Source organism: Patiria miniata, unplaced genomic scaffold, assembly GCF_015706575.1.
Source record: "Patiria miniata isolate m_02_andy unplaced genomic scaffold, ASM1570657v1 HiC_scaffold_1, whole genome shotgun sequence".
In the NCBI taxonomy this organism is placed as follows: domain Eukaryota; kingdom Metazoa; phylum Echinodermata; class Asteroidea; order Valvatida; family Asterinidae; genus Patiria; species Patiria miniata.
Window position 1 is genome coordinate 11,360,410 of NW_024037047.1, and position 64,935 is coordinate 11,425,344.

Genomic DNA, 64,935 nt, shown 5'->3' on the forward strand with positions numbered 1-64,935 from the left:
CTTGACAATAAAGTTAAATGGGACACAAACGTGTATTTTCAAGGATTGCATTAAAAAAAATAATACATTTCATGTATGAGCCCTTTAAACCTGCACAAAAGAATGCGTTCGATTACTTCCCCCGCGCTTGCCCGTACTTTCGTCTTGGGTATAAGTGCACATGCGCAATAGCAATAAGGGTACACCCCAGTTAATAGGCCAACAATCCGTCCGCCAAGCTCATGAAGGCATTCGGTAAACCTTCGGACATTTTTTGGAGTAAGCCATTGATGGGGCTACCTGACCTATGATGAGTCAGAAATAGTAAATATTTTGATCAGGTGACACTGGGAACCAGACTAGCTCAGCGCGCGAGTCGGTTACACTGATCTCTATTATACCACGGATCTTCTACACCGTGATTATACTGTCAGTATAACAGAGATCAGTGGGCGATACTGTGTTGGGTCAGGCTCGAGTACTAGTAGTAAGCACGAGAAGTCACGTGAGAGTTAAATCAAACGCAGTCGAGTCAGTCGCGCTTGCACATATATAAAAAATAAATATTTGCTATATATGGGAGATACCGTAATCATTGGGGAAATCCAGCGTGGTGAAATCACACGCTAGGTGGTACGGTCTGGGATTGATCGGACAATCGCACAGTCTATTAGGCTGACTCGTAAATTGACTCTGAAAACCACGAGCAGGAAAACAGAAGAGCGCATAAACCCGCAGCAACAACAGAGGTAAGCTTTAACGTTGAGTTGTAGACTTCTTATCGCAAGGAAGACTCGATTTACCGTCACAGCCACACCCAAAGAAAATTGAAAAAGAATCACAGAAGACCTGGGCTGAGCACGACTGCCCCTGTCGTCAGTGGCGTAGCCAGGAATTTTTCATTGGGGGGGGGGGGGGGGGGGGGCCGCTGGGGGGGGGGCTGCCTGTCGTTATAAAGTAGTCTCCTCTTGAACGACGCGAGTCTCGTACTGGTCGATATTATTGTCAGACCGCCATACTATCCTCAAACGAATCTGCATTCTGTGTAATTTTCCGTGCAATCGAAAAGATACCGAAGACGGATATATGCCACTCAATAAGTCTGCATACATTTGTTTGTACGTGTGAAAATATTTTTTTGTCTACAGCGGCCGCCACTTATTATGTGGCGGCCGCCACATAATAAGAGGCAGCCGCTGTACAAAAACATATTGTCACACGTCGTGAAATCGCCAGTGTAGCAAGTAAAGATCGCAAATATAGAACCTCCTAGCAGAGTCTCTTCATGTTAATCATTTTTTTTTAACCATGCAGCTATATGGGCTTATAACTTTCGCAATCATCCTGCCTGCCTACCAGAGAACCTGAAGTCAAGAGGGACACCGAAAACAGTTTGATTTATAAACAGTAAGTAGTAAAAGTGTTTTTGCTCAATATACTTTGGTTTATCAATTCCAAACATGATCCAAGTTCCCTTTTATAACTAAGCAGCGTAGCCACGGTGTTCTCATCCGTACCGTGCAAAAAGGTAGACAGGCTTTTTTTCACTGGTCACCCGTAACATTAAAATGGTTGTGCTGGACAAGGCTGGATGTTCTGGGTTGAGATTTGGGTTGGTCCAGTGGGTGCTGGGCTAGGATAATAAGTGGCGGCCGCTGTACAAAAAAAATATTTTCACACGTACAAAAAAATATATTCAGACTTATTGAGTGGCACTATCCGTCTTCCGTAAAAAGAGATGGAAATTTCGTTCGCAAAAAAAGTTTGGACACACAAGACACTTACACTTCGTTGTTCAAACGGTTTTTTTTTTACAAAATGTTACTTCAGAACACGATGATGATCTCTTCAATTTTGCTGTTACCCCGCTATGCTTTTCCACGCATACGATGAAATGTTTATCCCGAATGAAAAATCGTCAAATCTTGAAGTCGATGTGCACATGCGCAGTTGGAATACCGAACTGGCTTATTATCACCCTCTGAAATTAGGTTCGACATTGCATTAGGTCTGATTCCATTTCCTGAATTCGAATGCACATCGATGATGCAAGCGCGGCACCATAGGCCAACAAGGCTGCAACTTTCCTTGGGCTAGGCTGCAAGGATTACAATAATCGGTATTTTTCTTACAAATTTTTAAAATTAATAAAATTATTCTCTCTCATGGTGCTTGCAGCAGACATCATGGTGATCATCACAGCGTTAGTCGTTGGAGCAGCCAGTCTAGGCATCATGACCTACGGTCCGGCCTTACTGGGGTTCAAGTCAGCAGGGATAGCAGCCGGCTCAGTGGCTGCCTCCATGATGTCTCAATCGGCCGTGGCAGCCGGTGGCGGTGTAGCAGCCGGAGGAGTAGTGGCTACGCTTCAGTCCGTAGGAGCAGCAGGCTTGGGTGCTGCTGGCTACGCCGCGTCGGGAGCCATCGGTGCTGTGTCCGGTTATCTCTTTGGCCGCAAGTGATGTGGGAATCTACGAAACCAAATAATGCTTCAATCGAAATTCACCAGTCACCTCGCCAGACAATTATCGAAATTATCACTCATTGCGGAAATACTTGACAAGTAGTTAAAGGGTGTGCAAAACTGTGAATCCATCTTATTACTAATCTACAATGGTTATTTACAAAACATCTCGCGAGACAACTCGAGTTTAACTTCCTTTAATGATGTTACAGCCAATATGTGAAATGAATTAGGAAAAATCACACTATTGTTGAAATCAGCTAGTACATGTGAAACCTTTACTAAGTAGACAACATTTGGACTAGAGTTATTAGGGATCTATACGACCTTAATTCGGGGATTACATACTTCTTTCCAGTTGGTAGATCATCATCATTCGAAGATCGTGAAGAATCCCATGGTATCTATCAGTTACCTTGTCTTTTGATTCTAAACCAGATTACAAAGTCAGTACTTGCAAGTTATTTAAGACTAAAATAACCAGAAAATAAAAATCTAAAATTTTTGAAAACTGAAAATAAGTCATTCCCCTTGTTTCAATTAATTTACTTTACGTCTGAAGATAATTGCTCTTGGGAATTAGGCCCTAAAATTTTTATTCGGACTCAAGAATGATTCCAACAGTTTCGACCCCCTGTCGCCAAAAACATCTCTCCTTTTAGTGGAATCTATATATATATAAGAGAGAGTTTAACTGGGCCTCCGAGACGATGTTTGCTCATGAAAGAATCCCAGACCGCGGGCTCCCGCGGCGCCAAAATCACTCCACGTCCGTGGAAAAATGCGGAGGGTGTCTTCCGCCAGGTCGGACACTTCGGGTCGTCCTGATTTTCCCGTACGGACCGGCGATCCGTTTCGTCGATTTTTCGTGACTGCGTTTTGCGCAGGAATTTGCCGTCGTGTGCGCTTTCACGTTGACTGTCTGTCCGCCCCCTGTGCTCGCTTTTTCTTCGTGTCTAGACTGGCGAGGTCAGCGAGGTCAACGTAGGGGTTTCGTTTTCGTGTTCTACTCGGCCGTTCTGCAAAAGAGTTCACCAAACGGTAGCATGGGGTGACCTTGGCAAAATATTTTTTCTCCATGGTGCGTTGCCATCAAGTGTCCCTATTGTTTCCTGTGCTTTGCTTGCCGCCCCTGCGCCGAGTGCAACGAATGCTCAGAAGGACTATACATTAGTATGCCTGGCGCGGTCTGACCAATCGAAAGTCTACACTGCGTAGTATTTATCCCCATTTACATTTAACTCCCCAAATGTTCATCCCCAACACTACGATCTACCCGATCTATGATCGGGTAAATCAGCTTGTATAGGCATAAATGAAATCACGTGCACTGTGACTCTTCCACTGGCTTGCTTAAATAGAAATAAATTGTCACACGTTGAAACAATTTTTGCGTGTTTTGTTTGCCTTGATTTTAAACATTCCATTCTGAAGATGATCTGAATCCAAGTATTATATTTTACCCAAAAGCTGATCTATTTCATGTTTGGGATAATTATGTGAAGGCTAAGATTGTAATTTTGTTGAGCACGCCCATTGGTGGAGGTTTAATCCTTTAAATGACCGAATGGCCATGATTTTAGTCCTCTTGCCAGTGCACCGAAAGAATTTACAAAGCGCCCCACAGCACAGTACGGTACGGAGCCCCTAAAGGGCAATTCAAAAACAGAAACAATTGTTTAGTGCGCACGAGATAAGCACGAGAATTTTTTTTTGAATTTTTGAATGTCTTTTTAGGGGCTCCGTACTTTAGGGGCTTTATACCGCAGTAACAACGCTCAGTAAAAAATACAACAGGAACACAACAAACATGTCGAACACATTATCCTTTGACCTGCTGTGCTGTAATTGACCCATCAATTCCAAAGATTCTTCACCAGCTCATTCCTCATCCCGGGTTTTCCCCCAACGTACGCAATGGCGCAGCGTTGGCAACCTCGTTCCCAAGCTTCAACTACATCTTTTCAGGAGCTTGTATTCCTCGCTCGATCGCCGCGGGGACGAGGTTACATTGTGGGTGACATTTCAAGCGCATTTAGTTGCAGTACCCTAATGATGTACATTGTACATAGATCGGTTGAGCCGTTGCAGTGTGTACATTTCATGTCAATCAGACGCTGCATTCACACCTGCATGCAGGGACGGACTTTTATGAATTCATTGCTACTGCCGCTTTGAACGGTAAGCAGGACGTACTTCATTATTAAACGAAGGCAGATTTATGTGAAAATTGTTTTGAAAACGAAACATGTGAACACCAGTGCCCTAGAGTTGTTGAATACAAACTGTTTCTATTCCAAAAAGGATGGGTCCGGTGTAGCGTGAATATCCGACTCCATGAAATGTGGACTCATTGGTAGTAGTGCGCACGCGTGAGTACAATACTATGCTATTTTTAGGATCGTTTGGGGAGAGTGACCTGTCACGTGCGAGGGATGATCCAATAAAAGGGAAAAAGGGGTCCGATTTTCATAGGAGTCGGATTTTCATGTGTCACCGGAAATAAAAACAAATATACAAAAAACAAACAACAACCAATACAATGCGCCGTGAAAATGTCCATATGATAATATAGTATACATAATAATGGTCAGTTTTGAAGAGCGCCCCCATTTGGCATATTGGTACCAACCGCCCCCCCCCCTTCCCCGCTCTTTGATTTTACGGAGGGCAAGTGTCCGGAGAAAAAAACATGTCTACATTATGGCGCGGATGTGCGGTTGCCCCCACTTGACATCAACAGCTGGATATGCTGCTTTTGCGTCCTGGAGATGTATATATTTTAATATCTCTCCTTATTTTCAAAGGCTAACTTTCTTTTTGAAAATATTTGATGAAATCGCTAGTGTAGTGAGTAAAGATCGCAAATCTAGAACCACCTAGCAGAGTCTCTTCATAATAATCTTTTTTTTTTAACTAGCAGATATATGCCCATGGGCTTATAACTTTCGCAATCATTCTGCCTGCCTCCTTGATTTATAAACAGTAAGTAGTAGAAGCGTTTTTGCTGAATATACGGTGGTTTATTGATCCCATACATGATAAAAATTCCCTTTTATAACTTAGCAGCGTAGCCAGTGTTCATGATCCGTACCGTGCAAAAAGGTAGACAGGCTTTTTTTCACTGGTCACCCGTAACATTAAAATTGTTGTGCTGGACAAGGCTGGATGCACTGGGTTGAGATTTGGGTTGGTCCAGTATGTGCTGGGCTAGGATAGATTTGGCATAGGTTGGCTGTGCGGGTGGGCATGAGGGCTGTACTGGGCTGTGCTGGGCTAGGCTGGATGTTCTGGGTTGAGATGGGCTTGTCTAGGATGTGCTGGGCTAGGCTGGGCTTTGCAAGGTTGGCTTGGCTGGGTGGGGTTGGGCTGGCTGTGCTGGCTTCGGGTGGGCTGGGCTGAGCCGGGTTAAGCTTGCTGCCCCTGCCATTGGTTGCACAGCATACGGTTTAGAACCGGGATCCTTGGCTGATATATTGATGAAGTTTTCGGAGTTCATTAACGGCTTTACTTTAAGCTTTGGCCTACCGTCTTGGATCGCAGGACATCTTGGATCTGCCTGTCGTTCAATAGCGCACAAAGGATTTACTCCTTTGAGCTTCTTGGTGGTTTTCTGTTTTGGTTTCGTGATCGTCCATGCTATCAAAGCAATCTGTTGTCCGCCAAAAAATAAGAATATACTGCCGTTTTAAAAAAACCCACTGTATTATGTAAAACGTATGAATTTGCGTATGCATAGGATAAATTACTTTGAAGACACTTTTAGGGTTTTTGCTTCATTATTATGTCTCCCAATTTTGGATTGTTTTGTACCGGGGTTTTTCAGGTGATTTCTTACGAGCCTTTCATCAATTTGTAAATCACAAAGGGAACACTGAAATGGTCCATGCGGCAATGCAAAATTTGTTGTTTTTTAAAAATATTTTCTATTTACCAACACTTTCTATTTAAACATTTTTTAACAATTATTATACAATGTAGAAAACGTTCCGTACTTTTCAGGACAAATGCAGTTTTAGTTTCCACAATTGTATCTGGATTGGTGATGAGGTTAAATTGTTTATGTGACGAAGTATCAGGTTGAATAGTTTGTGCAGCCATTTTCTAGTACACAATGTAATTCTCCTCGTCCCAATATGGCATATTTAATATAGTTCACGTATAATAATTTCGTAGTAAGTAACGTGAGTGCAAAACTTATATTATTACCTCCGGTTTTTAACACGAGTTGCAAACATGTCTCATCTTAATCTTAAGCAGCATTTTTAAGGCCAAATATAATTATTCAAAAAGCCTAAACGCATTTCGGGTTTCTTTCTAAACTTACTTTTAAAAATCTTTCAAACTTTTTTATGCAACTTGTCTTTAACATATATTTTTGTATAAAATAATTTAGCTCTGAAAGTTTTTTTTTTTGGTCTCTTCTCCTTTGACTCTTTGTTACCATAGTTTTATGTGCTTGTTCATTAAAACACGTGTTGTTGTTTGGGCGAATTGCAATTACCGTGCATGCTGATTGGACTGTTGCTCAACTCGTTAAAAAAATATAATCAATTTTTGTCAGAAACTATATTTACCCGTTGCTTCGAATATGTTCAAAACATTGAGATTAGCCTTTTGTCCATTAATAATTGGGCATTGGCTGTGGTATAATATACTCTGCATGTTCTGGGGACATTTCCGTGATTATCAATTTGATCGACATTTTCCAATGTGAACACAGCATTCCACATCATTAATCGCTGGGTAGGCCTACGTCTACAGGTCCCTCAGGCTGTACATGTCAGCAAGACTCGTGGGATTTCCCCCTTGCAGTGTATGCAGCAACGCAGATGGAAAATATTTTCAAGATTAATCAAATTCAACACCGTTCGTTATCACCAGTAACGGATCGGGAAGGCGTTAGCGAGTTGCGACCTTCGCTTCAGCCATTGACTAATGTTATAAAATGGGGCCAAAATAGTAAATTGGTTGGAAAATATTTCGACTCAAAGTCTTAGATTAATTTTCAAATTGCTTTATAGAATGCATGGAACATCGTAGATTTGAAGAGTTTTCCAAGGACCCCCTAGCTGGGCATGACATCGGCATGACATCGGCATGACTTCATACAACATGCAACCTATACATCCCATAACGGGAGATTGCTTGCAGTATTGATCCAGAATATCAAACTCCCCATACCTGAAAGCTATAGATCCCGCACCTGATCGTTCATTTCGGGGCATTACAAACTGCCACGACAGGAAAGTTAAATCCCAAGAGTCACCATGCACCCAATCATTGCTTTTGTTTTCAAAATGGAAAGTAGGATTTTCAGGTGTGGATCGTGGATTTTGGGAAAAGGGGTGTCAACGACTACTTTACAGAATGATTGTTGATAATATGAAGTTGGAAGTTTGTTTCAAAGCTTCGGTGTGTATTATGTAGTTATACATGCATGCACATTTTTTGATGCGCAGTCAAGTTGCAAATAAACACGAGGAACACTGCTAAATACAGATGCTGTGCATTGCGCCCAGAAAATTCCAGAGTCAGCACTGCTAACAAGCGTTCCCAGACAGGCAGCATAATGCCGGTGAGTACCACTTGTTTTACATGTATACACCTGGAAATACGCAAGCTATTGCGAACATTAATTCGTCGACAAAATCATTCATTGGAAACTTGACAATTATGAGTGCGCCACTAGGATTTATAGCCATGGTTAAAGGCAGTTCTTAGTACCTGTGGTTGCAGACCACTCCCATAGACCTCACTGATAATTAAGCGCACTTCCAAAAAGTATTAAAAATACTCAAAATTCTCAAAGGTGTTTGAAATACACATCAAATTAAAGCTTATAACATCGTCTTTCATTTTCTGTTATAGTTTTTTGGGGGTTAACGAATGACTTTTGGGTGCAAATTCCAACCTAAGTTCATCAACCCTTAAAGTAGTCATGTGGTCCATCGCAATTTTGAAAAAGGATGCCTACGCTCCATTGCAAAAGAGAGCCATTTTAGGGTCTAATTTCATCAAAATGTCACAGAAATACGAGCTCGCTGTCCTCTGCATGCATGGCTTCCACCCTTCTTTTTTTAAACCCTGAAGTTCATGGCCCTCACACTCTAATACCAGAGCATTTAAGGGCATGCAAATCGTGATTTTGCCGGCGCAGGCAATTTGCGGGCTTCTTTACTGGCCTGCACCTATTTAAACGGGTATGTCAGCTGAAAAGCAAGTTTGTGCATTGTTTTCTTCGTAAAAGTTTACGCAGAACGGCCGGAATACTGAATGAGGACAACAAATGATTTAATAACAAAGGCACCTTCAATATTGTATTTGTTCGTCAAGAGAGAAAAAAATCAAGAATTAGGGGGAATTACATTACAAGATCATATGGAACGTTGAAGGTCTATATAAAAAAAAGCTACGTAGGCGGAAGTACAATCATACTTAAGTAGACACCAAAATCGTGGTAAAATTACAAATGTTACCATATTAAAGTCATCCCATTTTCTTTTATTAGAATGAATGATATAGTTTGTAGAAAATAGACCCTTATCATGCTGCCCCCATTTCATTCATGGGCAGTGGGGGCACGGGGGGGGGGGGACTGGAACATTTCATGGGGGGGGGGGGGCGTCATGTAGATCAATGATAGTTTTTAAGAAACTCAAAATCTCAGTGGGGGCGACTGGGGGGCGACAAGGTTTCATGGGGGGGGGGGGCGGTCGCCCCCCCCCCCCCCCCCCCCGTGGCTACGCCACTGGTCATGGCCCATGTAACCAACATCAGTATTGAATGATAATGTTTTTTTGTGCAAAAAGGAACCGGACTATTTTTTCCTTACAGCCTCGATGGCTTTGGTTACGTTGATTTGAATGGGAAAAATCAAGATGGCCGCAACATGATAATGGTCTATATTAGTGACTTGCTCCGAACCGTTAGCGTATTTTTTCCCATCAGGAGGGTTATAGGGCAATGTCATGAATAATTCAGTTTTTTTCTTTGAATAATTGCAAGACATATGTTCTCGTTCTCTTTTCCCCTTAAATAAAAATTATCTCAACGCTAAATTTGGAGAAGAAAAATAGTCCATGAAAACGAGCAGCGACGACATGGATTCGAACCAGGGATCCTCGTATCAATAGCTCATCTCGCTATCCACTAGGCTCCTTTTTTTGTGGTAGCTCTACGACAACTGTTCTATAAAATACTTTAATGTAACTGGTTGACTAAATAACAACAGTGCTCTTGATATCATTGTTCTGTTACTATGAATGAACATAGTTTTCCCATCGAAACTACTAAATTATTCATGAATTGGCCCTAACCATCCTAGGAATAAAAATTGCGTAAACAACCTGATACATGTTGCCTGTGTCTATTGTTACGGTAGCAAATTTGTACGGAGCGGCATTTGCGATTTAAATGGGAAAACATGTAGTTTCAATTTGTGTTATTGAAAAATAATTTTACTTTCTCATGCATGCATCAACATATACTGAAACTGTTAATCAAAAATAAATTACACATATTTTAATTCATAACATTAAACAAAAACTATGTTGGTAATTGTGGCCATACCCTCCGACGAAGTGGATTGAAGAAGTCATACCACAGGGGCCCTACTTCCCTCTTAGACCAGATTGTGTGATGTGAATTACGATTTTGCACTGTAACTTCGCGGAATTTTCCCCATCACAATGTCAGCTTTGAACAATATTTACAATTGGTTAAAATAGGCGTATTTCCACCATTATAATCGAACATTGTGATGAAGATAACCACGTGAATAACTATAAAGAAGACTTTCAGTACCAAAATAAATACATTTTGTACAGATTTCCCTCTTTCCCCGAAATTTATCATAGCCCCAGACTCAACCGTAGCGAAACCATATAAGTACCGAGCAAATAGGCTTAATATTTCTCCAAATTTCATGAAAAATAAGAGAAGTATAGTAAAAACCACTCGGGTTCTTAGAAAGCCTCAATATATCCCGGTTCTGTTCGACTGGCTTAATCTTCAACTCATAAAATGTAATTGAACTATGTACAGAATTAAAGTGATTTATTCAACAAGTTGTTTGGTATACAAGTATGTCCTGCATATAGATCCAGTTAACACAATCAACATAAATTATGTACAAAATATCGACAACAGTCAACCCATTTATCCTCTTTGGAACAAAAATCAACATTTGAAAAAAACCTGTAAGTTTCATTATATTTTTAAACAAAGTGCATAATATACATCGCACACAAAAGGGTTTAACAATCACAATGCAACATTGAAACCTACTTATGATTCTAAATGCTGTGCTAACTTTGTACATTGATTTAAAATTATACGTATCGCCAAATATTCAGTATAGACTGGATTTAATAGGCCTTGTACCGATACCTTTAAGTGTATACGGCTGTGCTATTCAACCTTACTTGTTTTATAACATGTTTTGTAAGATATATGTTTTAAACATCTCCCTAGTGTTGTGTTACTGCGTTGATTTAATATTGCAACCTTTATGCACGGCCACACGTCTCAAGTTTCGAAAATTGCCCGAAAAAATCAAATGTGTTGACAATTATCAATTTATTAACATATTTTTAGTTAAGTCCTATTCTATTAAACGTTGTCTGTTTTACTAAGTCTTTCCTCTGTTGTGATGTCGATATATAAAATCAAAGCTGATGTATCAGTTCAAACAACCAACATCTGGTAAAGGTTAATTGTCCATAGATCAAAGTACTTTTAGCAAAGTAATTGTCGGGGTATGACGGTGAAATGAGACTGAATGAAGAGGTCGCGATGACATCAAAAGCTACCTTGCTTCATTACAATATTTTTTCTTCTTTTCTGACATCTTTTTTTTCTTCTTATTTTGCACCAATTGGCGAAGGTCTCGGAGTTTGTATACTTGTCATCACCAATCTTAGATCTAGCCCTCTGTATGACATCCTCAGGTGAATAACAATCATCCCTATACTCCAGCCTGTACACGGGAGGTTTGAAATCAATCGTCTCTTCCACGACACCTTGTTGTTTGGTGTAATGTACTACTTCCACCTTACACGTAGCTTGGTCACGATCCACGACTATAGCGTGAGTGTCATTGCTGTGCAAGACAATCTGATCGCCTGGTTTCAGGTCCTGTATGCTTTTTATAGCCCTATCATCGGTCCCGGTCATTGAAGCGAGCCTACGACGAATCGGCGGCCCTGTGCAAGTCCCTAGGAACTTGCCCAATACTCCCCCAAAAAATCCCCGAAAATGCCCCCAAACAAAGTCCCCGCACCTGGCATTATTAAAGTTCCGAGCGCTTCTCCGGCAATGCCCAATCCAGCGGCAAAGCCGATACCTAACAGTGCCTCGGCAACACGCTGGACAACGCTGGTTATGTAATCTTGCCGGGAAATTTCACCAGCATTTCTGCTTTTTGAAATCTTGTAAAGATCCCACACGCAAAAGCCGCTCTCTATGAGAAAAAGGACAACAACTCCAACGGCATTGGACTTTTTCTTGAAAAATGCTCTCTCCACGGTCTCAGCAGTAACAGTTTTAAAAGTTGCTTTTGCGACGGTCTTGACTGTGGTAGCTGCTAGGATCGCTGTCAGCTTATGAAATAACCATTCAACCTGGCAGCTTTCTGCAAGCCCTGTCTTACAACATGTCGCAAACGTTTCGCAGTTATCATGAATTAGATTGTAACCAGTGTCGCTTAACCTAACTCTAGCACGAGCGATAACCAACTCACGTGGGTTAACTTTAGCTAACTCGTCAGGGTAATCGATACGAAACAATTCTCCCTGTTGTTGGTTTAGGTCAAGCTCGGTTTGCATGATCTGCCACTTATCGTCCGACTTCCACCAATGAATGACCGTCACACGCCCTCCCACCCCACCAATTTCTAAGGCGAACCATCAGATAACAGACCTTTCGGGTACCTGGTCCGGTATGCTAATTTCTTTCACCCCAATCGGTACGAAGGCAGAAGCCACCCGGTTACTGAAGCGTGACGCCCCAATTGGTCCAAACTGGTGACTCAGGGTTTCACAATAGGCAACATAAATTGAAGTCTGACCATTGTTGGAGGATTATTCGGCCCACTGGGATTACCAGCGGCAACTTCTATGAAGCTCATCACAGTCATTGTTGCCTACTGGAGGATTAGCGCGTCGCAAATTGGTTCCTTTGTGATGAGCCAGAGCCATGGTGCAGAAGCCTGGTGGAGTTTATCCAGGCCGATCGGTTCCATGCAAGGTCCCAATCCCTTCAACATACTGGGCGGGCTCAACCCCGAACGGTATGGGGAGGGATTCTAATTTGAGGGCTCGCCTAACACGATGGCATGATGCCAGTGGCCAAACCTGCGCTGCCAAGTGATGTGATCCCCCACCTTTAGGATATTGCTCAGGGACTTGCAATTCTCGATTTTGGTGGTGTTGCTCTCAGTGACTATCTTGAGTTGTTTCTTGAGGACGACATCGTTGACAGTTACCGAGGGGCGGGTGTTATCTTCGTCTGGATGAAACAAAAACCGTTCTTCCAGCAACGCTTGACTGCAGTTAGTGCAACAGACGCCGAGTAGTTGATCTTCATAGTAGTAGGGTCGGTACTTGAGAGCTTTTTTATTGGCACATGAGCAGTCAGGGAGGCTCCGAAAAGATCCTGTGTAGGGTGAAAAAATATTGCTTGGCTGGATTTTTGTTTTAAATTGGAGTGGGGAAAAGCGCTGAGACGTTTTTGTCATAGATGGCGCAGGATGCATGTGCCTGATTCAGTGGGTTTGTTCCCTGAATATCCTTCTGGGGTTTTCCTCCAACCTCCAAAACTGTAATTTCTTCTCTTGTCTTCTCTCTACATGTTTCTTCAGGCTTGTGAGCTACAGTGCCTATTAAAGGGCGCTTTGATGAATGCCTGATGTCATCACCAGAAATAAAAACAAACTAGAGGTTGTAGGAACAACCACACGGTGTTGGGCCATGGGTTACCGCAAACTTTGCCACACACATCTCAAAATGCATGTTTCAATCCATGTTTGACTTTTTCAACATGCCGCCAGAGGGCGCCCTAACATTTGATGACGTCACCTGTAAAATGTTTGTACGGTACTGCCTAGGCAGACACTCACATTGTTGAAAGCAAGTTCGCATCTTCTGCCCATTTCAAATAATAAGGCACTTCCGGTTTCGACTGGAAGGAAGGGTCACGTGATTTTGCACTCAATACCAAAAATGAAGACCCTGCAATATTGTATAGATTGCCATAAAAACAAAATCAAATCTGTAGCAGTTGATTTTATATATTGATTTTCAAAGATTAAATCTAAAAATCTTTGATTGCTTGTAATATGATACCTGATGACGTCATTGTGACGTAATTACCAGAAAGTTCAAGAGCTATGTAAACTGTGCTATATATAGCCAAACCTTGATTATATCTGTCATGGTATATTTGTTAGCAATTTTTTAAGGTTTAAAGGTCTTTTAATTGTAACTTCCGGTCTGAAGACGTAATCATTTTTTTTCGCGCACAGGTGTTGTCTGCATTGTGGTCATCGTGAACATTAATTTTGAAGCGATTACCGCAAACTTCGCCACAGACATCAAGTGAAAATGTGGTTTTTACGTTTTTAAACCTGCCGCAAGAGGGCGCTCCAACACTTCATAGCATCACCCATTATTTTTTTTGAAAGGTCACTCCAGGCAGACACCAAAATCATTAAAAGCAAGTTCATATCTTTTTCCACTTTCAAATTATTAGGCACTTCCGGTTTCGACCGGAAGAAGGGGTCATGTGATTTTAGGCGCACGAGATAAAATGAAGATCATGTATTGCCATGTCAATTCCCGCAAATTTCAAGTTCCGGTCTCTCACGGTTGATTTTATGTTGAATTTCAAAGATTAAATTTATTATTTTTTGAAGTGACGTCACGTGACCCATGATGACGTCATGATGACGTAATTGCAAAAAAGCACATCTGCAGTGGGTTGTGCATTCATGTATTGACAATTGAAGTTAATATATGTTTTCATTTTGACAAACAGTTCCGGAGAAGAATCTGTCTTGAATAAAAACTAGAGTTTGAGGACAAACACACGGTGTTGGGCTAGAGGTTTGGCTTTTTTCGCATTGTTGATTATTGTTGTTGATTGTTGATGTTGGTTGTTGATGTTGATGTTGATTGTTGATTGTTGATGTTGATTGTTGATGTTGATTGTTGATTGTTGATGTTAATGTTGATTGTTGATTGTTGATGTTGATTGTTGATGTTACGGTTGATTGTTGATGTTGGTGTTGATTGTTGATGTTTATTGTTGATGTTAATGTTGATCTTGATGCTGATTGTTGATGTTGATTGTTGATGTTAATGTGGATTGTTGATTGTTGATGTTGATTGTTGATGTTGATGTTGATTGTTGATGTTGATTGTTGATGTTGATTGTTGATGTTGCTGTTGATTGTTGATGTTGATGTTGATTGTTGATGTTGATTGTTGATGTTGATTGTTGATGTTCATGTTAATGTTTATTGTTGATTGTTGATGTTGATGTTGAGGGTTGAGGGTTGAAAAATAGCGCGTGGAGTAATTATACAGAGGATAGTTAAAAAAGAGTCAGGTGAGGATCTGCACGCGCGTATGCTGCTGTACTGAACACTTACGGTATCTAGTACAATTGTTACAAAAACCCATTAAATAGCTCATATCTCTAAAAGTAAAGGTCGCACACCATTGGCTCAATACGAGATATTGCTCGCCATACCCTCTTTACCCCAATGCGCATGTTTTTAGGGGAACAAACGCCGAATTTAAAAAAGCGCCCAATTGGGTGCTTTTGCCAGCCCAATTTTTGAGCATCATATGACGGGAAGTTCCCTTTTACGCAATCGCAGCACGCTGTTGTTCGGGATTTTCCCTTTGTACGCAATCATCCCCATTTGCTGTACATGCAATGTACGTGGCATTAAATGAGCGTTTCAATGTGTAGGCGTGTTCAACTTCAACGGGGCTGAAGGGCATCTTCTAGTAAATGTATTGTAACGAAACCTTGGGAAGTTTTAGACCTATTATTAAAGTGCCATTTAAAGCACAAAACTGGATTTTATCTCTGACGGTTGATTTTTTAGCAATTTTCAAAGTAAAAGAGGTAGTTTCATTGTAACTTCCGGTCTGATGACGTAATCAATTTTTTTTCGCGCACAGGTCTTGTCTGCATTAAGGTCATTATGTATATTAATTTTGAAGCAATTACCGCAAATTTCGCCACAGACATCAACTGAAAATGTGTTTTGGACATTTTTTAACCTGCCGCTAGAGGGCGCTCGAGCACTTGATGGCGTCACCGGTCATTTTTTCGGAAAGATCAACCCACCCACAGGCTAACATCGTTAAAAGCAAGTTCATATCTTTTTCCACTTTTGAAATATTAGGCACTTCCGGTTTCGACCGGAAGGAAGGGTCATGTGATTTTACGCACACAAGATTAATTGAAGAGCATGTATTATCATGTCGATTCCCGCAAAATTTAATTTCCGGTCTCTCACGGTTGATTTTATATTGAATTTCAAAGATTAAATTTATTATTTTTTGAAGTGACGTCATGGACCCACGATGACGTCATGATGACGTAATTACAAAAAAATTCATCTTCAGTGGGTTGTGCATTCATGTATGGACAATTGAAGTTCATATCACTTTTCATGTTGACAAACAGTTCTGGAGAAGAATTTTGCTGAGAAGAACTAAAGAAAACAAAAAAAAACGGTGTTGGGCCATGGATTACCGCAAACTTTGCCACACACATCAACGCAAAATATGCATGTTAAATCCATGTTTTACTTTTTCAACATGCAGCCAGAGGGCGCTCTAACATTTGATGACGTCACCTGTAATTTTTTGTACAGTACTGCCTAGGCAGACACTCACATCGTTGAAAGCAAGTTCGCATCTTCTGCCAATTTCAAATAATAAGGCACTTCCGGTTTCGACCGGAAGGAAGGGTCACGTAATTTTGCACTTAATACCAAAAATGAAGACCCTGCAATATTGTATCGATTGCCATAAAAAACAAAATCAAATCTGTAGCAGTTGATTTTATATTGATTTTCAAAGATTAAATCTAGAAATCTTTGATTGCTTGTAATATGATACGTGATGACGTCATTGTGACGTTATTACCAGAAAGTTCAAGAGCTATTTTAACTGTGCTATATATAGCCAAATCTTGATTATATCTATCACGGTTGATTTTTTAGCAATTTTCGAAGGTTTAAAGGTCTTTTTATTGTAACTTCCGATCTGATGACGTAATCAATTTTTTTTCGCGCATAGGTCTTGTCTGCATTAAGGTCATCATGTACATTAATTTTGAAGCAAATACCGCAAAGTTCGCCAAAGACATCAACTGAAAATGCGTTTTTGACGTTTTTTAACCTGCCGCTAGAGGGCGCTCCAACTCTTCATGGCGTCACCCATTATTTTTTTTTGAAAGGTCAATCCAGGCAGACCCGTTCATCGTTGAAAGCAAGTTCATATCTTTTTCCACTTTCAAATTATTAGACACTTCCGGTTTCGACCGGAAGGAAGGGTCACGTGATTTTACGCGCACGAGATAAAATGAAGATCATGTATTACCATGTCGATTCCCGCAAAATTCAAGTTCTGGTCTGTCACGGTTGATTTTATATGGAATTTCAAAGATTAAATTTATTAAACTTTAAAGTGATGTCACGTGACCCATGATGACGTCACAATGACGTAATTACAAAAAAGCACATCTTCAGCAGATTGTGCATTCATGTATTGACAAATGAAGTTCATATATGTTTCCATTTTTCCAAACAGTTCCGAAGAAGAATTGTGTCTTGGAGAATAAAAAAAAAAAAAATTGTGAACTTTTACAAAAACAATAGGTTTTGGGCTAAAGCCCAACACCTAAAAAAATAATAGTAAACCCTTACAAAAACAATAGATGTTGGGCTAAAAGCCCAACAACTAACTAGAGGTTGTAGAAACAACAACACGGTGTTGGGCCATGGATTACCGCAAACTTTGCATGACGAAACCAGCCCTCTTAAGAAAGTGACTAGTTTCTACACTGTTGAAAGCCCCTGGGGAGCAAGTAAACCAAACTCCCCTCCCTGCTCCACAGTCCCAGCGAGATAGTGACTTGTGGTTAAATGAAATACCACCTGTTCGCCACACTGCTTTCTGGAACTATACTTTCTGGCGAATTGCGGTTTTATGCAAGCATAACAGTAACAGATCGTTCTCAGCCATTTATTCACGGATTTTCACATTTCAACATATAACAGGGGTGTGGAACCTCAGCTTTAAAGCTGATTTCAGCTTGATTTGATTTGGATTTCAGCTCTTTTCACTCACTTGCTGTGTACAAAAGTATAGGAGATTTCCAAAGTTCAGCTTTTTTACACCTTTTTCAGCTGTTTTCAGCTATTTTTATCAGTGGTCACTCACACCCCTGATATAAAACAAGTTAACATTTCAGGTACGTCATTATGATAATACTTTTGTTGGCCGACAGATTAAATTTAGCAACCAAATATTATGCTTGAAATCTCCCAGGCAGAGTGACCTTCGCTCCTTTTAGGAACCATTTATAGAACGAGTGATAATGCATTTTTGACGCTTTTTAACCTGCCGCTAGAGGGCGCTCTGACATTTTATGACGTCACCTGTAATATATTGCTGTAATACAGCCTAGACAGACACTCACATCATTGAAAGCAAGTTCGCATCTTCTGCCAATTTCAAATAATAAGGCACTTCCGGTTTCGACCGGAAGGAAGGGTCACGTAATTTTGCACTTAATACCAAAACTGAAGATCCTGCAATATTGTAACGATTGCCATAAAAAACAAAATCAAATATGTAGCAGTTGATTTTATATTGATTTTCAAAGATTAAATCTAGAAATCTTTGATTGCTTGTAATACGATACTGGATGACGTCATTATGACGTCATCACCAGAAAGTTCAAGAGCTATTTTAACTGTGCTATATACAGCCAAATCTTGATTATATCTATCACGGTATATTTTCTAGCAATTTTTGAAGGTTTAAAGGTCTTTTTATTGTAGCTTCCGGTCTGATGACGTAATCATTTTTGTTTCGCGCACAGGTGTTGTCTGCATTAAGGTCATCATGTACATTAATTTTGAAGCGATTACCGCAAACTTCGCCACAGACATCAAGTGAAAATGCGTTTTTGACGTTTTTTAACCTGTCGCTAGAGGGCGCTCCAACACCTCATGGCGTCACCCATTATTTTTTTGAAAGGTCAATCCAGGCAGACACTTCAATCGTTAAAAGCAAGTTCATATCTTTTTCCACTTTAAAATTATTAGGCACTTCCGGTTTCGACCGGAAGGAAGGGTCACGTGATTTTGCGCGCACAAGATAAAATGAAGATTATGTATTACCATGTCGATTCCCGCAAATTTCAGGTTCCGGTCTCTCACGGTTGATTTTATATGACATTTCAAAGATTAAATTTATTAAACTTTGAAGTGACGTCACGTGACCCGTGATGACGTCATGATTACGTAATTGCAAAAAAACACATCTGCGGTAGGTTGTGCATTCATGTATTGACAATTGAAGTTCATATATGTTTTCATTTTGACACACAGTTCTGGAGAAGGAATGTGTATAGAAGAAAAAAAAACTAAAGCTAAAAAAAAAAGCTAAAGCCCAAAACCTAACTAGAGGTTGTATGAACAACCACACGGTGTTGGGCCATGGATTACCGCAGACTTTGCCACACACATCAACTCAAAATATGCATGTTTAAATCCATGTTTGAATTTTTCAACATGCCGCCAGAGGGCGCTCTAACATTTGATGACGTCACCTGTAAAATGTTTGTACAGTACTACCTAGGCAGACACTCACATCGTTGAAAGCAAGTTCGCATCTTGTGCCAATTTCAAATAATAAGGCACTTCCGGTTTCGACCGGAAGGAAGGGTCACGTGATTTTGCACCTAATACCAAAAATGAAGACCCTGCAATATTGTATCGATTGCCATAAAAAACAAAATCAAATCTGTAGCAGTTGATTTTATATTGATTTTCAAAGATTAAATCTAGTAATCTTTGATTGCTTGTAATATGATACTTGATGACGTCATTGTGACGTCATTACCAGAAAGTTCAAGAGCTATTTTAACTGTGCTATATACAGCCAAATCTTGATTATATCTATCACGGTTGATTTTTTAGCAATTTTTGAAGGTTTAAAGGTCTTTTAATTGTAACTTCCGGTCTGATGCATAATCAATTTTTTTTCGCGCACAGGTGTTGTCTGCATTATGGTCATCATGTACATTAATTTTGAAGCGATTACCGCAAACTTCGCCACAGACATCAAGTGAAAATGCGTTTTTCGCGTTTTTTAACCTGCCGCTAGAGGGCGCTCCAACTCTTCATGACGTCACCAATTATTTTTTTTGAAAGGTCAATCCAGGCAGACATCAACACCGTTGAAAGCAAGTTCATATCTTTTTCCACTTTCAAATTATTAGGCACTTACGGTTTCGACCGGAAGGAAGGGTCACGTGATTTTACGCGCACAAGATAAAATGAAGATCATATATTATCATGTCGATTCCCGCAAAATTTAAGTTGCGGTCTCTGACGGTTGATTTTATATTGAATTTCAAAGATTAAATTGATTATTTTTTGAAGTGACGTCACGTGACCCATGATGACGTCATGATGACGTAATTGCAAAAAAGCACATCTTCAGTTGGTTGTGCATTCATGTATTGACAATTGAAGTTCATATATGTTTTCATTTTGACAAACAGTTCCGGAGAAGAATGTGTCTTGAAGAATAATAAAAAAAATAGTAAATTCTTACAATAACAATAGGCTGAGGCCCAACACCTAAATATTAACAATCACTGTGGGGTGAAATTCCTTGGCTCTCAATATTTAGGTTTTGGGCTTTAGCCCAAAACCTATTGTTTTTGCTAGGGTTTTTAGATTTTTTTTTTTCTTCTATACACATTCCTTCTCCAGAACTGTGTGTCAAAATGAAAACATATATGAACTTCAATTGTCAATACATGAACGCACAACCTACCGCAGATGTGTTTTTTTGCAATTACGTAATCATGACGTCATCACGGGTCACGTGACGTCACTTCAAAGTTTAATAAATTTAATCTTTGAAATTCCATATAAAATCAACCGTGAGAGACCGGAACCTGAAATTTGCGGGAATCGACATGGTAATACATGATCTTCATTTTATGTTGTGCGCGCAAAATCACGTGACCCTTCCTTCCGGTCGAAACCGGAAGTGCCTAATAATTTTAAAGTGGAAAAAGATATGTACTTGCTTTTAACGATTGAAGTGTCTGCCTGGACTGACCTTTCAAAAACAATAATGGGTGACGCCATGAAGTGTTGGAGCGCCCTCTAGCGACAGGTTAAAAAACGTCAAAAAAGCATTTTCACTTGATGTCTGTGGCGAAGTTTGCGGTAATCGCTTCAAAATTAATGTACATGATGACCTTAATGCAGACAGCACCTGTGCGCGAAAAAAAAAATGATTACGTCATCAGACCGGAAGCTACAATAAAAAGACCTTTAAACCTTCAAAAATTGCTAGAAAATATACCGTGATAGATATAATCAAGATTTGGCTGTATATAGCACAGTTAAAATAGCTCTTGAACTTTCTGGTGATGACGTCATAATGACGTCATCCAGTATCGTATTACAAGCAATCAAAGATTTCTAGATTTAATCTTTGAAAATCAATATAAAATCAACTGCTACATATTTGATTTTGTTTTTTTATGGCAATCGATACAATATTGCAGGATCTTCAGTTTTGGTATTAAGTGCAAAATCACTTGACCCCTCCTTCCGGTCGAAACCGGAAGTGCCTTATTATTTGAAATTGGCAGAAGATGCGAACTTGCTTTCAATGATGTGAGTGTCTGTCTAGGCTGTATTACAGAAATATATTACAGGTGACGTCATAAAATGTCAGAGCGCCCTCTAGCGGCAGGTTAAACAACGTCAAAAATGCATTATCACTCGTTCTATAAATGGTTCCTAAAAGGAGCGAAGGTCACTCTGCCTGGGCGATTTCAAGCATAATATTTGGTTGCTAAATTTAATCTGTCGGCCAACAAAAGTATTATCATAATGACGTACCTGAAATGTTAACTTGTTTTATATCAGGGGTGTGAGTGACCACTGATAAAAATAGCTGAAAACAGCTGAAAAAGGTGTAAAAAAGCTGAACTTTGGAAATCTCCTATACTTTTGTACACAGCAAGTGAGTGAAAAAAGCTGAAATCCAAATCAAATCAAGCTGAAATCAGCTTTAAAGCTGATTTCATTTAACCACAAGTCACTATCTCGCTGGGACTGTGGAGCAGGGAGGGGAGTTTGGTTTACTTGCTCCCCAGGGGCTTTCAACAGTGTGAAACTAGCCACTTTCTTAAGAGGGCTGGTTTCGTCATGCAAAGTTTGCGGTAATCCATGGCCCAACACCGTGTTGTTGTTTCTACAACCTCTAGTTATTTTTGGATGTGATCCCAAAATCAATTAAGCCCTAGGCAATTACGGTGCAATAAAAATTTGAGATTGTGCACGTCTAGAGAATTCTGATTGAAGAGGACTAAAGGTTAAAATTAGATTCTTTTCCAGAGCCCGCATGATAGGTCTAAGCGTGTCATACAGGATTAATATGTTATATAATTTCCAGTATTCGCCTTGATGTTATTTATCAAAACTGAGAAAAAGAAACGTATTCCAAACTCCAAACGGAAACTGATTGGCCAAAATTTGTCTTGAAATATCCAGCCAGTTCAAGATATACATTTAAAGTATGATTCTTGACAGGATTGTAGTTGAAAACATGACAATAATGTGATTTTGCGTTTCTACCTTGGTTATGATTATCCATAGTCTGTCCTTTTGTCGCGCGTTAGCTCATTCAAGTCTTCGTGATTCGGTTCAACCTGCAAATTAAAGTGAAAATAAAGACAGGAGGGTGCTGTGTTTTATTCGCAGTACATGGCTACACGCAAACTGACAGTTAACCCGACATTTCGGTTATTAATTTGTTTTGTCAAAAAAATAGCTCTTCTCTGTTTTGCAACTTTAGTAACTGCGACGTCGTTTCGATCAGAAATCTTGAAAAGTATTTTCATCGATTGACATGCAGTACGGTATGTTCTCATTAAACACACGAAAATCAATACTTTCAAAGTTCAAACAATAATTTGTTCAATCGAGTGACAACTTGAGAAATGTTTGGTTGGTTTAGAATATCAGCCGATAATCGTGACCTCGCGACATATTTATTATGCATAACCCTCCGTGACAAGAGCTGATGTTAGGCGCCCATAGCGAATATATGAAAAAACAAATCACTTCCCGGTCTCATAATGGCCATCCACGAATTTGACTGGGTCGACGAACCGTACACAAAGTAGAAAGGGCGCCCGTTACGATGAGGTCAAATAAGCGCACGCTGAAACATAAACGTCTTGGAACCAAGACTAACTCTCACGGGGAGTCAATTCTTTGGGCGCACGCCACCAATTCTTTGGGTGCTCAATCTTCGTTTGTCCTTGACTGAGTTATGACAATAAAATGCATAATGTTTCTATATTCCACTCTGATTTAAAAAAAACCATATTTTTTTCTTTTCAAAATTGAAAAAAATAAATAAAATAAAGACACTGGATTTGGATCAATCTTGACCCCCTCATTCTACATTCAGAATGTTCGGATAATAACAATAATGTGGTGCTCATATAGCGCTTTATATCAAAGGTCTCAGAGCGCTCACAATTATTACCCCTGTTCATCAAGTTATGAGACAAATTTTTGTAGCAGGTCGAAATCAGCGCATTCTGGTATATACATTCATAAGCATATTTATAATCCTGGATGGAGAGAGGCAATCGTAGCAAAGAGTCTTGCCCAAGAACACAAGCACCATGTTCCCCGTCAGGGTTCGAACAAATAATAAGGCAAAATACAAAGGTTGCCGGTTTTAAACAACAGAGTAGACTGTATACGACGCAACGGACACGTGGTCTGGACAACTGAACATCGTGACCGCGCGACATGATGTACATGCATGACCCCTCTGGGAATTATATATGAAATGGACCAGATATGGAACCTCACTATGTGGCCATGCATAGCGAAAATGTTGAATGGAAACAAATTGGTCCCCAGTTCTAGGAAATACCCCGGCCCTTCGGGGTAAGTCAGTAAAAGACTAACCGACAGAGTGTTGGTTTTATGGTGCATTGTGTACCTTGATAATTATAATACCAAGGAGTCTGTTCCTGCAGATGATGCCTTTGTAAAACAAAGTGCAGCTATTTAGATGATCCTGAATATTCTACACAAATAAAACACACACGCACTAATGAAAACCTTTAATGTTTACCACCAAAACACAAAGAGAAGTGACATAAAAGTGATCAGATGGCCTCGCATGGTCAAGGATGTTTATGCAACTCCCCAGCATCGTATAATGACAATACATACTGTTAGCCCTGTCAATTAAGCTGTCCTCACCTGCTGCATCCATCGGTAAAGGCGACCTGTTGTACGGATGGACTGTAGGCTAAATTATCGTACACACGTACAGTAGTGTGTTATCGGCATGATGAATCCAGCCTTATTTCAACCATGTTTCAACCGAGCATGAATGTACACTGTGACGTTCACGTTCGATCTGTTTTGTCCCTGTGAAAAGGCAGTGTCACCATGACGACTATGACATGATGCACTATTTAAAGCAACAAAGCGGGAATCCCCGCACGCATTTCGCAATGTTGCAATTTCGCAATAGCGCCGCAAAGGGAAAGGTCACGTGCCGAGCTTATGGGCATTTTAACACTTACAAATGTGTTGGATTTTTGTGCAAGTTAATTTTCCTATGGTTTCGGGAAGGGCGCCGCCAGGGGTGAACTTCCAGGCTCTTCCCCCCCCCATATATTAGACTGGCATCCAGTCCTATGCTCACAACGGGGATGCGACACCGGTGCGTTGTTTTACATATATATATATAGGCCTATTAGTGGCAAATGTATCGATGCATTTCATGTCGTACATGATTGCTACACACAGTTTCAAAATACATTGTCGTCTGAAACAAAAGAAGGAGATATGCAGACAATGTGGGGACTGCCTTAGGCGTGATCCATTCGATGACGAATGAAAGAGCATCGAGAGACGCAAAGAGGGTAGAGGGCGCTCGTTATATACAATTCAACTTTCGCTGTCCCTGATTGGTTCCCTAAACCTCCGAGTTCCCTTTGCGTCAACCTCTGTTCCCTTCCATGGTGTTGAGCAGTACTGACTATGAGTAAACGTTATTCGAATTATTGGATGACGTTGCCAATCATTTATCAATCCATTATGTTAATTATGTGCCCGTTGTAACATGCATACAGTTTCATTTGGATTCCATGGGAATTTTGTGATATTAAAAACTGTAGGTAGATTTTGTGTATACGTTTTAAGAAACGAACTAAAAATACACGTCCATCAAATACAGGGTGGTTAAAAAAAGGACACCCACTTTTGACAGTAATTTTTACTTACTTAATGAAATATTTTTTTCACGTAGTAGTAAAGTATAGGCCTTTAACTATGCATGGTGAAAAAAAAATAGTAAAAGTCGCAACAATAGTGATATTGTGCTAATATGAAATCAAGTCACCAAAATCAGTCTTGTCCACGGGTTATTCCATGTAAATTTGACGTTTTCGTAGTTTATAAAAAATAAAAAACCTTCCCACCAAAATATTTTTTGAAGCTATCCAATTATTCATGTAAAGTGTTAAGATCATCTACTCAATGAGCTGTCGGCTTAAGTTCATTGTTGCATAACATTACATACATAACAATCAAATGTCATGCCCTTTCAAAAGCTCGGAAAGCTGAGCTCAGTCAAGCGAAGGGAATGTATACCTCCGTGGAAAAACAGGTTTCGCACATGAAATGTTCAAATTAGCATAGCTCTCAACGACAAAATGTGCAAATGCAACGATTTTTTCGTCACGAGTGCTTAAAGGCCAGTACTTTAATAGCTACTAATCGACAGTTAAAAATAATTTTATATAAATAGGTGAAAATGCTGTCAAATGTGGGTTTTCCTTTTTTTGAACCACCCTGTATATCTCGATTAGTGAGTTAAGTAAAATCTTTCGGTATCCTTCATTTAATTTTTTTTGCCACAACATTTTTGTTCATTGTCTCTGTACTTAAACAAGAATTCATAAATACCTCAGACAGTTTAGCTATTCCTATTGGTCGAGAGCCCGTCACGTGGCCGGTCTTAAACGGATGATAAAGACATGGCTAGCTGGTCTTAAACACTTTTCCAGTGTCACAATAAAATGTGGACTCCTAAAAATCCAGTGCCTCTTACCGTTTCATTGGTTGAACGTTCACAATCCTCACGTAGGTATGCGCAACACTACCAGCGAGTCAGAATTTTATAGTTCTAAAACTGATCTCTATATAAAGACTGGATAGCTAATAAAGAGCCGCACAATGTACGAATTTGACGCCATATTGGTGAGACCGGCTGGTGATCTACAAAGGACAAGTTGCCGTCTTTATAGACAGCTTCATTTCTTTTGTAACGTCGCGGCTCACTTGACTTATAGTCCAGCGGATATGTGACAAAATATCGATGAATTGTGCACTTTTGCATAAAAGCGTGAAACTTGGCACAGATGTTTATATTCATGCGAGAAAATGTTTTAGATGTGGAGCCATCGCAAATTTACCCTTTTAGGGGCGTGGCATCCATTTTAAAAAAGGGGGGCGGGACTTGTCATGCCCGCAATAAAAATGGTTTTTCCCACTTGTTACAAAAGCAGGAAACCTCACAAAGACATAATTATATAGATTATTAGTGTTTTCCAGATTCGGAGCCACCACAAAAGTACCTTTTTAGGGGCGTGGCAGCCATTAAAAGAAAATGGGGGGGGGGGTAATTATTATGCCCACTTTGGAAAACATTGTGCCCATATTTCATGAACGAATAAAACGTCCCACAGACGTTTATATTCATGAGAAAAAAAATTCCAGATGTGGAGCCATCTCGAACACACCCTTTTAGGGGCGTGGCAACCATATAGGAAAAAAAAGGGGGGCGGGGTTTTCATTATGCCCACCCTGGAAATATTGTTCCCACACTCAGAGAGAACTGGAACTTTCTACAAACATTGACATTCATGAGAAAACAAATTCCAGATGTAGAGCCATCTCGAACACACCCTTTTAGGGGCGTGGCAACCATATAAGGAAATAAAGGGGGCGGGGTTTTCATTATGCCCACCCTGGAAATATTGTTCCCACATTCATAGAGAAATGGAACTTTCCACAGACATTGACATTCGTAAGAAAAACAATTCCAGGTGTGGAGCCATCGCGACCACACCCTTTTAGGGGCGTGGCAGCCATATTGAAAAAAGGGGGGCGGGGTTCTCATTATGCCCAACATGGGGAAAATGTGCCCACATCTCATAAACGAATGAAGCTAATTTCCACAGACATTAATACTCACGAGATAAAAATCATACGTGGAGCCATCGCAAACACACCCTTTTAGGGGCGTGGCAGCCATAATAAAATGGGGGGGGGTAGTCACGATGCCCCTATAAAAGAAAGTTGTGCCTTCCTTTCATAAATGGATTAAATACTCACGGACAATATATTCATAAAAAATGTTGTTTTGTGAGGCCATCACAAACCTACCCTTTTAGAGGTGCGGCATCCATTTTTAAAAGGGGGGGGGGGGGTACTCAGTATGCACAACGTGGAAAATTTTGACCGCGTTTCATATAATAAAATCCACCTCAGATAGCTGTTTAATGTGTTGGAGTAGGACCGCCTTTATAGTTGGAATTTATTGTTGACAATCCCTTTGTTTTCTTACACTATGCATTCTTGCCTCATCTATATTAACCCAGTTACTGGTTCTTTCGTCTGTAGAATTATTGATAACCTTTCAACTGCATCAATATCTGAATTAGGGGTATAAACTGGGGTACCTCAGTTAGTCCTGGAAAGACTAGTGTTACTTCTTCAAATACATTGTTTGCCCTGCCTTTTTTTCTGACGAACCTAAAGGCATATGCAGTGTCGCACCTGTATAACGTATAATTTTTTTAATGGATTTGGTCGGGGTAAAAAAAAACACTCAGAAGAGCTGGATATACCATTTTTAAGAGAACAGAGGTGTTGTGTGGTGGGGGTACACAGATTCATTGAATGTGAAGTCATAGTGGACGTGTCCACCACTTTGTGAGGCGAGTACATCGTGTTGTTACCCAATCTGCTGTCAATGCGGCGCAACGGGTAAGGGGTAGGGGGATTTTATACTCCCCCCCCCCGTAAAAAAGGATTTCCATGGCCCTTTAATGTTAAATGTTAGAGTTTAGGGCTGCCATTGTGTGCTGTGTATTTGTAATTATGAAATCACTCTGGAATTTAGATGTGCATGATAATATAGGTGCAAGTACACACATTGAACAATATAACACGGGTTAGCCTACCGGTACTTACCCATGCTCTTTGGGGTAAGTCATTGTATTACCAAATAATATAGGTTATGGGCCAATCAACATTATACGAAATCAACAACAAAATATAAAAATTGCAATTGTGGGCACAGTGAATAGGCCCCTCACACCTCTAAAAGGATGAGTTTGCTGTGGCTCTACATAAGAACTTTCTTTTATAGGGGCATCATGACTACCCCCCCCCCCCATTTTACTATGGCTGCCACGCCCCTAAAAGGGTGTGTTTACGATGGCTTCACGTGTGACTTTTTTTTTCTCTTGAATATTAATATCCGTGGGAATTAGCTTTATTCGTTTATGAGATGTGGGCACATTTTTTCCCATGTTGGGCATAATGAGAACCCCGCCCCCCTTTTTTCAATATGGCTGCCACGCCCCTAAAAGGGTGTGGTCGCGATGGCTCCACATCTGGAATTTGTTTTTCTCACGAATGTCAATGTCTGTGGAAAGTTCCATTTCTCTATGAATGTGGGAACAATATTTCCAGGGTGGGCATAATGAAAACCCCGCCCCCTTTATTTCCTTATATGGTTGCCACGCCCCTAAAAGGGTGTGTTCGCGATGGCTCCACATCTGGAATTTGTTTTCTCATGAATGTCAATGTTTGTGGAAAGTTCCATTTCTCTCTGAGTGTGGGAACAATATTTCCAGGGTGGGCATAATGAAAACCCCGCCCCCCTTTTTTCCCTATATGGTTGCCACGCCCCTAAAAGGGTGTGTTCGAGATGGCTCCACATCTGGAATTTTTTTTTCTCATGAATATAAACGTCTGTGGGACGTTTTATTCGTTCATGAAATATGGGCACAATGTTTTCCAAAGTGGGCATAATAATTAACCCCCCCCTTTTCTTTTAATGGCTGCCACGCCCCTAAAAAGGTACTTTTGTGGTGGCTCCGAATCTGGAAAACACTAATAATCTATATAATTATGTCTTTGTGAAGTTTCCTGCTTTTGTAACAAGTGGGAAAAACCATTTTTATTGCGGGCATGACAAGTCCCGCCCCCCTTTTTTAAAATGGATGCCACGCCCCTAAAAGGGTAAATTTGCGATGGCTCCACATCTAAAACATTTTCTCGCATGAATATAAACATCTGTGCCAAGTTTCACGCTTTTATGCAAAAGTGCACAATTTTTTCACATATCCGCTGGACTATTATATTTTGGCCACCACCACTGACCAACTGACCAAGGTTTACCACAATTTTTCTAACGTAGTGGTTACTTTTATAATGCCGCAAATCACTTTTTCGGCGTTTTTGAAATAATAATCACTACGGAAATGTGTTCCTTTTAGAACATCATAATATGTGTACGTGACCAAAATGCGCGTCAACTGTTGATACAACGCGCGCTGTATGTACGCGTAGAACGTTCGTATTATACGCGGCCATCTTCGTGAGACCGGGGGCGAATTGGTCAATATGCAAAGTCTACTGTGTGAATGTTGTATGCATATCCGCTATCCAGTCTTTATATAGAGATCAGTGGTTCTAAATTCAAAACGCAACGCCCCAGGTGCGTTCTGCGCGACATCACGCAGAACATGCTACGTGCGCGTCAATCTCCATAAAAGGGTTGTTTACATCTTACTCGCCAGCTGAACACTCCATTAATTTGCTAGAGGGATGTTTCAAAAAGCATGAAGTGAACTTGTTGAACAAAATCGGGATTTTTTGAACGAATTATTTGATTTTTTTTTTTACCGAAAAGGTATTTATGAATGGGAATAAATATGTGCTCGGTCGGTATTTATCACTCTGTTTAAGACCGCTTAGAGTCTGGGTGCTGATAATTACCCTCGCCTCCGGCTCGGGTAATTATCAGCACCCAGACTCTATTTATTCCCTTATTAACAATTGTTGACTGGTGTGATGTGGGATATGACGTTTTGAACACCATGCGCCCCTCGGGTGCTAAAAAGTCATATCCCACATCACAGCAGTCGACAATTGTTTTGTCAGGCTTAGATTCTTTGGCTTTTGATGTAAACATCACGAAAACAAACAGTAGTAAACACAACAATCATGACAATCGAACGTCACTTACCCACATACATGTGGCATGCTCGACACAGCTGATCGTCTGCTATATTTTGCTGCTCCCACTCATGCGTGAAAACATGGTGAAAAATGAAAATAGCGTGGGTAATACAAGCGTTTCACATTGTACGAACCGTACGTGATATCCTACAGGGAGTGTGCTATGACTTTTTATAAACTTAACAAGTGATCGTTCTAGGCCAATGAAAATAAAGTATTCAAGACAGAAGTATAACAATGTCGTTTATATTATGTTTTATTCGTTAATAAGTTATATTTACCTAATAACACCCACTTCCCAACGGTAAAACAAATGTACCACAAGTTGATCAATAAAAGAAAATAATAAAGCAAACACACTTTACAATTTGCAATTCTAACCTGTTATTAAGATATTAAGATAAAGGACAAACAATGTTAGGTTATGTGTTTTCAATGTTAGGTTATGTTTTAATTTAAAGACTGGCGGTATAATTTACTGCCAAATGTTGGCATACTGAGAATAAACACTAAAATTTCGTATTTCATAAATGTTTTATTTTTCTCGGGGATAAATACAAAAAAACGTGCCACACGATTTCTATCGCAATGCATTTGGCAAAGCCATGTGAAAAAAAACCTGGCTCTTCGAAGAAGGCGTAGGCCTATAGCACCAGAAACAGTCACTCTGATAACTCTTGTGTTCTATATTTGAAATGAAATGCCATCGCGATATTGCGTGGTCATATAACACAGGCTTACTTTCACGGCCAAGGTAATTTTGTCGAAGATAAAATGAACTGCGCTTGCGCCTTTTGATACCTGGGTTAATTTTGGGACGTTATTGTCAAACTGAGACAGTGTCATTTGTAATACTGACTGCTTCAAGAGTATGGACAAATTGGCCGATATGCAGTCCATGCCAATTGGGCCTCAATTGGTGATTTCAAAATCGTTGTATTTTCCCCGCCGGTCCCCTGCTATAGTCTGCCGTCGCTTAGTCCCCAGATCTATCATGATGGGTACAGGCAATACCCCTTGGGGGGTCATCAAAAAAAATCTGAAATGTTGACAGCTTTTTTTCTCCGGACACTTGGCCTCCTTGAATTTATCTTCAAGCAAACTTGACGCGCAGGAACGAGCACTCTTTACACGGACATTCATCAGTTTAGCGTATGCAGCTGGAAATGTCGCTCGCATCTTGGAACAGCGGAATACGCGGAGTGCGGTAAAAAATGGGGGGGGGGGGGTTACCATTTTTCAGTAGGGGGCGCTGTTCAAATTCGACGATTATTAACACTATAGTTCTCGATTAGTCAGAATTTAGTAAAATCTTTCGGTATCCTCTTTTAAAAGATGTTTTTTTTAATACAATATTTCTTTCCATACGTAAACAAGAAATATTGATCATCACACGTTGTAGTTGTAGGACAAACAATCCAAACATTTTATGCATAATTTCATGCAGAACAATGTAAAGTTACGTATTAATTGAAAGACTGGCGGTATAATTCACTGCCAAATGTAGGCATAATGAGAATAACCACGTTCGAATTTCATAAATGTCTTATTGTTCTCCGGGATAAATACCAAAACGTGACACACCACTTTTATCGCAATGCATTTGGTGAAGCCATGCGAAAAAAACTTGCTCTTCGAAGAAGGCGTAGGCTTATTGCACCAAAAACAGTCACTCTGATAACTCGTGTTCTATATTTGAAATGAAAAGCCATCGCGATATTGCGTAGTCATATAACACTAACTTTCTTTCACGGACAAGGTCATTTTGTGAAAAGACATGCGTGGCGAAATGAACTGCGCTTGTGTGTTTTGATACTTTGGTTTAATTGGGACGTTTAAAGAAAAATATGGAAACGATAAACTAGCGGGCTCCCTTCGCTCCAAGCTCGGTTCAATAGTGTGGAGCAGTACTCATTATGAATAAACCTTATTCGAACTATTTGATGATGTCATCAATCAGTTATCAATCTATTACTGTGCCCGTTATAGATATCCATAATTAAGTCTCAATTGGATTATATATGGAATATTTTGTGACATTTAAAACTGTAAGTGGATTGTATATGTTTCAAGAAATTAAACCAAAACTACACGTTTGTCAAATATTTCTAGATAATTTAATAAAATCTTTCGGTTTCATTTTTGATTACTTTTTTTACCACCACAAAAATCTTTTCTGTTGTCTGTGTACGTTAACAAGAGTGTCGTTTGTATCGTCCTTTATTCATTAAATAAATATTGATCACAAAAAGTTGTAGTTGACTTATAGTAGGCCAATATAACCCTCTCCCACGGAAACAAATTGTACTACAAGTTGATACATATACGGGATAAAAAAGGAAACGTGACTTGACAATTAAAAGAAATTAAAAAAATAGAGAAAAGAATCGTACTTTACCCTGTTATTTAAACAATCCAAACAGTAAACGTACTTTATAATTTGCAATTGTAACCTGTTATTAAGATAAGGACAAACAATGCAAAAAGTGTATACATAATTTCATGGAGAAGTTCATTTTAATGTAAAGTTATGTAATTGAAAGACCAAATTCACTGCCAAATGTAGACATACTGAGAATAACCACAAAACGTCCGTATTTCACGCGACGAGACTCGTTTATTGTAGATTATGCATAATAATGTATCGGCAGAGGATTTAGACTTGATACAAACCCCGCGCGCAAATTTGGTGTAGGGATTGATGCGAGTATGCGTTCTATATACGTCTGATAGCATGCACGGCAGAGGTTTCAGTCAACAGTGGCGATCTGAACACTATATAGTTGTTATTAAGGGTTGATAGATTAAGGGAGCAAAATCAATGCCAGTTGGAAAACCAGTGTTTAATGTTCTCAGGGACTTAGACCAAGACACGCTGTACGATTTCTGATAGCAAAATTGCCCAGCCAAGCTTTTTTGCAAAGCCAAGTGAAAAAAAAGCAGGCTCTTCGGAAAAAAGGCATAGGCTTATTGCACCAGAAACAGTCACTCTGGCAGCTCTTGTGTGTTATAATTTATTTGAAAGGAAAAGACAGTGAGATATTGCGTGCTTATAAATAGACCTTCTTTCACACTCGGACATTTTGACGAAAGACGTTATTTCACTGCGTTTGCGTGTTTTGATATTTCGGTTTAATTAGGACGTTATTGTCACAGTGAGACTGAGACATACATATTACTAATATTGACGGCCTGGAGTGTCTTTTGTTTTGGGCGCTGTCTCAGTGGTTATTGTTGCCTTAATAACCGGTGGCCCAAGGATGGCGGGAGCATAGAGTTTATAGCGGGGATGGGCGTTTATTGAACATGCGCAATGGTATAGGAGAGCATCACGTATACGAAATCATCGAAATTATTGCAAAGATCTAAAAAAACTTGAACAAACCTATGTAGGCATCTATGAGTACCTTCGTGTCTGGTTTTCGGGTCAGATAGGTGTTGCTGGTCTAACGTAGTTTATCGTAGAGACGCGGTAACGGTGTGCTTCGAACGACCCCCTATACGAACGAACGGAGACTCACTGCATGCACTGGGAATATACGAAAATGCGTCAATCCTTCATTCATTGGGCTTTGCTGATACTACTAGAAATTGCTGAAGGTGAGTTACATTCGTATCTTTATAGCCTGCTGGCAAACCTTCCTAGAAATCTTTTCTGCTAATCATATATACTTAAAAAAACATGTCAAGTTTTGCCCAACTTTTTACCCAACGTTGGTACAATAGTCAACATCCACATCTTTGGAGCGAAAAATTCACAACAGCCGTTGGACAATCACAATTACCTAAAACTTCGGTGAAATTGCAGACGGAACAGTTGGGTACTTTGAATCATCCATTATTTGGGTAAATGTAAAGAACCAAATTTTGATAAGCCATTAACCGAAAAATGGTCAATAATTTTTGATAAATTGTTGGTTAGTTTTTGCTCTCAAATATTGGGTACTAAGAAGACTCAAATGTTGGGTACTAAATTGTAGAGATTTGTACAATTTTAGGGCAATTTTGTTGACAAATGGTTGTGTTTGCGGAATGCTTAAAATAAGGGATACCTTTAAAGCGAGGTTTTTTTTTAAAATTGTATTACAAACATCAGCGAACAGCAATCTTTTGAACACTTTAAAACTTAAAAACTTGGAAGCAAAACCCTCTAAAGCATTGAAAGGAGGGCTGATCGTGGGACCCCACGTACAACACTGACAGTCAGACACCACACCAAAATGCTTTATCCCCTAGTTGGCATCACCGAACGCCTCATCAAGAATTCTGAGAGTTTGCCATCTTCACCTCAGACCTCACCTGCCAGTCAAACGCCGTCAGAGTAGTCAGATTGGGAGTTATCTCTCTCTTTATCAACATACTCAGCACCAGCTGACCTGTGGCGTCGCCAAAGACTTTAACTGGACCCTAAACACACAAGGATACTACAGACCCCACATCAGACAAGCTTCATGGTATTCTGCCTACCCCTGTATCATCTAACTCGATGGCATCTCTTATATCATCAGTTCTGGCCAATATATTCATGGGGAAAAAATGAGCAGACCACCATCATCACGGCAGAACACAGACCACTTGTTTGGCTCCTTCATCGTCAAGTGATGACATCTTCATCATCTGGCAGCATCGGTAAGAGAATCCACTGCTTCTCTACTTCTCCGACGAAAGGTTCTCCCATACCTAAAAGGCCCATTTATTAGGGTCACGTGCTATGTAGATCACCCCCTTCCCAACCTCGTCCCCAGTGCTTACTTTATTTCCAACACGGTTTCCAATAGTAAACCCTGGATAGGAAACGTTCTTCCTGTATCCTGATTGGATACCGCAATTGGCTAGTAATGGATTTTTATCGTGTACTTGGTGCTATTATTCACAACGTGCAGTACGTGTTTTCGCGATCATTCGTCCACACCTTCTCAAAAATACTAATTTCCTTTCCAATTTGCTCATATTAATATAAAATATGATACTGCATGTTGTCCCGATAAGATCGTAACAGTTTGATTTCAAAAATCGTGTTTTCGTAACTCACGCCGTGCTCGCGCTGCTACGAATTGACTCTGTTTTTACCCCGGACACCGCATACAAAAACAAACGCTAATGTGTAAAGCATATCCAGGCACCAGACTGTTCCTCATTTGCATACGCGTGCAAAAATCTTGCACATGCAAATGATCCAATACCAGGGTGAGAGAACAGGTAGTGATGGGCGCGTACTGCTCGACACCCTGGGCACGAGGTTGCCCCCTTCCTTGAATGAGTGCTGCACTTCCAACACATTCAACGCATCCAGACCAGAAGCGTAGCATCGAAGTTTTCATACAGCACCCCTGAAAACCACAATCTGCTGCAATCTCACAAGAACCAACAAGACCAAACGTTCAGACTCGGAATCAAGCTTAAGAATCGTATGGTAATGTAAACAAAGTGTACATCGACAAGGCTGTTAAAGTGACCTCCCCACTTCACTTTTACATGTTCTCAGTTGCCCAAGACTATCATAGAGTTGTAGTGATCTCCAACCTTCCCAATCGGATGCAAGAGACCAACAGTTGCCTGGAGATACTGAACAGTCTGAGGCCAACCACTGGGTCTATTCCAGGACACGGTACCTCAAGATATTGGTTCGTCTATCAGTGACATCTGGTGCCCTATCCTCTTCCAGACAATCCAATGGGTCAACTATAGGTACGGAAAACTTCGTTCCCATCCCTTATGGGTCTCCTATATCCTTGACAACTTTTGTTCACAACTTCCTTACATCACACTGATACCCCAATGATCAGCTACATGTAAATGTAGCATCCCCTGCCCCAGTCATCCTACACAGCAGCAATGTTTTTCCCAAACGAGATCGGACAATATCAATAGAGGGCGCTCTCTCTCTGCGTTTTGCATTTTCATTATGTCCAGGGCTTTAGAGAATAAGTTATATAACAAGAAACAATGGTGTTTAAATCACCGACGATTGGCAGCTGATTCGGGGACTGGTTAGAAGTGGTCCTGACTTCTAATCACGTGATCCGAGTTCGAATCTCAGTGAACATTTTTTCACTTCTCATTTTACTTTTTAAATAACTAACGCGAGGGAGGAACATTTCGCACAAGACGTAAAGCCTATCTTGTGTTTGTGTTGTTGGAAACAAGGCATTAGCATTGCATAATAATGGACCAATCAGAAGATGGGAAACGGATGTCGTTTGGGAAAAAGATTCGACTTATACGACTGAACACGACCTTTTGGTTACAAATACGCTGTTCAAGAAGAGACGGGCAAAACAGTGGATCATCGGAGATAAAGGGTCGGACGCACATCGCCAGCTCGACTAGGCCTACATGATAAGGCGGAAATGGAGGAATAGCGTTCTAAAGGTTGCAGACCAGTAAATCGGTCCGAAATTGCCTACGCCGGCCAAATCACGATTTGATCAAAATCTTCAGTATTTGAGCATACTGTGGGCCATGAACTTGAGGGTTTGTAAAAAATATGGATGGAAGCCGTGCACAGGACTGTGAGCTTGCAGTTCCGTTCAATTTTGATGAAATTGGGGCCCTAAAAGCGCTCTATTTTGCAATGGAGTGTAGGCATCGTTTTTCAAAATGGCGATTGGCTTCAGGACTATTTTAAGGGGTGATCATCTTCGGATGGAAATTTCTCCTAAAAGTCATCAGTTGACCCCCCGTAAATTGAAAAGGAAATGAAAGATGATGAAATCAGCTTTAATTTGATGTGTGTCTCGAACACCTTGGAGAGTTGTGAGTATTTTCCCCGAATTTCTGAAGTGGGGGCATTTATCATTGGGGTCAATGGAAGTTTATTTACTGGTCTGGAACCTTAATGCTGAAGCCTACAACTCGTTCAACACAGTTAAGTCTAATCATAGAGTCGTCTCCATGAAAGTATGGCTGAGCCTTCGGGTTCTTAAGCAAAAGAAGCAGGTGTTCTCTACACGATCTGACCTCCAGCAGCTGTACACGGTTGCAGTGCGTAACCGCTTCCATCTGCTATAGAAGAGGATCGACAGTGAGGTACGAGCGTTTTGTTGTAGCGTTGTAGTTAGGATGTCCCTGCGGTCACAACACCCCGACGTAATGAAGGTAAGACGTGCTGTCAAGGAATCACGTGTAGCTCTTCTCGGTATACGACACTTTAAACGAGGATAAGCTGAGAAAAAAGGTACAGAGGATTGAGACAGAGCAAGGTGGCAAAAGGTATGGCGAGGCCTGGCAATCAATGAATCACAGGGCGTAAAAGGACGTAAGGGGCAATTATCTGGAGCGAGTCCAGCAGAGCGGGTAGTAAATGTTTCACTTACTTCCGTAACCTGCTTGGTACCACATCTGAAGTGGACGATCCAGATGAGGTAATTCCCAGCGTCTTTGAAGACCTGAACATCGATGATGGTCATTTCAACCCTGCCGAATACACCAAGGCCAAGTTTTTGTTGAAGCAAGGGAAGAGCTCTGGTCCAGACAACATTCCACCGGAAGTTCTCAAAAACTGCGACCTGGATGACATCCAGGTACAAAATGTGTAATGACGCTGTCGTGAAGAATGAGAAGCCGGATCAGTGGTCATACACAAGCATCGTGCTAGAAAGAGATACTCTCGCACCTTTCCTGTTCATCATTATCCTTGATTTCGCCCTACACAGAGTTAAAGATTGGCGGGAAACTGAACTTGGGTTTACCATCACTTTGAGACAGTCTTCGGGTCTCTGGGTCGAATCTGAGTGTCAGAAGGTTGGTTTTTGCTTGAATGCTAGGAAGACTGAGGTGATTTTGCATCAATACACCAGAGCACGTACCACTCAAGATATAAATTGAGAGGAGAGAGCTAAAAGAGGCCAGTGACTTCAAGTACCTGGGGTTCTGGGCTAACTCGACGAAGGGCGAAATCAGGATCAGGAAAGCCAAAGCTTGAAAGGGCACTGTCGGCGCCACCCTGAGCTCAAGGCTCACCAGGCGGTTTTGTAGAAGCTGAAACATGGCAGGAAGAGGCAGGGTACGTAAGCTATGTCCTACGTGGGGGTGCTGAAGAAAGACACTGGAGTGAAGACAGTCGGCGAGCTTGCCACCCTTATGGCGGACCGGAGGGAGTTGGGCAGTCGTATCGGACCCTGGCTGTGGCCGACTTGATGATGATGAAGATGAAGACGTCCGTTAACTGCATCCTGGTAATTAAAGGAGAGCATTCGACATCTTCGACCGAGTACATCCGCAATAAAAACAAGAACACCATGTCAAGACAGCACTACAACGCAACGGATACACAGCAAACTGAATCTAGACAAAAGACCAAAGACCATCTACCGACCAAAGGGTCTCCTACACCCAAGATCAGCTCCTAGGCATAAATCGTCAGTCACACTCCCTTACACACCTCGTCCAGCGCTTCCACACTGCACCCAACGAGATCCGCGACATCATGGACTAGATGTATAGATGATGGAAGGAATAAAACAAAAACGTCGGCGGGGGAGGGGGCGGGCACCATCTAACAAAAGTTGGAGTGCTGTTTGCGTGCCAACGGGACTAGACACCTAGTTTCATTATTAATGATTGGCGTTGGAGTGATTGTGTCTCGAATTTCCGCAAACAACGACGGAAGTGGCGGAAAAACCCGGATTGTTGGTTGTCACCCCGCTATTAATCCATGCAACTTTAGAGGCACGCAGATGACAGTCTGCAAATAGCCAAACTCAGTAAATAAAAATAACCCAGTAAATAAACAGTTTTGAGAACTGTGTTTTTGGTCTTGGTACATGTCTTACGTCGAAATTTGGTAACAAAAATTCAGAACGAAATTGCTTACTCTCTAAATTCCAAAGAGTGAAATTAGGGACTAGACGTTTTAGAGTGAAACCTGATCTTTACGATTGGAGAAATTTCACTCAAACGTGTAGTCCCTAGTTTCCAACTGTGGGAGTGAATCTTCATTCGAATGGAGTGAATTTTCACTCTTTGGAATTTAGAGAGTAGAATAAAAAAATGGAATAAATTATTTGTTTTTTACTTTGCGGTTAACACAGCAAAAGCAGACGGCATGATGAGGACGCTGTACTTCGGGCCCGTTTTACCACCGGAACCCGGTCAGATATTTGACGAGCGTGCTTGGTTGCGATCAGCTATGCCAACGACAATGGACCGATGCCAGGGGCCAGGGATACAAGCCAAACCACGTAAGTAACTCAGGATAAAGTACCTGCATACTGTAAACATTGTGTTTACAGTTGAAACATATTTCTAAGATCTTTGTAAGGATTTCGTTCCATTTAGGATGTATGCGACATGTTTAGACAAGTACCATCAGGTATGGATAATCAGGGGCAGATCCAGGAATTATTGCAGTTCATCAGCAAATCAATGCTGAAGTGAAGACAGGCTTTTTTTTCTCCAGACACTTGACCTCCGCAAAATCAATAGGAGGGCTGGGGGATGGTTTGGACCCTTAACCCCCGTGGATCCGTGACTGATAATTGTAAAAGTTAAAAAAATGGCTGATGGAATTCAAGTCAAGAGACAGAGTAAATACACACTTGCCTCTCTCGTTTCATCACCACATGTCTCAAAAAACGATCTCCAAAATAAATATTTTTTACACTATACTGGCAATGTCAATAACGCACTTTCGTACTGTGCAAACAAATGAACACGATGACATTAAGGTAAACAAATAAAATAATAGTCGGTCTCTGGTCAGACCAAATTTCCAGAATCGATGCGGCGATGCGGTGCGTTCTTTTTGCTTTTTTTGTGTCCTCATATTCATTGGTGCCCTCCATCATTTGCCTTTGTGCAATGTCCCTATTCCTTGGTGCTCCTTGGTACAAACATTTGAGGTGGTTGTCAGATCCAGTTAACCTTCCTCTTAAAATGTTCAAAGACAATGGTAAATAAAACAATGTCCACAAATTCTTCTTTTCTCTGAATTGATTTATTAATTTAAAAAGCACTCCTACCTACAACAAGACCTCAAGCTTGAGTTAATTATTCTCAAATGCACCACTTGTAAATCGTAATCAAATATATAAATAGAAAATATCACAGCTGTGTTGGACTATCACATCCAAAGTATCTACGAATGAATACGGAATTAATCAACACTGGTCAAATATACAATAAAAATGTTACACTAATCCGAACGGTTGAATCTACCCAAGGTTCACAACCTTCTGCACACTATTAATTTAAACCTCCCCAAAATTTAAACTCCTCTCCGCAAATATCACCAAAATTACTAAGTTCTCTGTAACTCCACTCCCCGCAGGGTCTGTGTGAATAAAGTCACAAATTTAAATTAAATAATTTCTCCAACCTTTGGTGACGTTTCATGTCCTCACGTTACTTCAAATTCATACTACACTCTTCAGTAGCAGGTTCACTAAGTTATCTAGCACATCAAAATTATTATTACAATACTACCAATGAACAATTACATAAATACGGCATAAAAACAACTGACTTCTTCCTGGTAGTTCTCCCCACCCACTCTACGGAGACACTGGAAATACTGTAAGCTTAAGCTGCCTTCAGTCCTTCTGCTGACTTCAGTGCCGGTGGCGTCACCTTCGTGCGTCCATCCTCGTAAGTTAGCATCAGAGTAGGCCGTCTGTAAATTCATAATTTTAATAAACTCTCACAATAATTTTGAGTCACTATACAAAATACACGCCGAATCACCAATCAAATGTTCTTTAAAGCTTTTCCTAAAAAAGGTTACCAAACTGTACTTCGATCTCATGTCACTTAAACTTTTCTTATTCTTAAATAAACACAATTAAAGCGACATCTGATATACACATCAGGTATGCAACAATCCTCATAATATATAGCCAATCTACATTATCTCAAACGGTTCAAAATTCTAGATTCAATCTTCACCCCGGTGAATCTCATAACGACAAATATAATGAAGATAAAACAATATCTTCTTCTTTGGTAATTAAAGCAAGTAAATAAATAAAGCTTCAACTTACGGTTGCTGGTCAATGTTGCAGACTTGTCTCCCTCACGCCGAAGTAAAAAAACAATCAAGCAGAAATTTGCTTGAAAAGCACTCTGAAGATATATATATTGGTTGCACTGCTAATTTCACAAGCCAAATTGCTTGGAAAAGAAAATATCTCAGGGCCTGGATTGCCTTAAAGAATCAAAATATGTCGCTAGCAGCAGAGCAGAGTGATGGCGCAAATACATGTACATGTACACAGCTCAGAATCATGGAGACAACTACCTCACTTTCCCTTCACATTCCAGCAACCTTCCACCAATTACCATCTCTTTCCTCACACTCATTCAAACTTAACTTCATTCCCATTCTTATTTAAACCAAAACTCATGAATATGCAAAATATCTACCTTACCAGAGTGGAGATACCAGGGATGTGTGTGGGTGCATGGGTGTGTGTGTGCTGGAATTTACTACCTTACGGAGACATGAACACAATAGGGAACAAAAGATTGTATACGTCTCCAGAAGAACATTTCTATAGATGAATACGTCTCCACAAGAATTTCACGAAATAGATATATAGATTTTACTCAAAAACTAGGAATTTCCAAGGTAGGTTGATCTGTCGCAAATGGAAGAGTTTTAGAAAAGGGATATTTAGTCCAAATTTCAGCCAGCCGTGGTTGACTGATCAAGGTAACAATAAGAACACATTCCACACACAATACCTCTAGGAGCATCTTCCACGTCTCCACAGGAATACAAATTCCTGGGTGGGTGTGTGGACGTGGAAGATGCTCCTAGAGGTATTGTGTGTGGAATGTGTTCTTATTGTTACCTTGATCAGTCAACCACGGCTGGCTAGGTTTGGGCTCTGACAGAATTATTCACACTACCTATTAAATAGTCACAGATACAAGAAAAGGGTGGTTTTATTGTGACAGTGGTCCGGCAACAGAGGTCGCTGTTGTAACTTCCGCGGAAAATGTGAAGGAAAAAAAGATTGACGCGCATGATCTAAATCGACGCGCGCGCTGACCAGAGACCGACTATTTTGTTTTGGCCTAAACATATTTGGTACACAAAAGCATCATTTTTATATTGAACTCGTCATGTTGCCATAACCGATTACCTTTACAAAAATTTTGTCTATACAATATTTGTACATCCTTTTTATAAACCTTTTTCCAAAGTCATGTTGTCTAATAGACTTTGTTGGCTTCCAACTAATCTTAAAGTTTTGTAGCAATTGTTAGTTTTATTACAAGACGCGTCACAATCAGACCATTAACAAGCCAATTTTATTGAAAATTTTGTTATTTGTGTACATTTAGCACGGGTGCTTTAGGTGAACGTTTACTGGTTGAGGTTTCTCAAACATTCGGAACAGATAAGACTGGATATTGGCCAGTGCTTCATAGCTGGCTGTATTCATCACTCAGAACGTGACGGATGGCATTTGAAAAAAAATTCCCACGGATAAATGAATTGATGAAAAAAAAATCTAAAATGACCGTTGATAAGAACTAGACTGTAATCAAGCAAGCCCGATTAAATCTAGAATCCAACAGATGTAGGTAGGCAAATCTTCGCAAACGAGTGTCTTATACTCAGACGTGCACATCAGCTCAAAGGCGCTTCCTCCAGGAATTTAGCTTCAGTAAATAGTTATTTAATGACTCCTTACAGCGGTGGAAAAGATAACAACGGACACCTCCACAGTGGTTGAGAGGCTCACAACGGACACCGCTTCAGGTCCAATTCGATACCCTGCACAAGGCAATTTCAACTCCCCAGTTAAGAAGTTGGATTTTCACATTGAATCTTCGGGAACCGCTTACATAAACTTCTACGGTGAAACTGGGAAGCTGCTCTTTGAACTAAGTAAGTTTATTTAACCAAGCTCTCCTATTGCGAACGGCTCGTCGTGATCTTATTATGTATGGCAAAATGCAAAGACTGTTTTACTTTTATTTTGTGCAGTTTTAACAGATTCATCAGATGTTCTCGAAAACGTGTTTAAAAACATGAAACAAAATATCTGACGCATATCGCGATTTGCAAGAAAAACTAGCTCGCAGTGGAATAGTGTCTAGTTCGACATTTCAATTGTAACTTTCAAGAGAAATTATAATTTCTGTGATGTATAGTTTACTTATAAAATAACATGCATCGTTTGAACATTTTCTCTTTTATTAAATTATTAATAAAAATGGCCGAGAAAAGACAATTCTTTTGCTGCGATGACCCAAAGAGGCGTCGTTACATTTTACGTTTTTAAAGTCGTTGGCGTTCTAGTTGCTTAAGATGCGTTCCATCCGTCTTACGTTTTGTGAAATGCGTCGTATACATACACAGTGGCGTAAATCTGTGCCGGCGAGTGGGGGGGGGGGGGGCTGGTGGTGTAAACCACAATTGCTGTTTAAATTCGAAAGTGGGGGGGGGGGGGGGGGGGGGGGGGAGGGGGGCTGAACACCGCATTACACTAGGAGCGCTGCTCAGGATAGATGTATATCAGTACACATACTCGCGCTTACATCACAACGGCGCATTTTAAAAGCTTTGGTATTTTTCTCCACTTTTCAGTGCTATTATGAATACATTTTGGTTGTTGGGATTTTCGAAAAAACCTCGAAATCCGCATTTTTTTCTTAACACGAAAAAAGTGTGTGTGTGTTGACAAGTTTGTTTATGGTGTAAATCGGGGACACACACGTGCAACATCAGCGGTGAATAGAGGACATGGAACCAAATCAAGGACGACCTCGATTCGAAAACGTGTACAAAAGCAATGAGAGCTGTTGCGAAAAAGTACAAACAAAGGTAAAGGGAAGAGGAACATAAGAAATCCTCGATTTACATCATAAACAAACGTAGGTGTGTATGTGTTCATCTTTTCAAACCGTGGACGAAAAATACCAGAGAACAAAAGAACAATACCGCAAACTAAACAAGCTGCGGTAAAATTCATACAGGCCGAAAGTGGTGAAAAAAATAATGTTTTAAATTCCTCTAAAACACCAGTTGAACTCGATTCAGTGTAAGTTTCTTGCTAAAACGGTGGAAGATCTTGGTGTTGATTGGTCAATGATGCAATGTTAATATCAAGTGTATTTTCACGTGACTGACATGTTGTGCGGGCCACTTGATGCGGTAAACCTTCAGTGAAATCTGTTCCATGACGTGTGGTTTCGAACACCGGTTTTCGAACTGACTTTTCAGAAAAGGTTTTATGTTGTGGTGCCCTTTTCAACTTTGACCTTATGCTAATGAGCGTGCTCGTTCAGCCATTTTTCTTGTTCTCGTGTCACCGCGTGGTGAAAGTCATTCGCAGTTATCGGAATTAAACTTTCTCCGTGATTTTTCCAGCTCGGAACTTGCTGAAAGTATCAGCATTTGTACAGTTGTATCCAGTTTTTATTCTACTTTATTTTGGATCGTGCAGTTGACGATCTTTGAGCGAACTCACCTCGTTTGAGGGAGACTTATTCTCGCGAAATCGAGAGGCACTTTTCGCGGGCCAACTCGCCCCCACGGACTCCGCGTGTGCTTACCCCCCATTGGACAGCTACTACCCGCGTATTACCTTGCTCGCTTGGACTTCGACGTCGGTCCAAAAGACGAACTATAGGGTGAGTTGTTGTGTTCATATTTTGAAAAGTACAGAAAATAGCCCCCAAAATGTAAACACAAATGGTGTAATGCCGACGTACGATACTTCCAAAAAAATGGGGAAATCGCCGCGGTGGACTCGTGACTGTGGATGTCCGAAGGTTATACCGGTATTTGGTGGTATATAAGCAAGCACCAGTCAATTTATGGGGGGGGGGGACCAAGGGCGGATCCGGAAGCAAATATTCAGAGAGACGACTAGCAAGCCGGCTACTTCAAATTCGAAAAGCGTCTACACTACTCTGCGGGTATTCTGAAACGACCAAGACAATTCTTGGTTGGTGGAATCTTGTGTTATGATATTAATGTCCTATAGGTTTCTAATACTGTTTCCTGCCTTTTATATGAAACAAAACATGAATTAATAATACCAAGGTTTTAGATAATTATATTATTTAATAATATTTCATTATTGTTATAATCAGTGTTGGATGTCTCGAGGCCGGCCTTGGCCTCGAGGCCGAGGCCAACGAATGCGCTGCACTTGGCCCCCCAGCTGACACGGTGGACCTCGCCATTGTCAGCGAACAAACAAGAACATGGCTTAGACAACTGGACGGAATAGCCTGACCTTCTGCTGCCTCAAACGAAAGAAGAAGAGGCCGATTTTCATGGCCTCGGCCTTGGCCTTGGCCTCGGAGTGCAAAGCCTCGGCCTTGGCCTCGGCCTCGGAGCCTTCCGGCCTCGGCGAATCGGTCGAGGCCGGCTCGAGGCCGCCCATTTTGATTACGAATGACTAATTCGTTCCCACGAATTACGAATTGGAATTCCTGCGAACGAATTACTAATTCGTTCGAACGAATTACTAATTCGTTCCCACGAATTAGTAATTCGTGCGAACGAATTAGGAATTCGTGCGAACGAAATAGCGATTCGTGCGAACGAATTCCTAATTCGTGCGAACGAAATAGCAATTCGTGCGAATGAATTAGGAATTCGTGCGAACGAAATAGGAATTCGTGCGAACGAAATAGTAATTCGTGCGAACGAATTAGGAAATTCCAAAAAAAAATTCCACCCTGTCCCTTCCCGGGCTTCATACATATACAATGTACGCACGAATGAACTGGAAATGGTACGTAGACTAGCATCTTCGCCTAGCCTGCGCTTCAGCTTTCCACGTGCGTGCAGGCGTTATAACTGTTACCGCGTGCCAGACTACATAAGTCTGGCACCAATCCCATCTGCGTACAATAACATGTGGTAGTAGACTAGTCTGGTTGCAGTGTTGTACAAAATTTTCTCGTTTCGCCTCTGTACCCCGATCTTTAAAAATGATTTGCGGCAAGGTGCGGCAAGGTGCGGCAAGCTTAATCATTTCTTTTTATAGGCCACTGTTTCAGTAAAAGTCTGAACTTTCTGGGTACGATCGAGTGTACTAGTCCGTACCATTTTTTTCTCATAAAGATATGATAAAAACAGTTACGATTTATCAAGTAGATTTTATTTTTACACGGTATTTTAAATGAAAGTTCCGGCTCACATGGTAATGTTTGGCGCAAATGGTCGATATGGAAAGCGCGATTTCAGAATTCGTTTTTCCATCCAAATGAATGCAAAGTTCTGAATGAATGTTTTAATAATAGGAGTCAGTATTCCTCGTGGTACCAGGATACTTTTTTGTATTTTTAGAGCCATGTTGATACTTATTACATGTATAAGCACGGTTTGAAATTGACTAATTTTGCGTGGTTACAGATATACGGCCAAAACCTCTGGACTCCCTACCTCTTGCCATGATCTTAAAATTCTTCGAAGCCATTGGATTCAAATCAGATGATCCGAGAATTCATGGTCATGTTGATGAACTGAGTGATATCATGCACGCATGTTCTGTGTTGCCGTGTTGTTTGGAGCGGGATTGGCCATTGCCAGACTTTGTCTGGTACCGCGGTATTAACAGTGATAATGCGTGGACACTTATCCCGTTGTGTGGAGCGGGATTGGAACTATGCTTTGCCCGTGCGCAACGGCGGGCCGTCTGGCATTGTCCGGTTGCATTGCGGTGTTTGCTCGGCGCGCGCCTGGACAGTGCGAAGGTCGGGGGGATCGTAACTTTTTGGTTATGAGTGGTAAAAACCTGATTCAAAAATCAAGTTGTTGTTTATTTAATGGGGATTCCTATGATCTGAAATATTTTGATAGATTTTGAAAATAAGATTTATAAAACATGCTTAAAGTAAATAATGTAAATCTTACAGAAACTCAAAATTTGGCCATTTAAATTGTTGTATCTCCAAAGGGCAAACACCTATGAGCCTGATTCAAACGCCATTGATTTTGTTGTGTAATTTGCTTTTCAGTGATACAAAACTTGAGATTTCTTTCTTTAAAAAATAAAATTCGCCGGACTCCCTACAAGAGGAAACCCATTGCAAGCTGTAAATTTGTAAGCCAGGCACTCCAAAACTCAGTGAATTCAACTAAAAAGATGTTAAAACTCCAAAATAATCTTAGCCTTGTTTTAGTGATTTATATTTTATTACGTGTTTTGATAGCTGGCCTCGGCCTTGGCCTCGGAGGTGGTGGCCTCGGCCTTGGCCTTGGCCTCGCGGTTGTGGCCTCGGCCTTGGCCTCGGCCTCGGAGGTTGTAGCCTCGACTACAACACTGGCTATAATTGTACAAGTTTTGTGAATAAGATTAATTTCAGTCAATTCCGATATCTTGCCCAATTGTCCCACGTTGACCAATGGCATTCCAAATAACTAATCAACATCTCAGTCCACATTTCTGAAATGACATAACAATTGTTACAATCCATTCCGATTGGCTGGCGGGCGGGGTCGCATACAATGTGCATATTAGTATACATCAGACGTTTGACCGTGGCTCTGCACACGTCTAATCCTCAGACTATAGCTATTTGTTTCGAGGAGATCTTTATCGATATGACTAAATCCAACTAAATGAGTCCTATGTCACCAGAGCTACTTTGGAGTAATAGTAATACATGTAATATTTTGTGCAAATTGTACACAACGGAAATCAGTCGGACCAGTCAACATTTTCACCCATATCATCAATCCGAGTGATATATAACTAAAGAGCAAAGTATGTTTTCTCTTTAAACATGCATATGAAAAATTGTAAATGAAAAATGTCCCCACGACTGTTTTCGTACCCCCCGCGAGAATTCCTTAGGCTGTTTATATATGTTAAACATGATACCTGCAGGTACAAAACAAGCGATCGAATTTCTGTGGCAATTTGTTCAAATTCATGGCACATACTGTACTTAAAGGGAATATACATCATTTGCTTTTGCTGTAATTTTCAGAAATGGATGGAATTGGGGGGTTGGAAATATATAGCAAATATAGTAAAACTGACTTTTTTGAGCTTTTGGGTTCGGAAATGCTATAAAAACCAAGAAAAACAATCATTTTCCTGTAGTCTGGTTCCCTGACTCCATTTAAGAAGAAACAGAGCAGTTTACATATATTGGGGAATTGTAAGGTCAGGGAACCAGTCTAGCTGGCTTGTACCCGTTCATAGGTGTGTAATCGATTGCAAACAAGTGCGATGGTCAACTGGTGCCAGTAGCCTATTTGAAAAACGCTGATCGGCCGATCAGCGTTGGAAATTGCTACAAAAATACCACTTTTCTTGAAAATGACAGTATACCAGGTGCCATGATTTTACAGGATGCTTTACACTGTCATTCACTAACAGTCCAGCAAGGTATTTCAAAATGATTTGGTAGTTTTATTTTTTGATGGTTGCAAATGTTGTATTTTCCCTTTAAAGAAAAGATACAACATTTGCAAACATAAAAAAAAAAATGATCAAATTACCACGAAATTCATTACTGGACTGTTAGGGAATGACAGTCTAAAGCATCCCGTACAATTATGGGTCCTGGTGTGCTGACATTATTAAGTAAAGTGGTACTTTGTATCAATTTCCAACGCTGTTCGGCCAATCAGCGTTGGAGAAAACTATTTTTCTTCTAGTCCAAAACTGCTCCTAATTTTTCATATTTAGTTATTCCGCATTTTCTTTGCAATTGATTACACACCTGTGAAGGGGTACAAGCCAGCTATACTGATTCTCTGACCTTATAATTCCCCAACGTCTATATATTGCTGCGTTTGATCTTAAGTGGGGTCAGGGAACCAGACTACAAGAACATGGTTGGTGTTATTGGTTTTTCCAGCATCTACGAACCTAAAAAGTAAAACAAGTCAGTGTAACAATATTTGCTTTAACATACTATTTCTCCGCTTTGGAAATCAAAACATGCTCTCAATTTTACAAAACTTCATGTTTATTTCTTTATGTCATATCTGAATATAGGGCTGGCCACAGATCACACCCAAATTAGTAAGCCATTTGCTTCTTCGAACTTCATTCAGGATGGCATTCCTGGAAACTTCTGGGTAATTTTCGATGACACCAACGATGATGTAATTGCGGGAAAAGAAGGAGCCGTGGACACTGCGACAATACGCAACGTTGGCAACCCGGGCGTTTTCAGCATGCAGGTATCTTCGGAAACATCTGCTGACTGGGATATTTACTTTCCAACTAATTAGCGATTAAATAAGAAAAATCTGTGATCGCTGATGTGATCACACATGCATCAGAAAAAATCTGTGATCGCCGAATTATGTAGTGTATTACCAATGAGTCGAGGAAGCACTAAATGGGTATACATAGTGAGTCAGAATGATCTGGACCCAAGTTCACCATTTTGTGGTGGCAAATAGAGAATATTGAGAAAAACTGAGTGTTTCATGTAAATGGTTATTACCTTGTCTTCCACAGGAATTTTGAATTTTTCAAATTAGTGACTGTGGGGAGGAGTTATGCCATTTTCATTGAAGTGGCTCATTGTCCAGTCTGCACACGGAATTGGTTTTGCCTTTTGTAAATGTGTCAATAACTTCAAGTGAGTCAGTCACCATGTTAGGTTTTTAGCTGTTCCCAATTTCAATTGGGAACAGCTATTGTTTTCGTTAAAGTTTTTTTTTTTCCTTTTTTTTTTAGCTGTTCCCAATTTCAATTGGGAACAGCTATTGTTTTCGTTAAAGTTTTTTTTTTCCTTTTTTTTTTTCTTCTTTTTCTTTTTCCACTTTTCCCAATAGGTTTTGTACACGTTTTTATTCTACAAGTCACTTTGGCAATTATTTTAAATCCGATCAACTTTAAACTCAGCATAGTTATTAACCATCATCTGACGATGTGTGCCGAAACTTTTCGTCATGCTGACGTCATCACGTGATTTATTATAGAATTTTGAATATTAAATTTTTCCCATAGACTTTGTACACAGAATTTTTTTTTTAAATGTCAATTTTCAGAGGGCATTTTCGACTCTTTGCCAGTAATTCATTTACACCAATCTTTGTCCAAGCAAAGACCCTCATTCAAACAACATTGTGTAATGATGACGTCATGATGACGTCATCCGGTGTTTATTTATAGGCCATTAAATTGTGACACTTTTAATATTTAAAAATGCATAAGAAATCAACCGTACGCGTCCGCAGCATTCTGTTGCCGGCAAGTGGTAGAGTAGGTTGAGGTCTTTATTTCATTCAGTGTGCGTGAAGTCACGTGACCCTTGCTTCCGGTCCAAAAAGGCCCAAACCGGAAGTGGCTTATTATTTGAAAGTGGTAATAGATATGAACTTGCTTTCAACGGTGTTAGTCTCTTGGCTGATAGTATTCTTCAAATCATCTACCGATGACGTCATGCAATCTTCGAGCGCCCTCTAGCGACAGGTTGAAAATTTTCAAAAATGTATTTTGAATAGATGTCTGTGGCGAAGTATGTCGGAATCGCCTAAATATTGGTGTACATGATGACCTTGACCCACTTAAGACGTGTGCGAAGTTTAAGGTGTATGACGTCATCAGACCGGAAGTTATAATGAAAAGACCCCTTTTCCTTAGAAAATTCCTGAAAAATCAACCATGCCAGTTTTTATATTAGTTTTTACTTTAATTGTCTATTGAAGGGTAGGTCTAAAACATTTGAAAGCTCTGAGGCAATAAGCAAACTCGGACATGCCCTGCGCACGCTTAAAACATCAGGTTGACAATACCTCTGCTTTGAAACATGCACAGGACGTCCACAATGTACAGTACATGTACATGCACGTACGTTATACATATCGTATGTCAGTCAGCCCGCGCACAGCGCACGTGTTGCTGAGGTCAAATCCTGTCCACAGTGACCGTTTTAGCCGATTTCCGGCTTAGTTTGACAGATTTTATGTTCATGCATAGTCTGGGACGTATTATTGATAAAAACAAATCATAATGCGGAAAAGCCCTATCTTCTGTTGCAAACAGACATAGATCTCTACTTATTTTATATGTCTATGGGTCCAACAGATAATCAATATTGGGAACAGCTCTGTGGTTGTTCACAACCACAATTTCTAGTTCTTTTTTTTTTCTTTTTCCACTTTTCCCATAGGTTTTGTACACGTTTTTATTCTACAAGCCACTTTGGCAATTATTTTATATCCGATCAACTTTAAACTCAGCATAGTTATTAACCATCATCTGAGGATGTATGCCGAAACTTTTCGTCATGCTGACGTCATCACGTGATTTATTATAGAATTTTGAATATTTAATTTTTCCCATAGACTTTGTACACAGAAATTTAAAAAAAAATGTCAATTTTTAGAGGGCATTTTCGACTCTTTGCCAGTTATTTATTTACACCAATCTTTGTCCAAGCAAAGACCCTTATACAAACAACATTGTGTAATGATGACGTCATGATGACGTCATCCAGTGTTTATTTATAGGCAATTAAATTTTGACAATTTTAATATTTAAAAATGCATAAGAAATCAACCGTACGCGTCCGCAGCATAATGTTGCCGGCAAGTGGTAGAATAGGTTAAGGTCTTTATTTTATTCAGTGTGCGTGAAATCACGTGACCTTTGCTTCCGGTCGAAAAAGGCCAAAACCGGAAGTGGCTTATTATTTAAAAGTGGTAATAGATATGAACTTGCTTTTAACGGTGTTAGTCTCTTGACTGATAGTATTCTTCAAATCATCTACCGATGACGTCGTGCAATCTTCGAGCGCCCTCTAGCTACAGGTTGAAAATTTTCAAAAATGTATTTTGAATAGATGTCTGTGGCGAAGTTTGTCGGAATCGCCTAAATATTGGTGTATATGATGACCTTGACCCACTTAAGACGTGTGCAAAGTTTAAGCCGTATGACGTCATCAGACCGGAAGTTATAATGAAAAGACCCTTTTTCCTTTGAAAATTCCTTAAAAATCAACCATGGCAGTTTTAATATTAGTTTTTACATTAATTGTCGATTTAAGGGCAGGTCTAAAACATTTCAAAGCTTCGAGGCAGTAAACAAACTCGGACATGCCCTACGCACGCTTAAAACTTCAGGTTGACAATACCTCTGTACGATGTACATATCGTATGTCAGTCAGCCCGCGCGCAGCGCACGTGTTGCTGAGGTCAAATCCTGTCCACAGTGACCGTTTTAGCCGATTTCCGGCTAACTTTGACATATTTTATGTTCATGCATAGTGATAGTCAGGGACGTTGATAAAAACAAATCATAATGCGGAAAGCCCTATCTTCTGTTGCAAGCAGACATAGATGTCTACCTATATGTCTATGGGTCCAACAGATAATCAATATTGGGAACAGCTCTGTGGTTGTTCACAACCACAATTTCTAGTTTTTTTTTTTTTTTTTTTTTTTTTTTCTTTTTCCACTTTTCCCATAGGTTTTGTACACGTTTTTATTCTACAAGCCACTTTGGAAATTATTTTAAATCCGATCAACTTTAAACTCAGCATAGTTATTAATCATCATCTGAGGATGTGTGCCAAAACTTTTCGTCATGCTGACGTCATCACGTGATTTATTATAGAATTTTGAATATTTAATTTTTCCCATAGACTTTGTACACAGATTTTTTTAAAAAAATGTCAATTTTCAGAGGGCATTTTCGACTCTTTGCCAGTTATTCATTTACACCAATCTTTGTCCAAGCGAAGACCCCCTATCAAACAACATTGTATAATGATGACATCATGATGACGTCATCCGGTGTTTATTATATAGGCAATTAAATTGTGGCACTTTTAATATTTAAAAATGCATAAGAAATCAACCGTACGCGTCCGCAGCATTTTGTTGCCGGCAAGTGGTAGAGTAGGTTGAGGTCTTTATTTCATTCAGTGTGCGTGAAATCACGTGACCCTTGCTTCCGGTCGAAAAAGGCCAAAACCGGAAGTGGCTTATTATTTGAATGTGGTAGTAGATATGAACTTGCTTTTAACGGTGTTAGTCTCTTGGCTGATAGTATTATTCAAATCATTTACCGTTGACGTCATGCAATCTTCGAGCGCCCTCTAGAGACAGGTTGAAAATTTGCAAAAATGTATTTTGAATAGATGTCTGTGGCGAAGTTTGTTGGAATTGCCTAAATAGTGGTGTATATGATGACCTTGACCGACTTAAGACGTGTGCGAAGTTTTAGGTGTATGACGTCATCAGACCGGAAGTTATAATGAAAAGACCCTTTTTTCTTAGAAAATTCCTGAAAAAACAACCATGGCAGTTTTTATATTGGTTTTTACTTTAATTGTCTATTGAAGGATAGGTCTAAAACATTTCAAAGCTTCGAGGCAATAAGCAAACTCGGACATGCCCTGCGCACGCTTAAAACTTCAGGTTGACAATACCTCTGCTTGAAAACATGCACAGGACGTCCACAGTGTACATGTACATGTACATGCACGTACGTTGTACATATCGTATGTCAGTCAGCCCGCGCGCAGCGCAGGTGTTGCTGAGGTCAAATCCAGTCCACAGTGACCGTTTTAGCCGATTTCCGGCTAGCTTTGACAGATTTTATGTTCATGCATAGTCAGGGACGTATTATTGATGACAACATATCATAATGCGGAAAAGCCCTATCTTCTGTTGCAAACAGACATAGATCTCTACTTATATGTCTATATCTCGTACAAACAGACCTGTTCCCAAAAATATATTTTCAATTTTATGTTTTCAGAACCCAACCAGCTTCTCTTCGGAAAATGTGTCCCGAACAAGTCCATCACCGATTCATATTATAATTTCAATTTAATAGTAACATTTGTTTAGAACAAATCATTGAATCATTTTGTACTCTGCAATAGACAATCAAAAACATGTTGGGAACAGCTCTGTGGTTGTTCACTCACAACCACATAGTTCTAGTTATTTGTTATTACTCTGATTCCACCAGCACGCGATTTCAATCAATTTGTTGGACCATGGAACCGTGGTCAGAGTGTTTTTAGAGTGTGTTCTTTGCTGACGCTTTTCTTCAAAATGGTACAATAGATATACGTGAAACTTTCACCAAATATGTCCAAAATACCAGCCTATATATTAAATATATCTCATGTGCACTTGTCTTGATAACTGCTACATATTTTAATATGTTGTTTAATTTGGGTCCAGATCATTGTGACTCACCCTGTACATCGAGATGGAAGAGTTTGTTCACATTTTCAATTTTCGCCCCTCGTGGTATTTTGAGGTTCATTGCAAAAAAGTCCTTTTCTACATTGCTATACATTTCTTTAGAAATACAAAAGTACGAAAGATGCTCACTTTTGACTTTTGCCCCAGTTACCATATTACCTTAATTGATTTGTACCATACCTTTTAAAATTATTCATGATATCATAAAAATCAAACAATTCGATATGTCATCTATACTGATGCAGACAAAACGATGTACAATATTTGACACGTATCAGTAAGGTCAAGACAAATTTATCTTTACACATATCAGTGCCTTAATGTTTGAGTAAAATAACTTGTGATTTAAGCGTTATCGTTGTATAATGAGTCTTGTTTTAAATATGAGAGAAGCTGTACATATAAAACTTTATCTTAAATTGCTTAAAACTTTGTTTGACTTTATTTCACTTTCAAAAGTTTTTTTTTTTTTCCTGAGTAATAATTTATAATTGAATACCGTAAACCAGTGTTGTAGTACTCGTACTCGAGTACTACTGGAGTACTTTTTTAAGTATTCGTACTCGTACTCGAATGTCAAAGTACTCGTACTCGATACGACGGTACTCGTACTCGAGCAGCAAAGTTCTCGTATACTCGCACTTGTCGAAATTGTACTCGATCATCAAAGTACTCGTACTCGAATAACAGTACTCGATAAAACAAAGTACTCGTACTCGAATAGCAGTACTCGATAAAAAAAACCGAACGGTATAGATCGTATCGAATACCTCCATGTTGGCATAGCAACAGCGCGGCGACGTACGCACCGCAAGCTAGTCTAGCTAGCTAGCTAGTCGTATGGTCGTACGTACGAACGTGTAGTGTACCGTACCGCATGTTGTACGTTTCATCGCCGTTCAAGGTTCAAGGTTCATTTATTGTTGTTGTTGGACCAAGGAGACCTGTTCTTGTACTCGGAAGCACAAGTACTCGTACTCGTACTCGTACTCGTACTCGGCAACCTAGGTACTCGGCAGCACTCGGTACTCGGAATAAAGTACTCGACTACAACACTGCCGTAAACTGGGGTAAGTTAGGCACCCTGGGTAACTTTGGCAGAAGCCTAACTACGTACAGCATTTTTGTTGCGCGGTATTTCTGACAATTTTATATAAAATTGATACTGTAAAAGTTATTTTCTAACAACAGTATAAATATCATTATTGTTATAATTGTACAGGTTTTGTGAATAATTATATCATTCAATTCCGATATACTGCCACAGTTGCCCCAATATACGTGGAAACTTTGGCAGCACTTTAGGAGGCTCTTTTCAAAGGAACGAACATAAATATTTGTTGTTACTAGGTTACAGATTAGGGCCCAGCTGCAAAAAAAACCCACAAAAGGAAAAATGGACATGCAATATTAGAGGAGGAAAACCTGCCAAAGTTACTCCAGTTGACGATAGTTTGTAAACATTTTTACGTTATAAAAGCTTCAACTTCATGTAGTGCACAATAGTCTCATGTATCCATCGATTCATCTGCCGAGTTAATGAATACATGTAACGATGTATTTGCCAAAAAGTTGCTATATTAACTTTGGTGACATATACAATTGATGTAATTTTGTACCCTTTAAGAGCCAAGTTATCATCAAAAAGGTTTACCATATGGAGACAAGGTAGATTAGGGAGACATTTGAATATCTTCCTAATTTTACCGTCGCAAATAGGCAAAATCAATTCCTCGATTGATGCAAATCCAATACTCAGTTTGGTGAGGGTAGGATAAGTGATTTACAGTGCAGGGTATAGGCCTTGGGGGTAATTAAAGTTAGGATTTTTGTGTGCCAAAGTCTGTAAGAATGTCTCCCTATGGAGTATAGCCTTTAGTCAAGTCCCACGCGCCTATACCCGGACCATCCGGACACGAAACGCATCCCGGATGCTGGCATGTAAAGAGACTAGCACGAGCGGCGGAGCCGCGAGGGCCTTTACTATCTCGTGGAACTAATCACTTATTCATTTATTCACGTAATATAAATCAAGCAATATAAACCAATCATCTAACGGTGGTTTGCGGTTACCAGCAACAGCAAGCGCGCCACGGCGCGCGCTGTCTGGCGCCAGACGACGGCTGATTTACGTTAGTAATTCTGCATTTTCATTGGTCAATTCACAACGGGTAATGCATTATGTATGTCTACCAAATCGGTAGACAAAATGTAAAGAAAAACATAAGCGTTCTCCACGAGATGGTAAAGGCCCTCGCGGCTCCGCCGCTCGTGCTAGTCTTTTTACGTGTCAGCATCTGGAGTGCGTCACGTGTCCGGGTAAGCGCGTGGGACTTGACTAAAGGCTATATGGAGTTCCGAAGTGTGACGTCATTTGAAATAACAAAGCGTAGTGCCAGCTTCGATTCCATGGGCGCGTGCGCGTTCCTTACACTAACCCCTGGCCGTGATGATGACATAAATGACGCTGATTGGCTATTCACAGCGTACTGCGCGCGCATTTCGAAGATTGCACGCCGGGCGCGCCCATAATGCGCTCGCGTGCTTTGCACGTAACGTCACGTACGAAAAAAAAAATTGTTATTCAAAAGTCGCGATGCCTGTACAATATAAATTATGGCAGCCTCGTTTTTCGCTAAAAAAGCCCTGTATCTTTACTTGTACAGGGACGAAAGGGGTACGTACATTTGATACAAATCTTTGCTAAATAACGCAACGTCCAAATGTTATGTTTGAAAGGATTGATTCTTCAAAATCACAACTTTTAACATTTTAAAGATGGTGGCGGCACGTAAAACGGATAAACTGCAGCCTAATTATAATGTGCCATATTTTGACACATTTAAATTACACAATTCCAGGTGTTAAGATCGCGCAAGGCATGATGGGAAACAACATGGCGCAGCAAGATCGTACCCATGGGGAACGAGGTTGGTGTAGTGCCATTGATCTCCATATACACAGACTGGATAGGACATCGCGCCGTGTTTGTGCACGAATGCGCGGCCGAACAATGGCGGCGCGTTTACTGTCAGACGGGTAAACGCGCATTGTGCTTTCACTTTGTTTACTTTGGAAATTGGATTATTGAGTGAAATTTTTCTTACAGAAGGGAGTTCAAGCGTTCCTCCAAAACAATCTTTAAAAAAAAAATAACTAAACGATGAAGAGTTACCCTCAATCCCTCCAAACAACTTTTCCACACTTTCTTGATATACACTTTCTTAATATGCATTTTCGAAATTCAAGAACCCCCCTTTCCTTTTCCCTTTTTTTTTTAATCCCTCCTCCTCCAAAAAATGATTTTTAGTTAATTGCCATTTCATTTTTGGCACATTGGTCATTAGAGCACACTGAATTACTCCATCAACGAAATGAATAATTGTATTAATAATATGCTAAAATGACATCATATTTTTTTAACTGAACACTCACACGAGAAATTGTATGGAGACTCATTCAAATGATCGATATATTTATTTAAAAAACCTGAACATACACCAATTACAATCTAACAGGTAAACAAACCTTAATTTTACAAAGTAATCAGTAAAAACTTCTTCCCGTCCCTAGATTGATCAGGGAATGACATCGTTCACCTCTTGTGATATTGTGTGAAAGGAGATGAATCACAAACCAAAATAGTACTTTACTAAGGCCAAACAAAAAAAATTGTGTGTTTACGGTAACCCGACCGACCTGGAATTTTTTCGGCCAAATTGCCGACCTCAAACTTTTTATTGCCATTTTGAAGCTTGGTAATTGACAAATTTCAAACATTTCAAGTACTGTTAATTATTTGCCACGAACAAAAACCATTTTCCACACTTGAATCTGACCATGATTTGACACAAACATAGCTGTGTTAAACGTGCGAAAATCGCGACGATCTCAAAACTTGAATTCTCAAACTACGAAGTACGATTATTTTTGCACAAACGCATCGGGGTGAACCGGTACGCCTGGCTGGCCGACGGACGGCATGGTTCTCCCCACGTACAAACGCCGACAAAAAAATGCCGATCCCATTTTTTAGCCCCTGATACGCACAATATAATTATACACGCCATTAAAATGCACAATTTGATAGTTACATACGCCATTATTTCATCTTGACATGCAACATCTTGACCAAAATCCTGTTTTTTCTGATGCATGTGTGATCAAAATGCACACGATGACGTGTTCTGTCGACTGCAGCATGGTACACTGGTTCCCTTCGCCAGCTTACGGAATCAATACTATGATGAAGGACCGGAACCAGTGACTACTGCCTCTCTACGGTCCATACTTTCGTATCATACAGCATGATGATGTATAGTGGGCCGAAGTTGGATCGTAAAAATATTACCAAACAAACATCGCTGGAGAAAGAGGAATTTCTGCGAATTAATTCACAGAACGTGATCTTTACTTTCTGTGTATGTGTTTTCCATTAAAATGACGAGATTGCAAAGCTCGAACTTGTGGCGAAACATCGTAGCGTGTTTCTGCAGTAGTGCAAGATTTTCGGCCACGTTGGCCGTGAGCACGGCGCGATGTTCGGCCGGTCAGGCGAAATGTTAGCGGTGCCAGCGGCCGTGATGTATGTTATTGTTAAGCATAAAGTGGAATCACCGACCTCAAATATATTTTTAATTAGGTGAGGCAAGTTTTAATCACTTTTGATAGCCAGTCTTGATAATTTTCGTGGCGCAAATGAAAATAATCCAGGCACAAAATAAACATGATTCCTTGCTCTATGATCATGGTTAGTACGAATGATGCTCCATAAATCAGCACCCCCCAAAAAATTGGGGAAATAATTTTCCGACCAGCTGACGCTATTTTGAAAGGCATGTAATCGGAAGCAAAAGTTATTTTTTTCTCCACCTTAATTTCTTAATTTGAAACTTACATGTAAATGTAATTCATACGTGTAATTCATACGTTAGGAAGCAGTGAAACACAGGTTGTGAAATGTTAATTTTTTTTAAGTTAACAATTTTGATTTTGTTTTCTTTAATTACAAAAATATTAGTGACCTACAAGATCTCCTCTGAATTTCAAGGACAAATCTTAAGATAAAGACCCCCAGATTTGCTCTAAAATGCACCAGAGAGCTTCTAAAGTTCAAACATTTTCAGGTTGTTGAATCACAGCAAATTTTCCCCCACATGTTTGAAAAAATCCTGGGGAGAACCCTGGCCGACGATACAAATTAATTTGGATTGAAATGTATCGATTGAATATCTTCAATGCTTGAATAGTGGTTTTATACAATTTTTTGCGAAAGAACACGCATGGGCATGCAGAACTGAAATGAAAAAAAAAAATACAAAATAAAATTATTTCCCTACCTACCAACCTGGATTTTTTTCAGGCCGTTACCGTAAACACACAATTTTTTTTGTTTGGCCTAATTTTGTCAAAGAATAATTCAAGCTACGCACGGTCTTATTTATAATTACATGTTTAGCTATACTTCTGAAAATAAATATAATTACTTGTAAGTGTAATGGGAATCGTTTTTGTGAGCGAATATGACGGTGTATATGGCTATAGCTAGTAATCTTATATAACGGCGTACAAAACATAATTTCAAACCGTAAAAGTACTCATTGCTTTCTTCACCATACAAACTGTCAATAATGTGACAGTCATCTTGGGAGCTCATAAAAATACTTGCGTTGAAAGCCACAACTTCTTTCCAAAACCAAAATCAATCAATGTTAACAGTTCCACATCGTAAAAATTGATTAAGTCAAATGCTCAGATGCCTATCACATCGCATGTTCCATTCAGTGGATGATACAGTCGATTCCATCCCTCCGTGAAGTTCTCAATTTTCGTCCGCCGGCTCGGTCCTGCAGCTGGTGGTTTTTGCTATATGGCTTTGTTGAAGTTCTTTGTTTGATATGAAGGTCAATCGGCCAGTTGTGCAGTAAGTTAGCATAAACCATCTCCTCGGTTTCTCTTTATAAAGAAAAATAATAGAAACATTTCGGTAGGCGTTAAGACAAGGTAGCTCTACTGACAAGCTTGTACGGAGGGTACCGAAGTTCCAGCGCTCCATTGAGTAGAGCTAAAGCCAAGGCAGACATAATTCAATCAGATTTTGCATATAAAAGTTATAAAGGTTATTCGAATAAACTATACTTTTGTTCATTGCCATTGCCGGGTCAGTCATGCACGTTTAGGCCTATGTCTTAAAAAAAAACATGGACGGCGACCAGCATGACAGGTCTAGTTCGCATGGAATTTGAACAGAATATCTCGCTAGCTACCACACAGGCCTCCATCCCCTCAAACTCAGAGCGACAATACTAACGATATTATAATTTGCTATGTTCATATTCCTCCATGCCATGTTTTATAGGCCTCGTTAAAAAAACAACTTACTTGCGAATAATTGTCCTATTCTTCAACGCTCCTTACTTCCCGACTCCAGCAATTTAATGCTGCGCGCACCTTGACTATACTCCTCATCGATTTTGATCAATTTAGATCTATGTTTCTTTTATTCTTTCAAAAATGACAAAGAAACCGAAGAAAACCCAACTTCATTTTTTAATCCTCTGTTCGAAAGTGTACACAACTCGAATGCGAAATTGTGTTCTTTACCCTTTTCAAAAAACGCGCGCGCGGACGCACGTTCGTACGCGATGTCCTATCCAGTCTGTGTATATGGAGATCAATGTGTAGTGCAAACATTGATCTCCATATAGACCGCTTGCAGACGCGATCGATAATTGACGCGCGAAGGTGCAAACGCCATGTTGTGGGACAAAATGTGCATGGATAGATATACGCTTGTCCCACAACATGGCGTCGCGCGCCTTCGCGCGTCTATTATCGAACGCGTCTGCAAGCGGTCTATACTGTGTATATGGAGATCAATGAGTGCAAACGAACGGAGTACGCGCGCGTGTTGGTTCTCGGGCTGAAACACGCGCTAATGTCTTACACCATTGATCTCATGTGTATATGGAGATCAATGTTTTACACACATTTTGTGCGTGTGACGTATTCACTTCGGTACTCCATAAGGTCCCATTTCCCGCAAGTTACTCGTGTTATCATAATATCACTATGTTGATAGGACACCGAGCAATGCAGAGATAGAGATGTATAATATTTGACATTTTGAATTTAATATCAGTAAAGACGAGGCAGCATTTCTTATTACACTTCTGTATTTTGATACAAAAGAAGACACTATTGGTCCTTAAAGCTATAGTCCATCATTTGCAGCAATCCGAAAAGTAACTGGCGAAATTATTGTTGAAAAACACACTTGGTTGAAAGATAGTAAGTGGACTAAACTCCCTGTGAAATTCTTTCTGGCAAGCTGTCATTTGAAGTAATCAACGAAAGAAGGCCTTTCCAACGGTGCGTCTTATTAGTGTTCATTCGTTTTGAACGTACGCAGGGCGGGCATTTACGTCTCAGCCAATGAAAAGCTTTGTTTGCCACGCTCCACCCACAGTTACCGCCCACCATGACTGTCTACTGCCTTACTTTTATTATTCAAATTGTTCGCTGTTTGTATCAATCATGATAACAATGCAAGAGGATTCCAAGTCGTTGAGCGGTACAAATATCAACACAACAAAACAACATTCTAAGTGGCAGATCGGGAACAATGAAGTGGAGTTGTATAGTGTTGTACCTATAGGCGACATATGGCGTGATGAAGAAATGCACTGGAAATGTTGTACATGTACGTGTATACGTGTATAGGACACTGTAGTGCAAAACTGAAACTCATGTTGAAATCTTTCGACAAAGTTTGTCAACCATTTTCCTATCAATAAAAGTAAACACAAACAAATGTCTGTTTCGTTGAAGCTCTATCGTATAATCTCCGATAAATAAAAACTGAAATTAACAAAATAAAAGACTTGTTATCAATTATATCACATGTATTAGGCGAAGTAAAAAAAAAAAACATGTTTAGCGTCCCCGCCAGCTTCCTTTTTAGAGGCCGCCTCCTTTTTTTTTTTTTTTTTTTGATAAATTTTAACGATCTCTGACGAAAGAAATCGTATTTTTAGACTTTTATACCGTGTATAAAGCTGTGGAAATAGTCAATGAGTCTAAGTGGTGGCCATTTTGAAAAAAGCTGGTAACCATCTTGAAAAATAGCCCGGCCGCGTTGTCTTGAAACATGTGTCGGGCGGCCATTTTGAAAAGGAAAAAAAAAAGAAAAAAAGGGCCTCCTCCTTCCTTTTTGTCAAAGAGGCAGGACGCTAAACATGTTTTTTTTTTATTTTGCCTTATAAATAAATAATTATAAATACAAGTTGGAAGGACTTGCCGAAACTTGGGTCAGCTAAGTTTGTTGATTAGTACTCTCAGGGCATTGTACTCTTCAAACAGTTTGCATACAAATATTTCTTTCCATTGGAGATTCAGTTAAGGTTAATTTTAAACGTAATGACCCAAACTTTTTTCTCAGCGTCGTTAAACATTGGTGATTTACTCTATAAACTTATGATTTACTCCATAAACCTCTTCTTTGTTTGTAAACTTATGGCGATATGCATTTAAAACAAGTGCCCTCTCCTCATCGTTGATATTCACACGGGCACATTTGTCGAACGTTCCCCATTTCGTGCCTAACTTTCGTCTTGCTTTCAGAGTGACAGTACCCGACGGTGGCCTTCAGCTTTTACAGGCATACAATGTATAAGTCTTGTTTATCTGAATACTGACTGTACCCTGCGTAAGCATTTATAATCCTACGTACCGTTTTTATTGTTCTTCTAAGTAGTGCTCGTACCCCGCCTTAGCCTTATTATTTCCTTGCATTTCGAGTGTATTGTTAATCTGAATACTGACTGTTCCCTACGTAAGCCTTTTTAATCCTACATAGTTTCTATTGTAGCGCTCGTACCCTGCCTTAGCCTTATTGTTTCCTTACGTGCCAAGTGTATTGTAAATCTGAATACTGACTGTACCCTACGTAAGCCTTTTTAATCCTACATAGTTTCTATTGTAGCGCTCGTACCCTGCCTTAGCCTTATTCTTTCCTTGCGTTTCAAGTGTATTGTTAATCTGAATACTGACTGTACCCTGCGTAAGCATTTATAATCCTATGTACCGTTTTTATTGTTGTTCTAAGTAGCGCTCGTACCCTGCCTTAGCCTTATTATTTCCTTGCGTTCCGAGTGTATTGTTAATCTGAATATTGACTGTACCCTACGTAAGCCTTTATAATGGCGTCTATAGCACTCGTACTCTGCCTTAGCCTTTTTCTTCCCTTACGTTCCAAGTGTATTGTTAATCTGAATACTGACTGTATGCTGTACCCTACATAAGCCTTCAGAATAGTTTCTATTGTAGCGCAATCTTGGCAAAGGTGCAGGCAAATACAAAATATGCCCGTGCAGAGAAAACCCATAAACAGAGTGTTAAAATAATTTCAAAGAAAAGCCAGCTCTTCGTCGAGAAAAAAATCAACAGGGGGTACACTTATCAATAACAGAAAGTAATAACATAGAAAGGAACATGATTGTGGCCACGGGATCCATGCCTAAAGGCTGTATGTACAGTAGGCTTAAATGCTGAGAGGACTCCCTGCAGTTTGAATTCATATACCTGCACTAAACTAATTACGTGCGTAATTCTGTTTGCTTTACCGACTAGATTTTGTTCAAAACACATCATGTACAATGTACATGTACTTGCAAAATTGCTTCGATAGAGAGATTCAGCAGGCATTGTGTCAGACAGCTTTCTTTGTAAGAGATCCTCTTTTGTTATTTAGATTTTTGTACCGCTCAACGAGTTTGAATCCTCTTGCATGCAGCAAATAATTTGAATAATAACAGTAAGGCTGTGGACGGTCACGGTGGGCGGTAACTGTGGATGGAGCGTGGCAAGCAAAGCTTTTCATTGGCTGAAACGTAAATGCCCGTCTTGCGTACGTTCAAAACGAATGAACACTATTTAAAGACGCACCCGTAGGAAAATTTAAATTAGTAGTTCGTTTTGTTATTCGGCGAAGCGCGCGCAAGCATTGGCACGACGCACGCTCGCGCGCGGTTGCTATGATTCGTCCATAGATATAGAATAAAAAGACTAGATCGGCAGCGCGTGCATACGCACGGCCTTGCCTGGAGGGTCACGTGCTGGAGGAAAGATACAAATTATTGCGCGCTAGACGTGACGAACGCAACGCCGTTTACGCGCACATTGCGAGTTTATTTTTTTGTTACTTGAGACCTTCAATGCTAATAATAATTTTATACACAAGAAAATAAATAAGATAACATCGTTCCCATAATGTTGAAACCCCAGTCTACTCTTGTTTATTTCAATTATATCTCTTGAGCATGGATGCTTATGATTTTGACTAGGGCCTACTTAGCAAAATTGGTTGTCTTAAAACAGGTTTACTTTGCAGAAAATAAACTGATTATCCCGTAGCCGAAATGAAAAGCGGCACGCTAATGTGTAAGCGTGCGTGAGCGCAGCGCGTAAATACTCGGTGCGCATTTCTAGCTTCGCGCGCGTTGAGCTAGGTCACGTGCTAGAGGAAATATCATACATTTAGCTCCATTACTTTACGTTAGTTTGTTGCGCGTCCACGAGAGACAACAAAAATGGCGGAGATTTATCGCACTGTGAACGGGCGCGTGTGGACGCGCTGCCGATCTAGTCTTTTTATTCTATATCTATGGATTCGTCGGATCGGTGCGCGACATCGTGTAGCTGCAATCGGCTCAGTGAGAACGTGCATGTCTCGGACGCTGAATTCAG

At 40.1% G+C, this 64,935-nt stretch overlaps 1 protein-coding gene, 1 long non-coding RNA gene and 1 pseudogene across 2 annotated transcripts; 1 reads left to right on the forward strand and 2 right to left on the reverse strand.

Moving 5' to 3' along the window:
* The first annotated feature begins 404 nt into the window (after positions 1-404).
* On the forward strand, positions 405-2,168 carry LOC119723288. The gene is made up of 3 exons (XR_005270528.1): positions 405-728; positions 1,294-1,386; positions 2,158-2,168. It is a non-coding gene; the product is annotated as an uncharacterized LOC119723288 (long non-coding RNA).
* Positions 2,169-9,195: 7,027 nt separating this feature from the next.
* On the reverse strand, positions 9,196-12,382 carry LOC119723296 (annotated as a pseudogene).
* A 352-nt stretch (positions 12,383-12,734) lies between these two features.
* LOC119723305 lies at positions 12,735-24,309 on the reverse strand. The gene is made up of 3 exons (XM_038193856.1): positions 24,018-24,309; positions 22,365-22,438; positions 12,735-13,099 (listed from the first exon to the last, which is right to left on the reverse strand). The coding sequence occupies exons 2-3, from the start codon at positions 22,381-22,383 to the stop codon at positions 12,750-12,752; spliced, it is 369 nt and encodes a 122-aa protein (XP_038049784.1). The 5' UTR covers positions 22,384-22,438; positions 24,018-24,309; the 3' UTR covers positions 12,735-12,749.
* Between the last annotated feature and the right edge of the window lie 40,626 nt (positions 24,310-64,935).